Here is a 72,089-nt window from a genome sequence, read left to right as displayed (position 1 = left end):
AGAGCCCTTCCCTGTTTTGTTCCCCCATCTCCACCCTCCCCCTTCTGGCTTACTCATGCCTACCCCTGAGGCCTGAGAGGGAGACACCCTCTGCCCAAGTGAGGCCTTGGGCCACACCTGCCACCAGTCTCAGCTAGGTTCCCCTCTTCTGTGCCCCCCCCCACTCCGTCCCTCCCATGGGATTTTGCGTGTCCCTTTCCTTGCTGGGACTCTGAAAAGAATGTTGTGGCTTTGTTCAGCAGCTTGCAGAGTGTGCCGCACACAATGTGTTCTCAATAAAGAAATATGCTTACATCATGATTGATAGGAAAAGGTTCATCCCGAGGGGAATAAGCAGCTTCCTTCATTGCACGGGTCTTCAACAAAGGCCACCAAGGCCTCCAGGACTCCAAAAAAGGATCAATTCCAGGATGCATTGCTCCTGAGGTCACTCTGAGGTCAAGGCCAAGAGAGTGGAGCCTGTCACCTTGCTTGGAATCCAGGCACAACCACATCTTTCTTCCCTCTGTCCCTCCAGCTACAGACCACTGTCCACCTCTCTCTTCATCTGCACCACATCCCTACCATGTCAGGATTAGAATGCAGACCTGAGGTGGACTCAGGCTTCTGACAACAGGAAGTCTGATTTAGCTGGCTGGTATGGCAGTTTATAGGATGTTTTCCATAAAGTGGGTGAATTAAAATCTGCAACTCCAAGGTTGTCTTCTTGAATTGAATTTTAGTTTTGATTAACATGTATAAACTATGCACCTTAGCGGGTTTCAGCAGATGCTTCAACACACACAGTGAGCACTGATCAAATTCAGTCTCCTTTTTCCAACCTCCTCTGCCCCTACCCTTTTCAACCTTTGGCAATCACTGTTCTATTCAGGTCCACATTTTTAGCCTCCACATATGAGCGAGAACATGTGGTACTTGTCTTTCTGTGTCTGAATTACTTAACATAATGTCCTCCAGTTCCATCTGTTTTGCTATTTTTTTCAAATGACAGGATTCCATTCTTCTTCATGGCTGAATAATATTCCACTGTGTATATGTACACATGATCTTTATCATTCATTCTTTGTTGGGCACCTAGGTTGATTCTATACCTTAGCTGTTGTGAAGAGTGTTGCAGTACACACGGGTGTGGAAGTGCTTTGTGGTACACCGATTTCATTTCCCACAGATTCATCCCCAGAAGTAGATTGCTTGATCATATGGGAGATTTATTTTTAGTTTTTTAAGGAACAGCCATACTGTTCTCCATAATGGCTGTTGTATGAACCAAGGTTTTACCAAAATTTATATTTAAAGGAAGGAGACAATATATAATGTGCAGAGAAGTAAAAAACTTTTTTTTTTTTTGAGCTTGAACTCAGGGCCTCACACTTGCTTGGCAGGCACTCTACCACTTGAGCCACTCAGCCAGCCCTTTTTGTGTTGGTTATTTTGGGGACAGGGTCTTGCTTCATGCCCGGACTGTCATAGACCTTGATTCTCCCATTTGTGCTTCCCTGCATAGCTTAGGTGACAGGTGTGCACCACCACGCCCAGCCACTGCTTGAGATGGAGTTAGGCAAACTTTTTGTTGAGGCTGGCTGGAACCTCCATCTTCCCAATCTCTGCCAACATTCCTTGGGGGGAATAAATCTTTTTTTAAATGATTTAAACCTTAGGGAAAAAAATTGAAGAGATACATGGTTTTTCCAAGTTCTTTTAGGGGTATATGGGCAAAAAGTTTGGGATCACTGCCTGGTTTCATAGGTGAGTGGTGCCAGAGGTCAGGAGGACCCCAGACTCCAGACCTCTGGAATGACAAGGAACAATGGAGGATGAGGGCGTGAGAGAGGCGCCTTGTTGCAGGAATTTGATCTAACGTGCATATTGACGCCAACGTAACAGCCCGTTTTCTGCCTATCAGATATTTTCAAGGTGTATCTTTGGATTTCTTGCTGAGTTAGAGAACCAAGAGCAGTGAAAGTCTTTTTAAAAGGGAAAGGAAAGGTGCTAGAAAGACCAAGGAAGGAATTTTGGACAGCAGAGCAGATGAGCAAGAGAAATCAGAGTAACTGGGAAGTTGAAAGAAGTAGGAAATGCAAACCAACAAGAACTGCCATAATAAATTAGTTGTTTGCTAAAACATCTTGTGAGAATCAGGAGATCTGAGCTGAGACAGGAAAACAGTTGCATCTTTATTTTCACTAACTTTTCGCCGAAACCTACCTACCCTTTCATTTTAAATGTGGGCATTGAACCACAGCTGTATTCTCTGTTCCTGTGGCTTTTCAGAGAAGAAATTACAGATTTTTTTCAAATCCCATAGCTGCTACAAATATCATGAAATGTTATCTACTCTTATCATTGCTTCAAAATTACAGTGGTTATTAAACCTGTGCTGGATCCCGTTATTTAAAGCATTAATGAAAAAGCACATATATCCAACTCTATCACAAATGATATGATATATGATATTATATCAATAGAATTGGCTCCCACTGTAATCCGATGTACTTGATTTCATGCATAAAAGGACATTATTCTGAGCTGGTCATGGTGACACATGCCTGTAATCACAGCTACACAGGATGTGGACAGAGAAGGATTGAGAGTTCCAGGCAAGCCTGGAACTGTTTCAAAAACAAAATAAAAGCAAATAAATAAAAACAAAAGGGCTGGGGGTGGAGCTCAAGTAATACAGCATTTGCCTAGCATGCGCGAGGCCCTGAGTTCAAACCCCAGTACTTCAAACCAAACCAAAAAAGAACATTATCCTGAAAAGGGGTTCACAGACTGTCAAAGGGGTCCCTCATGCAAAAAAAATGTTTAAGAATACCTATTTTAGGGCTGGAGATGTGGCTCAAGTGGTAGCGCACCTGCCTAGCAGGCGTGAGGTCCTGAGTTCAAACCCCCGTGTTGCCAAAAATAAATAATTAAAAAGCACCTACTTTAAAAACCACACTCGAAAGAATTTTATATCTGTTTATGGAGCCAGCAGGTTGCAGTGACTGAAGTCAGAACACATGACTTCCCACAATGGAGAAGCGGTACGAGATCCTCTGGGAATAGCAAGCATTCCTAGAGTCACCAGCTGGCCACACTTTCCAGCTGCCTTAGAGATGGGAGCAGTGGTCCTTCCTGGGTTTAGCAAGTGGATGAGCCTCACACCTAAGCATGCCACACCCTACCTTCTTCTACCACAGAGACTCGAGGAAAAAGCCAAATCCCAATGCCCCAGGTGTGCCCCAGAGTTTCAAGTTCCACTCAGTGGCACATCCCAGCAAGGACCTTGGTGGCAAATGTGAGTTTAGATCCACTGTGCAAACAGCCTCCCTTCAGCCCTTGCTGGGTGGCTTCGGGGTAGCCGGAGAGATCTGACAGTGATGTTGCTTTCAACTTGTAACAGAACACCAGCCACAAATCCAAGCCTCTGGACGACAGAGAGCCTGGGCCTAGCCAGACAGCCCAAAGTGACCAGCAGCAGAAATAAGCTCCTAAAACCTAGTAACGCTGTGACAATTCTTCTCAGGAGGCCGTGGGGAGCCGTGGGAAGACGATGAACTTGGAAGGCAGGCTGGGAGGGGAGGCACTCGCTCACTGTGGGGCCAGGAGAGTGACTAAACGTTGACTGCTCCCGTCTGTGAAATAACGCCTGGCCTACCAGAGTGTGCGGGAGGATACTGAAGCCTACAGCTCTGGGTTCTTGCCTCCCTTCCTGATAAAATGGAGGATTCTCCCAGGAAGGCAGTGAGCGATGTCTTCTGCAGAGAAAAAAACTTCAGAACTCATCAAATCACGAGCTTGTTAGGAGCAAAGCTAGTCTTTGTCCTTTTCTTTCTGGCTTTTGTCACACTGCCTGCTGCTGCCTTCCTTCAGAAGCCTTCCAGGTTTTCTTGTGTAGAATCAGTCAGGCCTTGGCAAGTGTTTCAGTGTTTGACAACACCTTAAAGCAGAAAATGTATTCGACAAGCCTGAGTTAAACACGGGTTCTGGTCTGGACTTCAGAAACCAGAGTCCACAGTTCTGTCCAGAGCGAGGGACGGGCTCAGAACTATGGGCACTTTACAGTGAAGGGCATAAGCAAACCCACATTCCCCAAATTTAAGGCACCAGTATTTTGCCAGCTTTTATATCCATTGACAAAAAATGATCTTTGCTTGTTTGTTGAGATAGGGTCCCACTGTGTAGCCCAGTCTGGACTTGAACTCTCAATCCTGCCTCAATCTCCTGAGTACTGGGGTTATAGACATGCACCACCACACCTGGCTGATGATGTGTTTTTAATTAGTCATTATAAACTCAATTTTCTTATTGTCCTTTCAAACTATGAATTTGTGGTATTTGAAAGCCACTTTGGCTTCTTTGTTCTTTTCTTTTCTGTATTGAGGATTGAACTCAGGGACTTGTAATTGCAAGGCAAACACTCTACCACTTGAGCCACACACAGCTCCAGTCCTTTGCTTTTATTTATTTTTCACATAGGGTCGCATACATTGACTGGCGGTCTCAGACCACAGTTCTTCTGCCTCTGCCTCCCGAGTAGCTGGGGGGCACTGACCCAGCCCTTCTTTTCAATTTTCTTTTTCCGTTCAAATGAAAATAATTTTCACAAATCCTGATCATATCTCCCACAGGGAAGCTCTCTGTGATTTTCAGAAATGGTTTTGAGCCTCTGATGGGCACCTGTTCATCTCAGCTCACCTATTCCTACCCTGGTGCAGACATCTATGAACCAATGAATCACCTTTCAGTTCTCTTGATACTCATGAGCTCATTTTCCTTCATGTTGCAGTTTCTCGGGAGCTGTCTTTGGTTTGATTGTTTTATTTTCAGTACTTCCCAAAGAGGATCTACATCCTCTTTGAGTCTCTTTGGGACTGGCCTTTGGTCAACTATCTGTTGATTTTCACATTCCTATTTTATTTGGAATTAAAGTTTGTTATCCCATGGAATCTAGAGTCTTCACCTTCTTTGTGAAACAGTGGTTCATTTTCTTAGAGCTGGAAGATGTCTCTGCTTTCATTTGGAACTGTCATTTTGCCTCCTTTTGCCCTGAGTTGCTAAAATAAATGAAAATGATCTGTCAGGTTTTGTTGCTTCTTCTTATCATTATCTCCTTTTGTTATTCCTTTTCTCTCTTTTTAAAAAAAAAAATTGAGATACAGCTCACATACAGTAGAATTCACCTATTTAAATTATACACTTCAGCGAGACACTGGTAGCTCATGCCTATAATCCTAGCTAATTAGGAGTCAGAGATCAGAAGGACTGCGGTTGGAAATAGTCCTGGGCAAATAGTTTGGGAGACCCTATCTCGAAAAAACCCATCACAAAAAAGGGCTGATAGAGTGGCTCAAGCGTAAGAGCGCCTGTCTAGCAAGTGTGAGACCCTGAGTTCAAACTCCAGTGCTGCCAAAAAAAAGTAAACAATTAGTATACAATTAGTGTATTCGTAGACTTGTACAATCATCACCACCATGAATTTCAGAACATTGTCATCATTCTCAAAAGAAACTCCACACCCATTAGCAGTCACTCCCCATTTCCCCTAACCTACACCCCTCAACCCTCCAGGCAACTACCAATCTATTTCTGCCTGTAGATTTACCTGTTTGGGGAATTTCGTATAAACGGAATCACACCACATGTGTGTGTGTGTTTTAATACCTGGATTCTTTCATGTAGTGTAACGTTCCCAAGGTTCATCCATAGTATATTTTAAGTACTTTGTTCCCTCTATCTGCTGCATAATATTTTATAGATATACCACATCTTCCTTATCCACTTATCAGGATGGACCTTGGGGTAGCCACTGTTTATGTATAATGCTGCTAGAACATTTTTGGGGGGGGTAGGACTGGGGTTTGAACTCAGGACTTCACACTTGTAAAGCAGGTGCTCTACTACTTGAGTCATACCTCCAGCCCATTTTGCTCTGGTTATTTTGGAGATAGGGGGGTCTCTTGAACTATTTGCCCAGGCTGGCCTTGAACCACAATCTTCCCGATCTCAGCCTCCCAAGTAGCTAGGATTATGGGTGTGAGCCACGGGAGCCTGACCTTTGAACATTTTTTGTGTGGCCATGTGTTTTCCTTTCTCTTGGGCATATACGTAGGAGCAGAACTGCTGGGTTATTTCCTATGTTTTTAGCAGTTATATCACTCTGGGATCCTGTGAGTTCATTTTCACCCATTTCTCATTTCATCCTTCTCAGGCCTTTATTAAACATTTCTGGAGGTGTTTAGGATGTTATTAATTAACTATCGTTAACAAATAAGTCCCAACATTTCAATGGCACAACATATTCAAAATCGATTTCTCACTCACGTAACTCTCACTGGGGAGTTGTTGATTGGCAAGCAGCTGATCCCAGGAGAAAATTCAGGGCTCCAGTATACCTGCTGCTAAAAACCCCTTGACCTGTGTTTGTCCAGCGGGAAGAACTAGTCCTGTGGCTCCCGTCCAATGCAAGGCTGGGCTGGGACATACTGTCTCTGGGTGGCCAGTTGCCCCCAGGAGCCACTCCATGGCATGACAGAAGAATTGCAAAATATTGGTGGTTGGTTGCTGACTGCTGAGTGTGAGTTAGGTTCAGTAGAGGCCATGTGTTGGAAGGTGGATGACAGGGAGTTCAGGGGGATTTGTGCAGGAGCCCCACAGGCCAAGAAGGGAGATTTCTGACTTCTTCCAGGTCTTCTTCTTTGGAAGGAGTCATCCCTGTGTTCAAAGACTGACATATGAGCAGGAACTGTGGAATATGGGAAACAGTGAATTTGGGAGCTCTGGGTCACTCCATGTGTCCCAATATTCCATCTCCATATTCCCTGCTACCATGAATACTGCCTCCTAAGGACAGGCATGGAGTTTTGCATGCTTGAAATTACCAAGTGTTCTTTTACTGGTAACAGTGTAGACCCTTTGTTTTCTTGGTAGGACTGTCAGTCAAGGTACAATTCTGCCTGTAGCCACAGGGTGGACATTTGACACAGAGTAGACCAGACTGACCCTTTTCCCTGGAATTGAACCTAAAGCAAGTGACACAAAAACATACACATCCTCATATCAAGGTTCTGAGGAGAGATTGCCCATTCCTTCCCACCTCTCACATCTTACAATGATGCTGGTCCCAGTGTTGCTGGAACCTGGTGGCTTAGTGTTGACTCTGTGAGTTGCCCCAGATCCTTACAACAAAGCTCTGCCTGATTAAGTCAGTGCTGGCTTCTTGTCACTTCCAAAAAAGAATCCTAACCGACACATACTTAAGGCAGAAACCTGGGGATGATTCTAACATTTCTTTCAACCTTTTGCTTCCAAGTCCTATGGAGTCTACACCCTGTACACTTCTCTCTTGTTTCTCATATAATTCCATTGCTATAGTTCACATTCTAACCTTTGTTTGCCTGATCTTCACAACACCCTTAATGACTGCCTCCCTACACCATGGGACCTTTTCTGAAATGCAAATGTGGGTTTTGGAAATTGCAACACCAACACTGGTATAGTGGAATCACACACCCATACCCTGCTGGTAGAGTGATAATTTTGCACTCTTTTTCAAAGGTGATTTGGCCATAAGCTTCAAAAGCCATTAAAAGCAAAATATGGCCTTTGATTCAACACTGTTCACTTGCAAGAATTTTTTCCTAAAGAAACAATTTAGACATATGTACAAAGATTTATATTGAAATACTCATCTACTCATAGCTCAGGTACTACTCTTTTTTTGTTTTTGAGGTACTAGGATTTGAACTCGGGGCCTACACCTTAAGCCACTCCACCAACCCTTTTTAGTGATGGGTGTTTTTGGGATAGAGTCTCACAAAATATTTGTGGGGCTGGCTTCAAACTAAAATCCTCCTGAGCTCTGCCTCCTGAGTAGCTAGGATTACAGGTGTGGCCTCTGGTGCCTGGCAACTATTATAATTTATAATAACAACATGTTGGGGGAATAAAAAGGGAATCGTTAAATGAACTTAGTTATGGTTGTATGATATGATATGTGTAGTTATTAAATGCCATGTTTTTAGGGGAATATTTAATGACATTAAGAAAAAACAAGTCAGTTTCAGAAGGCGTATGAACTGCAGTCCCAATTTTACTTTATTTGAATTATTGTGATGGTTCTGGAGTTTATACTCAGGGTTCACACTTGTTAGCCGGGTACTCTACCACTGAAGCCACTCCACCAGCCATTTTTTGTGATGGGTTTTTTGAAGATACAGTCTTGCAAACTATTTGTCCTAGGTTGACATCGAACCATGATCCTCCAAATCTCTGCCTCCGGAGTAGCTAGGATTATAGGTGTGAGCCACCAGCACCTGGCTATCATCCCAAATTTAAAGGAAGAAATAAATACACCAAAATATTAACAAGGGTGACTCCTGGAAATAAGGCTGAGAGTTGTCTTTGCTTCCACATATCCTCAATTTTTAATAATCAACAGGAAAATTGTTATTTATATGCCTCTTTATTAGGATACATTAATATACAAAGGGGTTTCATTGTGATATTTACATACATACTTACAATGTACTTTGATCATACCCTCCTCTATTACATTTTTGTCCCCTCTCCTACCTCCCCCCACTTTTTAAATGTAGTTTACTGGGTCTCATCATGCTATTTTCATATATGTATTTAATGTACTTCAGTCATATTACCCTTCATTGTCCTTTTCTTCCCCCCTCCTCCCACTGCTTCCCTCCTCTATCCAGTCCCCCTTTTACATTCCGGCCACATTTAGGTCTAGATTCTGCATATGAGGAAAGACATGTGATATTTATCTTTCTGAACCTGACTTATCTCGCTTAGCGTGATGATCTCTAGTTCCTTCCAAGGAAAATTACTTTTTAAAATGACTTAAAAAGCTATAAGCAAATATGATCATGCCTCTCTGCTACATAAAACCATCAATGATTCTCCCTCGCCTGCAGAATAAACATAAAATGCTCCAGCAGCGACTCCCTCTGATATCTCCAACTCTCTGCCATCTCCCCATGTCAGCTCCAGTGGCCACGCACCTGTATTTCAGAACTTTCATACCTCTGGGCCCTTTTCCATATGTGGTTCCACTTTCTGCAATTGCTTCTCTGTCTTCATTCAGTCCACAAATATTTATGATGTGCCGTCCCTGTGCCAGGCTCTGTTCTAGGACACAATGAAGTCCCTGGCCTCGTGGAGTTCTTATTCCAGTGGAGGAAGACAGATCACGAACACACCCAGGTTTCTGTGCTGTGGATCCTATTTCTACTGTAACAAATAACTGCAAACAGTGCTTAAAAGATCACAACAGTTCTGGAGGTCAGAAGTCCAAAATGAGTTTTGCAGGGCTGAAATTAAGAAATTGGATAGGGGTGGTGCCAGGGGCTTGTGCCTGTAATCCTAAATGGCGGCGATCAGGAGGATTGTGTTTCAAAGCCAGCCCAGGCAAATAGTTCTGTGAGACTCTATCTCAAAAAAGCCCATCATAAAAAAGGGATAGTGGAGTGATTCTAGGTGTAGGACCTGAGTTCAAACCCCAGTACCACAAAAAAGAAGGAGGAGAAGGAGGAGAAGAAGGAGAAGAAATCACATGGGTGTAGTGGCCCACACCTATCTGTAATCCCATCTACTCAGGAGGCATAAGTAGGAGGATCATGGTTCAAGGTCAACCTGGGCAAAGAGATCCTTTCTGAAAAATAATGAAAGCAAAAAGGGTTGGGATGTGGCTCCATGGTAGAATGCCTGCCTAACACTACTCAGTTGAGCTGAAACCCTAGTGTCATGAAAAGGAATGTAGGGAGGGAGGGAGGAAGGAAGGAAGGGAGGAGAGAGAGAAAGAAAGAAAGGAAGGAAGGAAAGAAGAAAGAAGGAAGGAAGGAAAGAAAGAAGTCAGCAGGATTGGTTTCTTTTGGGGCTCCATCCCACTTCCTTCCTGTGTCAGCTTCTGGTAGCTACTGAGCTCCCTCCTCCACCTTCAAAATCAGCTGCCTCCCTCTGAGAAGGACTCTTGTGACTGTCAGCCTACCCAGATAATCCAGGATGGTCTTCAGGAAATCTCAAGTTCCTGAACCACATCTGCAGAGTCCGTTTGACCATAAAAGGCAACATCTATAATGTTCTAGGATCAGAAGATGGACATGGGGGGGGGCCCTACTCAGCCTATCCTGTAAAGTATGTTAAAGGCATTGTGTCTTGTGGCCAGTTGGCTCTTTATGTGAGGGACTCAGAGCAGACCACACAGATAAGGTGACATTCAAGTGCAGACCTCATCAGCCTCAGCATTCATGATTTTATCCATTTCCCAACAATCAGACCAAGATTCCCTTCTTGGAAAACTGCTCCATCTACTATGTCCTGTGTTATTACTATGGTCAAGACATGTCTCTGTGTCCCACTGTCGTCACATCGCTCATCCTGTGTGGTCATTTCCCCTGATGTATGCATTTTCCCTATACTTTATGAATTTCTTCAGAGCAAAGAAATGTACTGTGTCGCCTCCCTGCACAGTACCCCACATGGTAACTGTCCAGTGAATAGCTGCTAAGCACATGAACAAGCAAATGACAACTGAACTTAGAATCAAATATGGACTCAATTTCTGTACTTTGCAGCTCTAGAATAATTGGCAAGTTTTCAAATCCCTCCACGGCTCTTTTTTCATCTGTGGATGGGATGATAATAATGTCTGCCTTCTACGATTAACTTGGGAATCTGATAAGGATAAAAATATGTAAAACTAGTGCTTGGCTTACAATGGGAATCTCATTAAATTACGTAAAGTCTTGTTTTGTAATATTAGGGGTGAAGAGCAGTTCATAGAAAAGAAGTCATTGAAAACGTGCTCTCACTTAAAACTAAGCCGAGCCTCAGAGTTGAGTGTGTATTCAAGGCAGGCACTGCCACCCTGGGCCCTTGTTGTCAGGGGTCTTGTCTGACTTACACTGTGTCCTCTGGGGTCTAGAATGTACTTGTTTCACTCAACGAATAGGCATTGAATACTTGTGTCCCAGGAACTGAGCTGGGTGCCAGGTACACAGTTGACCAGATAGAATCATTTCCTAGTCTCACAAACATGACATGAATTGCACAGAGTAAAAGTGACCAGATCCTGAGTTCCACGGGACTCACAGGCAGGAAGGGACCTCACTTTGACAATATGGAGACAATTCTTGGCTCCAAAAACTCAGCCAGAACTCCTGCATTTTAAGTTGTGGAGCAATTTTGAGAGAACACAGTAGTTTCTTCAGATATTCTGTGTTTTCCATATGGTCTCTGTGGACAGCAATACCATTTTCCATCTGGGAAATCTGATAATGCACCATTCTGTTCTCGTGCATCGTAGAGACAGTATATGACATCTGTGCCACTCTGTTAAAGAACATGCTTCCAGTGTGTGTTGGGGGAAGGGGGAAAACAGCACAGGAACCCAGCAGTGGAATCCCTGGAAATTTCCATCTGCTCTTCACTCAGCAACTGCTTGTCATCAGGCCCAGTGTCACCTGACTGCAAGACGGTATCTCGGCTGCTATTTCTGAGAGAATGTAAGTTTTCCTGTGAAATTCTCAGCTCTGGGATGTATGCAGAATGCTGAATTTTCCTGCCCTTTCTATGAAGTAGGGTCTCAATGACATGTCCAGCTCTGTCCCTGGACAGACACCATCCTTGTGATGGCCCATTTTTCCATGTAGCCCTGTCATTGTCACTCTTCCCCAGTCTGATGAGAGGCCACTGACAGGGCTGCACCTTGCCCTTCACCATGGAGGCGACAGAGGTAGGGGTCCTATAGAGCCTCAAGTCAGGTGGCCATGGCAATGAAGGTGGGTGCCAGGGGTGCACCTGCAGATCCAAGCATTATGACTTGCCTGGAGCTACCTCCCTTCCACCTGCTCCGGCTCTGGAACTCAGTGTTTTGCTTTCCTGGCTGATCCTCGGCCTCTTGCTTAATGTGTCTTCTTTTCCTGCCGTCAGCATATTTCCTCTGAGACTCAACTTGAATTTTCCTTCCTGTCTGTTTGTCCTGGTCACTGCAAGAGTTCAGGAATGATGAGGAAGGGCCACCGGTCAGTGAGGACCAGTCTGGCCTTTTTCGAAATGTAAGTTTGAGTTTGAAGTCATAAAAGGGCTATAAAAACCTTACTAGTGTAAGGAAAACGATCACATCCGGGGGCCTAATCCTGTCCTGTTCTGCTCGGCTGCCCTCCCTCATTATGCTTGTATTATACAGTATGGCTTCTATTGAGTGTTTCCTTCCTGTTTTTACACTTATTCTTGCTTCACCGACTTTATTATCGGCAGCATTTTGCAGCATTTTTTTTACACAGCCATAAATACTATTCAATTCAACAAATGCATACAAATGGTTTCCATTAGAATTTTAATCTACTCTCAAAATGAAAGAAAAGCTTAATGTAAATCTTTTTAAATTACCAGAACATAAATTCAGACAGGGACAGTTCCACCTAGACGATGCACAAGGGGTCACATCCTGCTGTCCTCACTCATAAATTAATTGAGGTCTCTCGCTGCTGTAAACGAACAGTGCATCCCAGAAAGATCATATCTGTCAAGATCGTAGATTGGTTTCCCTCCAACTTTGTAAAAGTCACAGCTTACAATACCTTCATTATGCCGATGAAAATGGCTGTCTCCCCAACTGGAAAGAAATAGGTGTTTTGTTCTGTTGGACCAAGATTTACAGAAAGCAATTTTCCTCCATGCAGGAGATAGGACAAACCTGCTGGAAAAAAATGTCATTTCACAACTTCTTTCATTTCATCACCTTTTTTACTGCTACATGTAGATTCTCTCCCCTGTGCAAACGGGCTGCAATGACATTTAATGGCTAAGTGAGGTAGTCACCAGTGAGTGAAGGCACCTTTCTGAGGGGCTAAGCTGCAGAGAAGTCACATCCTCCCCTCCCCCAACCCCCCCATCTCTGAGAGACTGGAAAGGTCCCAGCATCAGTCCGAGTGAGGGAGGAAACACGGAGCCCCTGCAGCCCTTGGGCCGACTTGAACATGAGAGTTCACACGAGTCTTGACAGTCTTTTGTCATCAACTGAAGTGGTCTCGGTTTCCCCCTGTCTACTGAGCGCAAGAACCCCAGTGCGCCTGCTCTGTCCTTGGCCAGCTGCAGTACAGCCTCTCAGGGACAACTGAAGGGCAGAGTTGGGGCTTGGATTTTTTTTTTTTTCCCATTTCCTCATGTCATAACCTAACGCTGTTCTAGCAGAGCTTCTGCATATTAAATCGCCTTTTAGCAACTGGGAAGAGGGTGGCGTGATCTATGGAGAAGAGGTCCTCATGTAAATGGATGACGGCTGACACCACCCCACTGAGGAAAAAGGGCAAGACTAACTGAGGACCAGGGGTTAGCAAACCCCAGGAAACATCACTCTTTACAGCCACTTCCCTCTCCTTGAGTCAAGAGCCACCATCCTGAGCTCTTTGCCCACACCTGCCCTCATCCCAGACCTTGTCACCGCCTGGTCTCTGGGCCTTGGTTGGAAAGAGGCTCAGGAAGACTAGCAGGGGCACACAGAGGTGCTTATGGTTCTGAGAGCTTCTCTGAGTTCTGCATAGCAGAGAGAAAGCAGGCAGCAAAGGTAAAAGCAAAAGCGAATCCCTCTCCTGCCCAGGGGGAGAGGCCAACCTCGGGCAGCAATCTGTATCGTAGGAAGGTTCCCACTGGGCAGCTGCTTAGCTCACTGGGCAGTGGGGTGGCACAGTGTCCTGATGGAGCACTGGTTCTGTGGGCTGCTGACATTTTTGCACATCTTTCTACAAATGATGATCTCTATCCACATAAAGTGGCATAATAGCCTCTTCGCTTTACTGAGTGGTGCTGGCTGTTCAAGTGCGTATTTCTTGATTCTTAACCCATTTGCTTTCCATTAGCAGTAATCCCAAGCCTGCCAAACTCCAATTACTAAGTGATAATAGAAAGACTGCTCTGCTTCCATTCTGTGGAGCACGGGGTCTGGAGTGGGGCTGGTCCACGCACAGCCATATACTGTCACATTTATGCCCCCAGAGCAAGACATCTGGCCAGGCCCCAGTGAAAGACCCAGGGGAGCTGGATGGCCTTCCACAAAGGCATATGTACTGCAGGATCCTAGGGTCCTGGTAGAAACAGAGAAGGTAGTCCTGAGGCAGTCCAAGATACTCAGACAGAGAGGGAGAACAGAGGTTATAATGCGGGAGCCTTTTTTTTTTGGCTGGACTGGAGTTTGTACTCAAGGTTTCTCACTGACAGAGCAGACATTCTACCATTTGAGCCACACCTCCAGTCCATTTTGCTCTACTTATTTTGGAGATACTGTCTCTTGAACTATTTTCCCAGGCTGGTCTCAAACTGTGATCCTCCCAATCTCAGCCTCCCAAGTAGCTAGGATCACAGGCATGAACCACTAGCATTGGCCCTAAATTTCTTTTCTTTAAAATTGACCCAGTCTATGGTATTCTGTTCTAGCAGCACAAAATGGACTAATACAGGGTGAGACAGAAAATAATAAACAAATGAATGGGTAAGGAACGTATTTGGGCGGTACAATGGTACCTGGGAGGCAGCGGTGCTGGAAGGAGGTAGTGAGGGTCTGTCAGCATTGGGCCTCTCTGAGGAGTAAAAGTTGATCTGGAATGTTGAGCTGTGAAGGCGCAAACTGTGGGAAGAGTGGAGGAGGAGATTTTCATCCAGGAAGGAGAAATAACAAGCCCAGCAGTCTTGGTCTGGGAAGGAATACTCAAGAAGCCAAAATGAGGCTGGCCAGGGCAGGACACCAAGAATAGGAGGACAGAAAGAGAGGTCGGAAATGTAGCAATGGGTCCCTTTGCTGATGCTGACCAAGTAGCCCAGAGTCCTGTCAATGGCCTGAGTTACCAACCGGTTCTACCATGAAAGCTGCCCGTGCCTGGGGGAGTCCTTATCCACAGGTGAGGGTGTAAGACATGACACTAAACTCTGATATTCTCTAGCAACACCAGTGGGGTGCTGGTCACCCCAGAAAGCAGATTCTCAGAGAACCATGCCCTGAAGTCTAAATGCCAAGGTGCCACACATGCATTTACAGAGAGCAGAATCTTCCCCTGGCAGCATGCTGCTGCTCCTCCGAGAGTGGAAACCTGCCAACTCGCAGCCCAGGGACACTAACAACTCACTTGGCCAGTGAGCAATGTCATGGTCATGTCCAAGAGAGGGGAGGCAGGCGGGAAGAGGTAACAGGCAGGAAGCCCACTCTGGGACAATGAGGCTCCTGAGAGCCCTGACGGAGCAGCAGTCTAAATTGAAACATCATCCCACAGCCATGGAGTGACACTGAAGCAAGCTGGCAAAACATCAGACAGCAGGTGCCATGGCTGCCTGTGCCTGAGGAGGCTCCAGCTGACTTCCTAATGAGGCCAAAGCTCCTTGAGTGATCTGAAGTTCACTGGCACCGCCACCAGTGCCTAAAACTATTAATCCTTGAGTCAATTAACCCATGCTTCCAGGCGGCATCCCACCACCCCTGGAACCCTGAGACTTGGCCTTGTGGTCAGTGCTGGTTTTGAGACCCACATTCAAGGCTGCGACCCCAGGCAGCATGGAGCCAGCACCCGGACTCTGCTTGTGTTGCCCGCACTGGGCACAGGGTGGATTTTGCTAGCTGTCCATTTTGTTCCTCCCACTCCACTTACAGTCTGACAGAGGACATTGAACCAAAGGGACTTTATGACAGGGGAGGGGGAGGGCCCACCCCCATTTCATCCTGTGCTGCTGTTTGGTAAAGAACCAACCCCGGGGTTTTGTTGGGGGTGGGGGGTATGCTGTTCCACACCTGTTTCTTCTGAATTTCATGAGCTGGAACAGTATTTTGGAACTCTCTACTTCTTGACCCCCTGCTCTCTTAAAGATAATAATAGCTACTTAATCAAATATGCAGTGAAAACTGATGTTTATATGTTTGGACAGTTTTTTCTTTTTTGGCAATACTAGGGTTTGAACTAAGGACCACTCCCGAGCTTTTTTTTATTTATTTTTCAGATAGGATCTCGAGTTTTTGCCTGAGGTTAGCCTTGGACCTCAATCCTCCTACATATGCCTCCCACACAGTTGGGATAACAGATGTGTGCCACCACACCACACTTACTAATTCAGATGGAGTCTCTCTAACTTTTTGCCCAAACTGGCCTTGAACTATGACCCTCTGAATCTCTACTGGTCTTGAACTATGATCCTCCTGATCTCTGCCTCCAGAGTAGCTGGTATTACAGGTGTGAGCCACCATGCCCAGCCTGTTGGACACTTTCTTAAATCAGCCTGCACCTTCCTCTTGCTTGTCCTGGGTGTGACATGGGGCCCCCCTACTTCAGTTTGTGATGTTTGTGGAATGAAATGAAAACTCTCCTGAGACCCTTTCCCAACCCCTCCCTCCTGGAGGTGAGTGCAGCTGTGGAAGGCCTGAAATCAGCCTTGTCGCTCCTCCTTTCTGTCTCTAATAATTCAGAAGAATCAAGGTCACAAAACACACAGAGAACATGCTCACAGTATGGAGTTTCTGTAAATAATACTTTTCTGATTCATTTTATTAAGTAATTAAATTGTTGATCCATTTGAACTCTCATTAATAGATATTAAATGTTGCTTATTATAAAAATGTTAATAAATCATTTGTGTTTTGTTTTTTAACTAACTGCCAAATGGCTAACAAATTAAATTTAAATCATTAAAGCCTGATATTCCTAGAGAGGATCGCAGGGGGTGGTACATTACAGAACCTGTTTTTATTTTGTTTTGTTTTAAACACAAAGAGCCCGTGCTGACTCCTGGCTGGCGCCCCCCTGGTCCCTTTCCAGAAGGCATCGAGCACCTGTGAGGCAGCTGACTGGGCGGGGGCTGCGGTGGAGAGTGGCTGGGCTACCTGGGCTGCAGGGCCAAGTCCGTGACCTTGGCCTCATTAGTCCTCGAACTAACCAGCCAAACTCATCAGCACCAACATGTGCTGCTCAAGTGCTGACTGCCCTGTTGCTCATCACTCTTTTAGGGCTACCACTGGTAATTAAAAGCTCTACCATGAAGATGGCCAGTTGGCCTCGTCTGGGCACAGAAAGAAAACTGTCGTCCCTTTCAATGAAAAGGAGGCAAGAAACACAGTTTAATTAAAACCCAGTGCCCACCTTTGCAGCAGTATGCCTGGGCCGCTGAATAGTTCATCTTTTTGAAATATATTGCAGCAACTTGACTCAATCCACTGTCTTTTATTAACATTTCAATACTGGAGCATTAAATAAGAAGAGAGTCTGTGATGTTCTAATTTGTAAAATTCTAACAGTTTCATTTGTTCAGCTGCAGCAAACCAAGACAGCCTGGTATATATCAAGAGGGTGTCTATTTTTTTTTCTTTTCCTAAAGCAATGATATTAATCACACTTTGCATATTCGTTATCTTATAGGAGACAAAACTACAGGTGAGAATGAAATTTTATAAATATATAATTACAGGCAATGGCCTCAGGCGTGTTGCCCATGCCCAGATGTTAGCTATCCATTACTGTAAAAAAGTAACTGAGAGAATCAACTTAAAAAGAGAAAAGATTTCGGCTCACGGTTTCTGAAGTTTCAGTGTATGGTTGCTTGGCCTCATTGCTTTTGGGCCTGTGGTGAGGCAGCACGTCTTGGCGGGAGAGTGAGGCAGAGCAAGCTGCTCACCTCATGTAGATGGGAAGCAAAGAGAGGAAGAAGAGGCTAGGATCCCAGTGTCCCCTTAAGAGTCTGTCCTCAGTGACCTAACTTCCTCTCACTAGGCCCTTTCCCTTAAATGTTCCATCACTTCCTCATACCATCAAGTCTTTACCACAGGGCCTTTGGGAGACATTTAATCCAAACTACAGCACCAGAAATGCATAAATAGAAAATGATGCAGACATTTCCAAAATGCCTCTCAGGCTGGAACTACACTGTCGTCTAAGGCAGACAACATCTCAAAGCTCAGTCCTGTCAACTCCTTCAGGGTGTCTACATTGTCAAAACTATTTTCATTATAACATTGAGGTGTTTTTGCCTTTTTCACAGTGTTGACATTTGCACTGATGCAACATAAGCGTGCTTGTGAATCAAGACACGAAAGGCAATGGCACCAACTTGTACTCATACTCTACCTTGCCACACACTCAGGGAAGGTGGAAATAAAGAAAGGAAAAAGTCAATTTCCTTTCAAAATCTCCCTAATGAAGCCTGAAGAAGAGCAGTACTTGCACTCACCCTTGACTTTTGAGTCATCAGCAAAGAAAAGCATGTGTACCTCTGCGAGTTGCAAGCTAAAATAGCTGTTTTGTCCATAGAATGCCATTTTTGCTTAAAAGACCTAGAAATGGTGTATGCTCAGATCTGAACACAACCAGACAGTCCCATGAAAATAAAGTAAGAAAATGAAAAGATAAAAATGATAAAATTCAAGCTTTCAAAATAAATTAGAATTATCTGTCACTGTGGGCTTGTCAGGTCCCAAATGTGTAAAAAAGATAATGCTGATGAGATCAGTGGTGGTGTTTACAAAAGTGACTTTTTTTGGGGGGTGTGGGATAGTCCCGGGATTGAATTCAGGGTCTTGTGCTTGCTAGACAGGCACTCCACCACTTGAGCCATGCCTCCATCCCTACAAAAGTGATTTTTGGATAGCATATGGTGAAATGTGTAAACATTTGAGTAATCCATGTAATTTAAGGAGCCAGTATTTTTCAAATGATCAATGTTATATCACTCATGGGTAAAACACCAATTCAAAATATAAGACAGACCAATGGATTTCAATATAAGACACTGTGAAATGATCAATGATGTGATTTCAGATTTTACAAGGTACTAATCTGTATGAACCTACCACCTATCAAGTTATGGTGTGGTATCAAAGGATATCCACACTTTTCTATTAAAATATACCTCCCTTTTCCAACTACATATCTGCACAAAGCTGGTGTTTTAGTCCATTTTGTGTTGGTGTAACAAAGTAACAGAAGCTGGTAAAATTATAAAAAAAGGAGGGTTATTTGACTTAATTCTGGTGACTGGAAAGTCCAAACAGCACAGAATTAGCATCTGGCCAGGGCCCTAAGACTGTGTTACAACATAGCAGAGAAGTAGAAAGGCAACCAGCTGCAAGCAGAAGCATGTCAATGGGCTCACTTTATAACAACCTGCTCTCTTGAAAACTCATTCAGTCACACAAACTCTAATCCACTCCTGTGAGACCAGTATTAATCCCCTCCAAGGCTGATGTCCCATGATGTAATCATCTCAGCTAAGCCCCACCTTTTGGGTTCTACCACTTCAACATCATCACATTGGGGAGCAAGCTTTTAGCACACGTACCTTTGCAGGACAAACCCTAACAGCCAGATCTTTATCATATACCTAAGCCAAAACAACCTATCCCTGCACATACAAAATCCAACTGTTTTTACTACTAAGCCAGTATCTTTAAAAAGTTACAAAATTAAGACAATGCTACTCTTCTCAGCAAATATTTTTTGTTGTTCTGGGATATAGTTTTCATAAAACATGCTATTTATGTCAGCATATAGAGGGTTTATCATTATCTTAAATGAATTAAAACATTATAAATTTTAATTCTTAAATGCAATAAATATCAAAAGACATAACCCATGCAAACAAAAGTTCCTCTGTATTCCTCAATGATTTTAAGTGCAAAGGGGCCTGGAGACAAAAGCTTGAGAGCTTCTGGTTCTAAGGAATCTTGGCACAAGACCACAGGACAGGAGGGAGGGGCTCTCTGAAGAGCCAGTGCCCCTGTGCAAATGCTCCAGATTAGAGACTGAATAAACATGACAACTGAAACACCACCATGCCTGAGACTGGGTTCTCTTCTGAAAATCCTACAAAGAAAATTACTTCATCAAATGAGAAAAGTGGAGTATGAGTAGCAGGTGAAATTACTGTAACAATATTAAGTCTATGAAAGTCAGTAAGCATATGAAAATATCCTCACCCTAAGGATCTAGAGACCAAATGGTTGTGTGTGTCACATGTATATGCATAAAACTCTTACAGCAAGAGTTTTTTACAAGTAAAAAAGTAGGATTTTCTACACAGGAGCTTGAAAGTTAATGCAAAGGTCACAAAAATCTTACGGAATGGGCATCGTTTTTCAACTCAACAAATACTTTAACATTGAGGAGGTGAACAAAATCTGAATAGATACTACATAATTAGATGGCTTCACAACTGTCCAGGAGGAACAGCTCTTTCTCACCTCCTTCTCTTGGCAGTCTCCACTATAAAACCTGGAACGCTAAGTACCTTGCCAGCTTCCCTTGCAGCTACGGGGCCATGTGATCTGGCTGTGGCCAATGAGACAGAAGACAGTATATTCTGAGGGCTTCTGGGAAAGTTCTTACTTTCCTGATGAAAAGCAAGAGGAGAGAAGTCTTAGTCTATCCTACCTCCCATCTCCTTCTTCTTCCATCTACTGTGATTGAGACTCCTGGAGCTTGTAACACAAGCTTGAAGACACCAAGCAAAACAGAGTCAAGTGAAAGTAAAGAAAAAAGCCTAGATCTTTCTTGACGTCATCAAGCAACTGAACCAATTCCAGCAAATGCTTACTGCTATACTTCTTATTATGTGAGAGAAACATAATATTTGTTTAAGCCACTGAGAGTCAGGTGGCTGCTGCTTACACCTGCACACATTACTGATGCCTGCTTATTCAGGAAATGGGGAAAAGGCAGAAGAAATCAAAACAGAGTAAGAATCAGGCCGTGCAGTGCCATACAGATGAAGCAACTCCAAAACTAAATGTCTATTTAAAACCTGAACTAAATGCATGCTTACATTATTAAACAATGCCAAAGGTGCAAGAATTTTCATTAACAAAAGTTAAAATAAAGAACTCCTACAACAGTAAGCATTCAACAGTGATTTAAGACCTGAAAAGGTCAAGACAGTCTCTAATCAGATGGGTTTCAATGAAAACATCATTTCTGGGTGTTCTGCCAAGAGCATACATTATTGCCAAACTCCTAATTCCAAATCATATATAAGAATGTGTTAGCTGAAACACAGAAGTTAAAAATAAGACAGTTAAATAGTAATCTCCCTTCTCTCTCAAAGATAAATGTGCCCATTAGCCCTGGATGGTAACAGGAAGATTTCTTTCTCTTACATTCTACATGACTTTTTTTTTCCATTCATGAGCAAGTCAGCATTAAAAAGAATAATAATTTAAGAAGTTGGCTCCTGATCAGCTACTTCACTGAGTTAAAGTGCAATCAGTTTCACACTTACAATTGGAAATATTAAAAATGGGTAAAACTCCTTTGCTCCTATGCAAATGCGTGGATGAGAGGCAGCTGGTACAGTGCACCACATGTGGAGTTCACCTCCTTGCTAAAGCAGATCCTTCACAGCACAGAATTTGTGGCGTTTTACCACCTAGTTAGAGCAGGAAGAGATCAATGTGAAAAGTGAAATGAAATGTTTCAATAACATTTTCCAGGCAGTAGAAGAGATGTCATAAACAGTGCACGATTCATTGCCAAAAAGATTGTTGCTGACAATAACTGCAGCTGATTTCAGAGAAGAAAAAAGTCATTTCAAGTCAGAAAGGTCTAGGGAGTTTACAGAGACAGCAGGATCCCAGCTCAATTGTGAAAGATGCACAGCAACCTGAGAGTGGTCAAAGGAAGCACAGACAGCTTCTTAAAAATGCTGGTTTAAAACAAAAACAGTGGTTTATGTCTGTAATCCCAGCAACTCAGGAGGCGGATATTGAGAGGATGGTGGCTTAAGGCCGGCCCAGACCAAAAACGCTAGGGAGATCCTATCTTAACAAGTCAGAATATCTGTAATACTGGCTACACAGGAGGTAGGTAGGTCTGAGGACAGCCGGGGCAAAAATGCAAGGCTCTATCTGAAAAACGAACTAAAAGCAAAAGAACTGGGGGCATGGCTCAAGTGGTGGTCAGGGGCTGCGGTACAAGCCTGCCAAGTTAGAGAGGAACACAAGACACTCAAAGAGAATGGCAGCTGAAAGGTAGGAACACCCAAGTGGCCATGGGATAAAAATGAACAAATGTGTTCTATACATAAGTGGGATATTCTTCAGCATTCAGAAGGAAGGACATTCTGACACAGTCTGCAACACAGATGACCCCTGAAGACATTATGTTACGTGAAATAGCCAGACACGAGAAAATCCTGCATAATTCCACCTGTATGAAATATCTATAACAGTCAAATTCTTACAGAAAGTGGAGCAGTGGTTGTCAGGAACGAGAGAGGGGCTAGAGGGTGTTATTATTTAAAGGGTATGAAGTTTCAGTTTTCCATTTTTGGCAATGGATGGTGGTGATGGGTGCACAACAGGAATGAGGCTATCACTAGACGAAGGATGGTTGAGATGGCAACAGCTGTTGCTCATTATTTCACTGAACATTTTACAAAGAATGACACCATGTAAGCGAAGGTATGACCTGACAAGAGAAAGTACAGAGCTTAGAGGCACAGATTTGGCAGTAGGTGACCAAAAATAAGGGCGCCATCTTTCTTTCAGGCTCCAGGCCTGAGACACCCCTAGGCCACAAAGGAATTCTGAGCTTCTGAGCAGATGCTACACTTTCATCAGGATAGAACTTCGGTTTTTTTTTTTTTGAGGAACTTATTTTAATGCAATAAAAGAACTTTAGAATCTTTTAAAGCCTTTGGCTTTGGTAAGAACCAGGCTTCCTGCAGACAATCACTTCCAGCTTCCCTTCCCCCCACCTCCACCTTTCCCCAGTGGCCTTGCTCAGAAGGATGTTGATACAAAAGTAGACAAAACAGAGTGCAGGTCACATCTGCATGGCTCAGGTATCTGGAGAACATTATTTAGTTTAATAAAGAGAACTGCAAAGCTGAGCTGCTTCTGACATTTTGAGATCAGTGTTCTCCATCTATTCTAACCCTGAACTAGGAACCGTCAGAGAACCAACATGATAGGCATCCAGTGACTATTTGGAGATTCATATACTCTTAGCAATGAAATGGCTTTAGACTTCTCCAAGAGTTCTCAGTTAGCTCTAGGTCTTTCTATAATGCTGGGGCAGCTCTCATCTGGACTGTGTTATGTCCTGTCCTCTAAATGTGACCCTAACCCCCAAAGTCCTGGGCAGTGATAACTTTGCCTGCACCTCCATAGCTGACCTGTAGTTCAGCATGGTTTCCAGATAAGAAACACCATCCTTGAAATTTGGTCCATCCACTGAGCTTGAAGCAGCCTTCCTGGGTGACTTAATAGAAACTATTATTTTTAGAGAGTGAACTTATTTTTAAGTGAACTCTTGATATTAAAACATCACCAGCAAGAAAATTGCAACTCTGCATTCCTCAGGTCCTTCTACAATGATCTAAGAATTTTTAATCCTTAGATAGATATGGATATTGGGAAATTAAAAATACTTCAGACCACTGAGCATGAGCCTTGATTTTCATTCATGATCTTTTCTGTTTTAATGCTTGTCCTCTTATTCTGCTATTATTTTTAATTAGGAAAAGATGGATAATAGATCACTTTCATTGCTGAGTCTTGTTGGGCTTTGAAAGTCTTTAAGAACAGACTTAAAAAAAAAAAGGAAGAAAAGCATAAAATGTGTCAGGGAAACAGAGTTCCTATCATTTCACTCTCCAATTTTGCCTTTTAAATGTAGTTCTTCTGCCAATGGTTCAGTGAAAGATGGTTTCCTTATTGTCATTTATTAGCCATGACAGGCAGCAACACTTCCCTCAGATACAGTCTCCCTTCACCACAATTACCTAGTAATGCCTGTGAGGCAAAAGACTGCTCAAAACTTCTTCCTTCTGGAATGTTTTTCCCAAAGGCAACAGTTCAAAGCAAACCTCTATTAACTGGAACCCTGACATCTGCAGAATTCTCAGGACAGGACAATTCTACACTTCTGGAGTGATACCAGAAACCAAGACAAAATTACACACAGTCCAGTGACCAGGAATACCAGCTCAGCAATACAGTTCAGAGGTGGAACCCCTGGATGCCCACACGATAGCACTGACACCTCATAACCAACCCAGCCACAGACTGTCACTACACGTGCATCCCTCTTTGTAAGGACCCTTCCTCAAAGAAGAAATGCTTTTCACTAAAATTCAATGTAACAAACTGAGACCAAATAAATAAGATAATATCAAAATTAAACAAATGACACGCATCAGTGGCTTATTAGCCATGGACATATTTACAAATGTGACATAAAAACTGCACACTCCTGGCTAACAGGACTCATAACTTGTAACTTGGAGCAACATAAAAAATAGAACACAGCCTTTTTACTGGTTTTGTTCTTCCACATCCTTTTTGTTTTATGTGTTTTGAAGGTAAGGGATTTGGAGAGAGATAAATTGAAGAGGAAAAGGGAGACTCAGAAAGAAAGGTAGAGGATGTGGGAGGACAGGCTTGAGGACTGAAGCATGCTGGGAAGGAGGGGCTGTGACGTATCAGATGGTCACACCTGACAGCGAGCAGGGAACCCTGGAAAGAGAGTGTGAGAGCGTCTTCCTAACACCCCAAATCTGGTTCATAAGAAGCATGACCAACCAGCCAACCCCGGGAAAGCACACAGCGTTAATACCTCAGACTGTTCTGAGCAGTAAACCCACATAATGTGCCTCTCAGACAACACAGAAACAACAGAGTGAAGCATATAATTATAATAATATAAAAATGAGCATACTTTGGTGTAGATTTTAATAAGATTTTAATAATAATATTGGTAAGGAGCCAAATGACAAAATATCCTGGAATACAGAATACAAAACCTCAGAGACAAAATAAAAACTCATGAAAATATAAGAGCACACTAAAAAAGGTAATAATCTTAAGGATAAAGAAACTATTCTCAATAAAGGTACTGAGCATGTTTAATAAAAATGAAATGAGATTAAAGATAAGGCACACAGCTGTGCATTCCTCTCCCGGTGATTAGGAAGGTGATGTTTGTGTGGCTGGAGGCATTGGCACCAGGAGCACAAATGAGCTGGATCACCAATATATCCAGGTGGGCGGAATTTCTTACAATTCACTTACAGGACAGGAATTAATTTACTCTCTGACTGTAGAACGCCCTTGGAAATGAACCCTGTTGGGAAGTGGAGCAGAGGCAACATTTCCACACAGAAGTGGGAGTGTGTGGGGGGGAAGTCCACGTCTTCCATCTGCACAATCCCAGCTGCCACCCCAACAGGACATGGTCTGAGGGACTGACAAGTTTCCTCCTATGGGAACAACTCGTTATTCAGATAAACTAAATCTAACAGCTCTATGAGACCAACAAACCAGAGATAAGTCAAAACCACAGGGATCCCCACGCCCCAGAGGGATAATATGTCACTACCTGTGTGTGGCAGGAGAGCAAGAACACAGAAGATATTTGTGGTTCAGTGGCACTGACCAGGTGCCAGGACAGATGTGCAGTCCCATAGAGGTCTTCTGAGTGGGTGGGCAGGTATTTCCCTTAACTCTGCAGCAAACACGTTAATGTTACTGTCATTTGGTCGGATTTTATTTTTTCCAAGGGCACTACATGTTATGCTTCATTTGAGCCAGATGTTCCCATCAGTGTGTCTGCTCAGCCCTGCTAAGAACACGACAATTATTTATGTGTCCTTCCAGCACTTGGAGTGGTGAGGAGTGTCTGCTGAAATCCAGTGGATGTCAGAGAGCTGATGTTCTGCAGAGCCACCAGCCCCAGCCAAACAGACCACAAAGGAGAGACACCTCGCTCCAGCCCTGTGGGGCAGGCTGCTACAGGTTCCCTCATTTTCAACCCTAAATCACTAGTCTAAACAGATGCAGATTCCATGTGATAGAGGGCCAGGCAGGAAGAGTTGAGGCTTTATATTCTTTAAAGGTCTATTTGTGCTGCGCTGGCTATTAAAAAGTTATGTGCAACTTCAAGATGAAAGGCACTAGCAGTCTCTTAGAGGAGAGTCCCAGTCTTCTGGAGATTTAATGAGATGGAACTCACTGAGGCTTCTGACTCGGTCGGCTGTTAATTGAATCAAAATCAATGACAATCTGGCTGCACTTCGGTGTAAATTTCCTAAACGTGAAAAACAAAACAGATAAAGATATTATGCAATGAGCAGTTAAAGCAATTTGTTTACCTTGGCTAAAACGATGTTTTCTCTGCAGAGAAAAAAAATGTCCTGGGATTCACTTGGTATTTTATCTTTATAGGAGCCAATTACAGTGCACCATACTGGGAGAAACATGGAAAGACTAGTCTTAGGAAAGACTAAGACAAAAAAGATGCATGGGAGTGGGTTTAGTTTGTATGTTCTTCAGCTATCTGAGTTCATGAATTGCCTGGAAGCCAAAGGCTTTCTAGCAAGTTAGCTGCACCATGATATCCGATTACTTGTTTTCCCACCAGATTTATCTTTTTCTAGGAGTTTCTGCAGCCAACTTAGAGTTGCTCTAAAGCAAAAGACTAATTTTCTTTTGCTTCTTATACATAGCAAAAAACAACTAGCTTTTTTAAAAAATTATGTTTTAAAAATGCAAATGTAAAATAAATCTTCTGTATTTTTATACTCATTTTTTACCCATTAGTTCTATAACAATTATGAAGAAGATATCTGAAGGCTAAATTACTCAATAAAAGGGTATATACATAATTGGAATGTACAAGCTCATGAGGCATAGTAATTTAGTTCAAGAGATTCATCACATAAAACCCAGATCCCTAGTAATGAACACAAGGGCAGGACGAGTTACCTGTGGAATAAGTCCTACCACTGTGATCAGATTCCAGAAAGCTTCGGAAAGGGCTCCAGTTTCAAAAGAGCTTTTCTGCCATTTATCAAAGGTGGCTGAACTTCCTTGCAAGTAAAACTTACCACACAATCTTTGCTCAGCAAAGTTAACTACAAAAAATCCAAAATACTTCTAATCTCAATTAAAAATGCTGCTCTAAATAGAACTCCTAATGTTTCAACCTGGCAGGTTGCTTTTATCCTAAATTGTCTGTGCCAAAGTTGTTACATTTGAAAAACATGAAAAGGTTTGGCATCACTATTATAAAACTTGTGGATTTTTAAATTTCTCACTACCTGAATAAATAGTGTAAGCCCTAGAAAGTTACTAATACTAAATTGCAAGCCTTAAACAGATTATCTTCAGATACTTCTGTCACACTCTTAAAAATCTACTCCTAAAATAATCTTTAGTCTTCTGCACCACATTTCTAAACACACTTCCAAGGCATAACCAAGAGAAACTGGATGTGACATGAGACAAGGTCAGATGTGTTCCTACATCAGCCCTTCATAGCACAGGCTTCCCCCAGGTTCTCCGGACTTACCTGAATGTAACCCCAGCCATTTCAAACATGAGCCTCGCCGCTCTTGTCTCATCACTGTCATGGTATTTATCAGACATGAAAATAACTTCTTTTATACCTTAAAAGGTAACAAGGGAAGCCCATCAGTGCATGCATATACAGAACACACAGATGCTGCAAAAGACAGACAGTAGCAGATAGAGCCTCATAGGTCTATGATTAATTACCCTTCCCCACTGTGCTTGCTTGCAGATGATGTCCAGTTGCTGAAATATATATCTACTGCTTTCTAATACAGCAGAGGGCAGATTACATATAATCCAGTCTTTATGGATTTTGTTTTAACAAACGCAAAGTGAAAACATGTCAAGGAGCCAAGCCTGATTCAATTAACAAATTTTCCTTACCTCAGGAAAGTAAATATTCTTTATTCACAAGGCAACTACTTTGAGAACTCAAGAGGCTAATGGAGGCAGTGGAGGATGCTGGCCATTTCAGATTAGTACCACTGGGCTTCCAAGAATGGCTCTTAGACCTGCTTCTTCTTCCTGATCTCACTAGGCAACACTAACCTGAGAGCTAGAAATCCCCAGGGTCCTGCAAAGGCTGCTCCTCCTCCAGCTTCAGAAGGGACGAGGAAGCTAACTGCATAGTGCCACACTGCCAAGTGGCATGCCTGCTGCCAAGGAAATATCCTAAAGGGTGGAGTAGCAGCAAAAGCACCGGGGCCACAATGTCCCTTTAAGGAGGCTCTGATGCGATTATCAGCAGACGTCTTCTGAGATCCACGGAGCTGGTGATAAACAGCTCCCTTAACCCACACATCTGGCTAAACATGCTAAGCCTTTAAATCTCAAGCTGAGAGCTTTATAGAGATAAAGTGTAGCTGGATCTCAGATGTGACAGTTTGAAAAAGGTGAAATATACAGAAAACAGGGTGGTAGATTTATGGTAACTGTAATATAAGAAAAACTTAGAGCAGAACTATTTGAGTCTAGTGATATTTAGATGTAAAGATATGCTTAGATCCTTGAATGTCTACCGTGCATTAGATACAAATGAAAATGTGATCTATAGACTCCCAGCTGACCTTGTTTCTGACAGAAGTTCATTTCCCTTCCTCCTCCCTAATCTATGCATAATAAGTCAGAGAATGGTAAATTGACAGTAATTATATGCAATGCCTGTGTTGTTTTTTGGCAGCTTGCAGTTTAAGAAGTTGCAAACTAAATTAGAAACATGCTAAGAATCACAGAAGATGCAATTAGTCTTAGAATACCTGGCACCATTCAGAAACAAAACACAGGAAATACCTTGCAAAGTTGATAATGCAATTAATTTAGATGTAAACAATAACGATTTGAGATCAGACCCATCCGCAGCATGGTGCTTAGGAGGAGAAGGAAGAAGAGGAGGAAGAGGAGGAGAAGGAGGAGGAGGAGGAGGAGGAGGAGGAGGAGGAGGAGGAGGAGGAAGAGGAGGAGGAGGAGGAGAAGGAGAAGGAAAAGGAGGAGGAGGACGACGAGGATAAGGAGGACGAGGAGGACGAGGAGGACGAGCAGGATGAGGAGGACAAGGAGGATGAGGAGGACAGAGGGAAGGGCTGGCCCCCACCTGCCTGGATGATGAGCTTAGCACACTCATTACAGGGGAACAAGGCGACGTACATACTGCAGCCCTTCACGCCAGCCGCGTTCTTGTTCATGATGGCATTCAGCTCGGCATGGCACACTGGTTGGAAAGAGGAGAAAGCCTGAGACTGCAGCACATGGAGACCTCACTGAGTGCCTGCATTCCATCCCCACCCCTCTGAAACAACACACAATGCACTCAGTAAAAATAAACTGGAAACAGCAAGTACTGAGACCACTAATGAGGGCCACGTGGCCTGACTGGTCGACAATTAGCAGGGAATCTGTTCACTAAGGCACCCCTCAATCCGTAAGCACCCAGAGCAGCCCAGGGGGCTGAGGTCAAGTACCTTCACCCACCCTAAGCGGAGCAATTGCTCATGCCCCACAAGACCCTGGGGTATTGAACTGCCCACATAAAATGGCTCATTTGTGTGTTGATATGCACGCACAGGGATATTCAGTATGGCTGTTAAGAGGGCAGGGAGCAATAAGAGCAAGAGAATAAAGGCGGAAACCTGCGCATTTCAATCCTGAGGGATCTCTTCACCTCATCTTCCTCAACCCCAGACACAGAAGTGCCTGCAGATCACTAGCAGTTTGTCATATATAAGAAAAACATTCATCCACTGAATGGCAACACACATTGAAGTTCTTGATGCACTGATCCATTCTAGTAATGATCCCAAAATGAAGACCCAGATCATCCCCAAGCTCCTGAGTTCAAGGTCAAAGAGGATACCTTCCTGTTCCTCCCACACCTGTCAAAGCTTTCCCTAGCACCTAGCCAGAGGGTCATTCCCCCTTAGGAGGGGACGAAGAATACTCCAGCACAGACCTAGTTCTAAATCCCTCGGCTTCAGAATACAAGATGTGGCTATCTTGTATCCTTACGGAATTTTCTAGGTGTGTTACCTAAAAGTAATACCTTATGGCACTGACTTGTAAACTTCTTCCAAGAGGAGCTTCCAAAATTGTCCATATCTGTGCTCCATACAGTGTGATGTGATGGTCTGTGTCCGGGAATTTTTAAGAGACAGACTCTCAGTCAGGAGCCGGTGGCTCACACCTATAATCCTAGCTACTTGGGAGCAGAGATCAGGAGGACCAAGGTTTGAGACTGGCCTGGACAAATAGTTTGTGAGATTCCCCCTCCCATCTCCAAAATAACCAGAGCAAAATGGGCCAGAGTGTGGCTCAAGAGATAAAGTACCTGCTTTGCAAGCACTAAGCCCTGAATTCAAACAACAGTCCCACCAGAGAGAGAGAGAGAGAGAGACTGAGACTCTCCAGGTAACTTAAATGTGCTGACAAATTTAGGAGGCACTGCCTTATGGGATTCCCTCCTATCCTCAACACATACCATGCATGCAAGTGCTAAAGTAAGTGTTGGTTGAATGGATTAATGAGTGACTATCTAGCTGTGGTACAAATTACACAAAACTCTAGAATATAAATATGGGGACCCTCAAGGATGTCCCCTACCCTCTTCAATTACCAACCTTCTACACTTAACAACTTTGTTGGAGCTTTGCAGCCATAACTGAATAGTAGTCTGAACTCATGGCCCCATACACTTTGGTCACAACTTGTAAACTCAGTCAATGCACACTTAGTGAGAATTTCTTCTGGTCAGACAGATGAAGGCCTTGGCCCACCTTCCTCCCCCAGCCTCCCATTTTCAGGTGAAACTGCAACAACCCCTTGTGCATGTGTGCTGCAGCAGCTTGGCAGTGTTGCAGCAGAGCTGACCGAGAGCTCGCAGGAAATGGTGTGTACTTACATCCTCATTTTAGATTCAGGATACCAGGTTTCAGGAGGTCTCAGCCATGTGTGAAAACAAATAGTCTCTAGTATTGCAGGGAAAGCTAACGAAACAAGCTTCACTTCATGAGATCACAGCCCCGCTGAGGCTAATCTTCACTGGCCACAGAGACCTAAGCCCCATCCCCTAAGACTTGTTGGCCTAATAAACCACAAGGCCATGGGAGGACAAGGAAAGGGAAGTGCTCAGGAAGGACAGTGTGACCATGTGGGCACTGGCCTTTGAGAGGCTTTCTTGTCTCCTTCTTCCCTGGTGACCAAGATGTTCTACTCTGGCATTAACATGGCTCAGTGTTAAAAACAATTAGATGTAATTGTTTCTTTTATTTTCCCCTTGAGGGCAGAGCCCAGCTTTCTAGGTTCTTTGTAACTTCCCCAGAGTCCAGTGGGATGCCAGGAACATAATGGGTGTTAAATATTTATTGAATGAATAAAGGAGGAAATGCAGATTCCAATTATTGATGGTAACATTGGGAAGTATCAAAAGTCCTCTTAAATTCAAATATCAAAAATAAACTTTCCCATCTAATAAATATTTTTCAATGGTGCTGGTATTAAGATACAGGACTAGAGTCTCTGAATCTGTTACAAAACACTATTATAATGCCCTCCTTTATAAGAATTTTCACACTGATTGCAACTACCTTTGTCTAATTCATCCCAGGCAGTTTGGGGCAAAATTTAACATTATAGGTCTGGATTCATGAGTGAACACTACCACGTGAAACGGACAGCATCTTCTGTGCTTGTATAAAGGGTGGCTCACCGAAGTAAGACACAGGGTTATAAACAGACTGCCTTTCTCTTAACTGAAAAAAAAGGGAGGGAGGGAGAGAGGCAGGGAGGAAAGAAGGAATGAAGATTCTAAGATGAAAACACAGTGCTCCTGTTAAGAAAAAATGGGGCTACGTGAACAAGTGTCAGGTACACAGAAACTCTTTACAAGGCAGAGCTCAAAACTCACAATGCCACACATTCACAACTGCACAATGACAAAAAATGAAACACAAGTGCTCAGGCGAGAGCATAGGATGGATGCAACCCTGATTTCTCCTGCCCAGTCCTGTATCTCTGCAACTCAAGACACAGGCAACACCGCTTCCTTCCCCAGAGTCCTTTAGCCCACCAAGGTCTATCCGATTAATACTAGCTTCCTGGCTGCACCTAAAAGGTACAGGGGGGAACTCCCAACCAGAACCTACCCAACTCACTCCCACTTCCAGAATGCCCATTTGTTGCTGACTATAGGTTGGTTAGATTGGAGCGGTGGGAGCTCATTTCCCTGAACTAGCCTTCTACACTGTTAACTGCCAAATCTGCTCCAGGCTGCAAAGAGCACTCAGAATCCATGTGCCTGGCCTATGCCAAGCTGGCTCTAGTGAGCCAGACCAAGGCCAAGCACATCCCCACTTTATACTCTGCCCCCAGGCAGGAAGGATGCAGAAACAGCTGTCAACACGGCTCATTCAGCACCAGTGCTCAAGGCCCAATTTGCCACTGAGAAGCCCTATGACCTTCAACAGGGTGGCATGATTCACAATGGCTGAGAAAGTACATTTCCAACTAATGAGATAAAAGTAATTCTTAAAATACCAAGTAGCATCGATTTCTGGCTTTTTCCTAATGCTCCCACTGCCATTCTTCAGTCCTCCATAACAGCTGGTCATCTTCAAGACAAGCTGCACTGACAAAACGTAGGTTTCCTCTCCTGCTGCCAGTCACAAGCCCAGCTCACTGCTACCAACTCTGAGAGCACAGGCTCCCCTCTACGTCATCTCCGTCACCTTTAAACATGTCCACTTAGTCCTCATCCTGCATAGAAACCAACATTTCTACAACTACTAATTTTTAAAAATAGTTGTCTTTTGGCTTTGCAATTCAGATATAACCTCTAGTGTTCTTTAAAACAATGTTTTTTTTTTTAAACTGTAAGTCATAAAAATTTGTTTAGAAAGTTATAATCTACGTCTGTCTCTCTGAACCTCTCTCTCTTTGCAATGCCTAGGGTCGAACCCATGGCCTCACACATGCTAGGCACTATCTCACACATGTTCTACCACTGAGCTACATCCCAGCTTTTTTTTAATGAGGTGGGTAGGGAGGGAGGGAAGAACAGGGGGAGGGAAGGAGGGAGGGAAAAACTGCAGCATTTACCCATTTCTATGGTGTAAAGACTTCCTAATGTACCATGGGGTTGAGAAGTGCACAGTGGGCTCTGGTGAGCTGGTAGGTCACCTACCCCATACCACTAAATGCTCAGTGACATTGTTACCAAAATCAAAGTCCCTTTTTGGTCAGCACTGCCTGATTCACCTGCTCTCCTGGTCTTTGATTAGTGGACTACTCTGTTCTTAAAAACCTCTCAGGACTATTATACCCTTTGTCTCCTACTTTTCTATGGGCCCTTTTCTTCCTCTTGTCTTTCTGAACAATTCCCAAGGTTTAATTCTAGTCTTCGATTTTTCTCCTATACTCATAGATTCTCTGAGACCAGATCTATTTGTAAAACCTTGAAATTGACATTTCTAACCCCAATTTTCCATTTTCTCCTCAAGCCTTTTTTTGGAAGGGTAGTCTGGGACTTTTCTTTACCTTTTCTCACCACAGATATGTGACAGCAATAAACTGAAGAATAAATTCATCTTTCTCTAGTGCTAACATTTCCATTGTTTTGCCTAAAAACTGCAGCAAGAGTCAGAAAATACCTGTGTGGAAAACCCACACAGGTATTTTTCATATTCACAGTTAGGAATAGGACAAACTATTCAAGTGTCCAAAAAGAATTCAGAAGACAGCTTAAAATTGTCAAGAAAAAGATGAATTTTTCCAACTTGTGACCTAGACTTACACACCTATAGCTAAGCAATAAGCCAAAGAAATCTCCAAATAATACATGTATATTTGATAAGCACAAAAAGTGACACAAAACCCTTTAATTATTCCCAACATTGTTTAAAAGGAAAAGACTCAAATGCTGAAAATTCCAGATTAATGCTTATAAAGTTCTTGATTGCCAGAACTGTTTCAGGTAATTATAAGACAATTCATATGCTCTGGTCTTTTCTTTTCTTTCTTTCTTTATTTCTATTACTAACTGTCAGAATTCAGAACTGCATTAACCTTGGACCACTGAGAAGAGACTGTATAATTAGAAAACTGTATTTTTCAAATTCTCTCTCACTGGGCTTGATTAATCCTCACTGTCTCATGTAGGCGGTTCTCTAGAAGTTTGACAAATTAACAGGATATATTCCATCCTTCGTTAGATTTAAGAGATCTTCAACATTTTATAGATATGACTTTCATCTCATTTTATGTAAGACTAGTACAATATCTATTTTAGACAGTAATGCTATTAAGTTTAGTTGAATAGATTTAAAAAACACCTGAATAACGCTAAACAAATTCTCAGTGTCACACAAATAACCCAGCAGTCACAACATGAAGAGATCTTGGTGAAAGCAAATGCCAAGGCTGCACACAATTTGAATGCAGGAAAACGAAGTCTCTATTCTAGTTAAAGAAAGTCCAGTGTATTTCAAAGTCATCATTTTTAGTGTAAGGGATTTCACTTGAAGAAAATGGCTTTCTTAGGCCTGAGGGGCATTCTACCAGGGTTGACCTGAAAAGGCAGGCAGCCTGGTGGGCAGCTCTTGCTAGGGGTGGGGTTAGAAGGCAGATGTAGAGCACCCGTTGCCACTCAAGAGCAGCCCTGCTCCATCTCCTGCCACCACTCTTAGGCTGAATCACGTAACACAAGAACAGTTGTGTTCTCAGCAAAACAAGGGTCAGGACTCAAGAGCCAGGAAGTCTATGCCCACAGCCTTCTAGAATGAAAGGCTTCCCATCTCCTACTCCTTCTACATGGGTGTCACCCTGCAATAACTGACATGCTGTGGGAGTGACGTCTAAGGCTGACCCGTGTGTTTTTTAAAAATAATTCAACATTAACGTAAGATATCCTGCCCTTATTCAGTGACCACCAAGCTTTGTCATTACTTCTCCAAATTAGAATCTAAGTGATTTTTACTTCTGGGGTCCCACAGGTGTCAGAGGTGCTAAGTCTGGACACATCCCTAGGAGCCTGGGCACCCCACCCTCACCCTCACGGCCCCACATATACCTGATGGAAATTTCCACCAAGGGGTGGGGCACACACTTGCTCCTCAAAGGGATCCATTTAAGGAACTGCTTCATGGCTTCTAGAACTAAAATGGAATTTCAACTACTTATTTCTTAATTATTGAAACATACTGTGACAGGGCCTCATATGTCACTGTCAGCCTTCCAAGTACCTATCCTTCAAGTCAATAATTTAACAGACTAGACTCTTAAATTTAAGCCCCCCAACCTACCACTACCCAAGAAGCCCCCCAAAGATTATAAAGTATTCACTTTTATGGCTACCCCAAAATCCGAAGGAAACACTTCTGGAACGTGGTGAAAAACTATGTCACTGCTGTACCTCATTTCTCCCCACACGAAGTTTCTTTATCTACAAAAGTAGCAAGCTAATTAATTACTGGGGTTTCAAATGATTTCAATTACAGGTGGGCTTGGAAGGGAGACTCAACTTCCTATTGGAAACCAGTAGTTACATCACTTCTAAGGTAATGTGACCAAACAGGCCCAGTGAGCCACACCTTACTCTTCTTGGTTTCTGTCCCCGTCCTCTTCCCCAGAGAGCCTGCCCCTCCTTCTCCCCTGCCAACTTCTTGGAGCACTGTATAGTCCCTTCACTCATATGGCTTCTGAGATGGTCCTGCCCTAATCAGAGCATCCCTTCCTACTGGGCTACAGAAGAAACAGAAACATTTAGAACTTTCATTCGACCTTCCCCATACATGTTTTGATAAGTTCTGGCTGCAAACACTGCCCATCCCAGGTAAAGCACTCCCAGGTGTGAACTAAGTGCTGGGGCTAGAGGAAGATGGGTCCTGTTCCCAAGGAGCTCACAGCCAGCAGGACAAAAGATGTCTAGGCACAGAAACAGCCAGAGGATGGCACACAAGTGACAAGCACTACAGAAGGAGGACTAGGGAAGCTCTGAGCAAGTTCAGTACGTGGGAGGTTAAATGCACTGTGTGCAGGTATATGAGGAACTGATCTGCAGGTAATATTGTTTCTGTAGAAAACTGTATTTGGATTACAAATGTTTTTTCAGAACAAAGGGGCTAAACCCTGGGATCTGCCTACACAAAGGTAAAGTCTTAGTCAAGTCCCAGCCTCCCTTTCCAAGCACAGGGTTACAAGAGCACAGGACTGACAGAGTGAAAAGCCTTATGAATGAAAAAGAATATGCAAATGATGCTTTTGTTTTTACCAGTCAAGACTAGGCTTGTTTCCTGAGCGAGGGGCATCAACTCAGCTGGTTGTCAGCCCAGGTGGTCCTCGAAGGGGGTGAGGACTCCTGGGAGTTGGGTGCCAGGGTCTTCCTGAGAAGAGATGACAGGTGACAGCACTTTTACCCCACCAACCGACTACTTGTGCTTAGACTGGTGACGCTAGTGCCCCACACATGCACAGTCAGGACCTTTGTCCTCAGAAGATTTAGTAACTCACTACCTCCTGCTATTGAGGGGCACACAATTCTGCTTAAGAGACTAAGTTTGTCTAGTATAAGTTTGTGTGTGAAAATGCAAACAGGAAATACAGCTAATGCAGAGAAACCCAGCCCCATGCCTTAAAATGCCTAGAGTCTTCAATTACCACCATGGACCAGAGGGGAGGTCTTTGCAGGAGGAAAATGACAGCAGAAAGGAATCCAGGCCAGGTCTGGGCAAAGGGATGAGCCATTCACTCAAAAGGTAGTCAAGTCCCTGAGGCCCTGGGTGAAGAGTGGATTCTCAGGGCACCCCATAAGCAGATGGCCCAGGACCCACCAAGCACTGCAGTAACTTCTTGGGTCCACTCTTGGAACAGTGCATGCTGGTTCTCTGCTTCCTCCTTACCATGTCCACTTATTAGCTACCTCTCCCACCTTGTAGTCTGAAGACCTTAAGCAGCTTTAAGCCTCAGCTTGCCGATCTGCAAAATGGAGAGGAAAACCCGTGCCTCCAAAAACCCTTACAGAGACAGACTCTATTAAGAGTGCAGTGTGCAAAACCCACCTGGTAAGTAAGTACTACCCTCTCCAGGCCGCCCACCTGGGGCCAGGCAGTCCTAGCCTACATGTTGGGCCCGACGGTGGGCATACACACTTCTTTTTCCTCTCTCCTGCTCTGTTCCCCATCCCCTGCCCCCTTCCTGGCTGCCTCTTGCTAAAGCTGCTGGCAACAACTCATGGCACCCAGGGGAGCCACTTAGCCCCAATGGTAGTGCTTAGGGCTAAAGCCATTTCTGACTGTGGTGTTTCCATTATTGATAATAAAGCCCCCAGAACTCTAATTACACTGCTTCCCTTGTGCTAAGGGCACACAATCAGGTCAGGAGGAGGAGGACACGGAAATAACCGCATTTCATCCATGGCTAAGCCAGGCCACCTCCCTTCCTACTGCTCATGTGAAATACATGTGCAATGCCTAAAAGGCACTAAAAAGGCATCAAGAGAAACAGAGCACTAATCATCCTCTGACAGCATTCTAATGTAAATATATACCGCAAGGCTTAAAAGCGGCCCCCTTGTACTCATAGCTTTTAAAGGGTAAACTGGGAGTGTGGGCTGAGCACTGGAACAGGGGTTAGGATCCATCCCAACCGTGGGTGCTAATTAATTCCAGCTCCACAAGGTCCACCTCTAGCAACTGACTGATCCCATCTCAGCATGGGAAAGAGGGGGATTAACTGACCTAACTCAAGATTCTCCTGACATTACCCTACTTTCCTGGGGGTTCTCCCAGCTCCTGGCATCTCCTCTCTACCCATATGCCTGACTTCTGCTCTTCCAGCTTAAAGTCCCACTTCAGCCTACTGAAAGGCTGTAATCCATCATCTCTCACCTATAACTCCAGAAACCTCAGTGTCTGCTGTCACCTGCACCCTCTCTGCCCCCTAGTGTCCCTCCTTCTGTCACTATTCAGTGTGCTTGGGAGGCCACCGAGCTCATGTCATCCTCAAGCACTTTGCTTCTTTTTCCCTTTCTTGATTCCTCTCACTTTCTATTGGATTATTCCTTCAGCTAGCAAATGTCTGACCAGAAAGCTAAAAGCAGATTCTCCCGTCTTACCGACAATACAAACGGTTCTCTTGGCCTCATCCCCTTCTAGCCACAGTACCCTATCACCAGTCCTCTTCACAGCCACACATATCAAAACCCTATATAAACAACATCCTCACTTCCTCACTCACCTGTTCTTCCTTCAACTGGCTCCCTTTGGCTCTCAATCCTACCACTCTGTTGAAACTGCTCTTGGCAATGTCAGCAATGACCACCATATTGCTTAACACAGGGCATCCTTAGCCCCTAGGTGGTCGTGGACACAGTGGATGGCTCCTTCCTCCTTAAAACACTGCCCCAAGGGCCCTAATGTCACAGTCCTTTGCACCCAAGCTCTAATGCTGGAGTTCTTAGGGGTCAAGCCAGCATATCTTCCTGCCCTCCCACCCACTTCCTCTTCACCTCACCCAGTGAGGCACCCAAATGTCTAATATGATTACACTGGCATTGCCAGCCTAGACTTCTCCACACCCACCTGCCCACCTGCATTTTTCCTGGGAGCTCTCATAGCCCTCCAACTTCATGTATGCAAACCTTCCTATCTCACCAATCCTGCTTGGCCTGCAGTCTCCTCCACACAGGAGGCCTAACTGCTGCAGCTGGAACTACTTGGGGACAGTCAACCTCCCTTCTCTTCCACCCAATCATCTTGATGCCTTCAAGTAAAGATGATTTACTTGAGGGGACACATGAGCCTTAGATGACAGCTTAAAGTTCATTTCCTGAGAAATGCATATTCAGTGTGTATCTACTTATTTCCTTACTGTCTACTTTCTCCACAATCAATCTGAAAACTCACTGGACACGGACAGCAGGCCGTGAACATTCTATTTACCACTGCAGAGTGCCTGGCGTGCAGCACACAGGACAGATGCCCTATCAATACTTGCTGAATAGGAAAAGGGGAACAGGTACTAGAGAAAAGGTTAGATCAAAAAGAATTAACCTAGAAGGTAACACCCACGCACAGGAAATCAATGTGAGTCAATGCCCTGTATAGCTATCCTTATCTCAACCAGCAAAAACCCTTGTTCCTTCCTATTATTGCTTATACTCTCTCTACAACAAAATTAGAAATAAGGGCAAAATAGTTTCTGCTGGGTATTGAGTGGGGGGGGAGAGGGAGGGGGCGGAGTGGGTGGCAAGGGAGGGGGTGGGGGCAGAGGGGAGAAATGAACCAAGTCTTGTATGCACATATGAATAATAAAAGAAAAATGAAAAAAAAATACTTGCTGAATGAAAGAACATACATGAAAGTACTCTGAAAAAAGCCAATACCTTATAAAGTTACAAATTCTAAAAGGCAGGACTCAAGAGAACACCCCCATCAACAACCGATGACTCAAAACTGTTAAAAGAAGAGATGACTCCATAATATTTATTGCAATTCCTAAAAAGTGATGACTCACTTGCAGAAGGGAGAACGACAAAGAAGAATTCTGCTTCCCTTTATTCACCTAAAGTCAAAATTAATGGCATTTTGAACAAAGTCTTTTAATTGCAGAATTAAAAAATTCATGCTGCGTTATCATATTCAATATTTTAAATTTACCATGGCATCTATCATTTGAAAGAGGCAGAGCTAAAATTTACACCTCCACTAATTAGCTGGCAGCAGCCCTTGGCCAGCATGAGCAGAAGCGCATGTCCCCTCATGTTTTATTCCCCTCCTTTTACCAATACTCTGCGTTTATCATGGGGCTTTCCCAATGCTAGGAAAGTACCTGCGTTTCAATAAATACCGTCACATTGTGAGATTGACAAAAGGAGCTCGGAAGTTCTATTTAGTCTAGGACTAACGCCATCACCTAACACTTCCAAGTGAACCTCATATATTCATACATCCTCTTTCATTTGGACACAGGAGTTTTTCCTTTACTTTTGTTATCCAGCCTTTTTTCATTCAATGTCTTTTAATCTCCAGGCTTGTGGGTCTGTACCTGCTCCCTCTTACTTGTGCAAACCGTCTTTATCTGGTTTCTGTCCATCTCTTAGAACCACAGCAGATTTTAATCACTGGACAGACCGAAAGGAAGCCTGCTCCTATCTATTAATTAAGCCATGACATATGCACATTCTTCCTTTGTCACTGCCACCAAGAGCTTTTTACAGCTCTACAGCCTTGACCAGGAATGCTTTCATAACTCTGTAAGCAGAGAAACAGACACTAAATTGAGTGTAGTAAAGCTACATTTTATTTTTTCCTAGAATTAACAGAACTGGAGGACTGATATTATTTCACAAGGAAATTGAGAAATAATGTCAAGTGATGTGTCTAACAAACCCTGACCACAAACCGGACCTAGAACCCAGGGCTCTTGAAGGCTAGCCCCGGGTTCTCTCACTTGAATGTAGCAACTGTTGTTTTAAGCACTGTGGAAATTTAATTAGTTAATATGCATATTAGAGACAAATACCCCCATCCAAATATAAGTCCTAGAAGTAAATATAAAAGGCAACATAAACATTTACAAAAATCTCTAAGGATCAGGTTTTACTGTAAATTTCTGGGAGGAAACAATACATGTGTGCTCTACATTGATATACCAGTATTAACAAAGCTATGAAAGGGAGATTCCTGGTTGGAAAAAAAACTTACAATAAAATAAAATCTTGGTAATTCAGACCAATTTCAGAGAAGACCGGTCAAAATCAGTACTAGTGACATGGCACAGATGAGCAGAAGAGACTGAGATTCATCATTTTCTGGAGCTCATCATGTTGAGCTGCCAGCACTGGCTAAAGAATTGGCAAAATTAAAGAATTAAAGAAGTTGTGTTTATCATTAGAAATATCCATTTGCATTCAGATCTTTAAGATGTTCAAATACTTGTCTTCTACAGTAAGTGGAATGTGGCCCTGAAGTTCTCTTGAGGGCATGAATTTTTTAACAAACCTTTTCTTTTTGAGAAAGGGTACAAAGATGTACTTCAGCCCACTTCTAGTCATCACCTTGGGAACCACTACCTTGAATTTTTACTTCACACTCCTATGAGGTGAGCTGACTTCGAAGTCACTGTTTATAAATACAGACTTGTGTACGTTTTCTTGGGTAGGTTGACTGCTATAGACATGCATTTTAGTTTTTCCTACAACTGCTCTTTAAAACAAGGGTTATTTTGTTACTAGCCATCCTTTGTAGATATTCATAACGAAATGATTGCTATTGCTTTATAATTAACCTTATGCCTATAAAAATATAAATAGAAATACTTATTTGACAAAATAAAATAAATTAGCAAAAAATTACTCCTTTTTTTTACTCTATCCTAAAGTGAAATATTCTTTTAATTCATGCTGGTTAATTTTAAAGGGCGTGGAAAAGACTCATACACCATTGAGTTCCCATTGTTCTAACACACCACACAATCAAACCTGGTTTGCCCCTTGATTCATAAAAATCATCTACTTAATTTCTTTCCCACACAAGTGCTCAAAGGTTCTCCAGTATATTAATTGTTTCGTACAAAAGGCCCTAATTAGACCTGCTGCCAGGCCACAACTCCTACATGGCCAGGCAGGGGAGGAATCACAGGAAGCTGTAAGGGACATGAAATTCTGCAGAAAAAGAAACAGCAAGTCACCAGATGCACAGATCTAACAAAACCAGAGAGCATTCAACTTCAACTGGCTGAAAGAACAAATTTGATCTTAATTACTGAGAGGCTCTTACAAGTTGTGAGGAAGTCACTGCTTAAGAAGAATCAGCTTCCTAACTTCTTGATAAATTAGTTTCTCAAGACTAACCTTTTGGATGCCAAAGAAATACATCACATGCATGGCAGTGAGGAAAATGTCAGTGTTCAAGGGGGTAAGGTAAATGGCTAAGTAATCACTAAAATGACACCTATGCATGCTTAACGATATGCTAAGTCTGAAAAATAAAGATTAAATTTAAATGTAGAACTAAAAGTAGCACTGCCACACACTGGCAAAAGTGTTTACAACCACTATGTTCATCTTTCCTCACTTTAATGAATTCAGAGTTTCAGCATTCTCCTTTTAGCATCATGTACTTTTTGGAGGTATTCCTGTAGAAACAGGAACTGATTCTGGTAAGAGCCAATACCTCCACTTCTGCCCAATGAATTCAGAGGGAAACCACCACCCACACGTAGGGATAAGACTGTGGTTCTGGGCTGGTGGAGTGGTTCAAGTGGCAGAGTGCTTGCCTAGCAAGTGCAAGGCCAAGTTCAACTCCCAGAAACACCAAAAAAAAAAAAAAAAAAAAAAAAAGACTGGCCCTAACATGATGACAGGTGATACAGCCAGCACAGCAATCCTGGCTTCTGGATCAATCTGGATGGGAGAGGAGGTCAAGCCAAGAGCCCTGTTCACCACATAAAGGCCTGCACCAAGAGGAAACAGCCAAACCCCAAAGTGTAACAAGTAAGGTTCAAAATCCCCAGAAGCTTAACAGTTTGATTGTGGATTCTACTCCCACTATGTATCAGCAAAACTGGTTACACAAATCCAGAGGAGTGATACCTGAATTACTGAGAGTATTTTACTTCCATTTTATAAAATTGGTATTTTGATTAAATGTGTACACTGTAATGAATTTCATATAAAGAAACTAATAATGTCAACTGAATACTTCATCATGAGTTTAGCAACCCACCTCCTCATAAAAATAAAAATCTTCCATTCTTTTTACATGGCAAATTAGATAAATTTGCTGCTTCCTTGCTTTTTAATTGCCCTTCATCTGAAAGGGTTCTCCCTGTAACAATGCTTCTTCCTGACACTTACTGTTACTGACATCGCACTATCTTTTGGATTTTTCAGGAAAAAGATATGAAAGCTGCTTCTTTAGCAAGGGGAATTTTCATTTTCCGTATTAATATTTCATTACAATCAAATAGTTTCATGAAGTTTTGATCCTAAGGCTGGAAGAACAAAAACACCCTTTAAAAATGCCTCTCTAGAGACACAGCCCAGAAAAAGCTGTCTTATTAAATTACAAGTTGTCTGTGTTTCCCTCCTCCCCACAAAGTGTCAATCAAGCCTAATGACTTCAAGCTTACAGAATTATTAAGCAGAATTAATAATATGTATGTTATTGATAAACTCAAATTTACATGAGTTTCAAGCTCCCTTGATGTCCATCACTTTGGGCTACTGTAACAAAGCACAGTGTTTATTTCTCACAGTTCGGGAGGCTGAAGTTCAAGATCAGGGTGTCAGTATGTGGGGTTCTGGTGAGGGTCCTCTTCTAGGTTTTCAGCCTAACATCTTCTAATATCCTCACATGGTGGACAGCAAGCGCTCTTTGGGACCCCTTGTTATAAGGGCACATTCACACGGGCTCAACCCTCAAGGTATAAATCACCTCCTATAAACCCCACCTCCAAATCCCGTCACACTGGGATTAGGATTTTAACATATGGATTTTATTGGGGACACAAACATTTACTCTTACCTGTAATCCCAGCTATTTGGGAGGTAGAGATAAGGAGGATCATGGTTCAAGACCTGCTCATGAAAAAAGTTAGCAAGGCCTTATTGCAACCAATAAGCCAAGCATGGTGGTGAGTGCCTATGAAGCATAAGTAGGAGGACGGCAGTCCAAGGCTGGCCCTGGGCAAAAATCGTAAGACTGTACCCAAAAAATAACTTAAGGAAAAAAAGGGCTGGGGAAATGGCACAAGTGGTTGAGGGCCTGCCTAGCAAGCTCAAGGCACTGAGTTCAAACTCCAATATTGCAAAAAGAAAAAAGGACAAGGGTAGGTTTACACCATAGGCCTAGAACACTGAGGCACTGCTGAGGGACTACAAAGGGCCTAGAGTGACCCACAGTTGAATAAATACCTTGTTTAGCACATAAAACTTTTCCCAATGACATACAGATACTGTCTGATTAATACAGATCAAAGTAATGTAAAGTGTCAGTAACATGAAGGAGGTTTTTGGATTTTCTTATTCAAAAGACACTGGGGTTTTTTTTTGTTTTGTTTTTTTTGACATTTAAAGGAGGGTCCCCTTTAGTCAAAAGTGTTTGCGAACCATTGCTCTGGACCTTAGGTAATCTCTAAATGTCCTTTGTGGGGATTAATGTATAATCTATCAAGATAGCCTTCAAACTGGGGGCCAGTGGCTCACTCCTGTAATCCTAGCTACTCAGGAGGCAGAAAGCAACAGGATTTTGGTTCGAAGCCAGCTTAGGGAAATAGTTCCTTGAGACCTTGTCTCGAAAAACTCTTCACAAAATTAGGATTGGTGGAGTGGCTCAAGGTGAAGACCCTGAGTTCAAGCCTCATTACTGCAAAAAAAAAAAAAAAAGATAGCTTTCCAGGTACGGCATCTCAGTCACCATTAACATAGGTGAAGAAAGAGATATGCCCACCCAATTCCAGACAGTATCACCTTATTTTTAAATTAATTTTTAAAATATTAAAACAGAAACCAAAAAAAAATTTGCATTTTAGTCAATCATGACCAGACATTTCTATGACATTCCAGCCAATCCAAAATTTACTTCCCTGTAGCTCAAAAAGTCTTGGAAAAAATCAGGAAGGAGTGCAGTGTACATATAGTCACTGTTATTTAGACTTACATGTATTATGATGGTAGAAATACTAAATGCTTTTAAAAGACCATTTAATACCTTCTTCAAGTTTTATGATACATCAAACTACAAGCTTATGTTCATGAAAGAAAATAGTCTACATTAGAACATAGCTACAAATAAAATGAATAATGGGTAAGGGAGGGCAAAGAGCTTTGAAAACCTACAGGATCATATGGATGATAAAAAGTAATGCAGAAACTTAGCAGCTATTCAATAAAAAATAATCAGTAAAGCTGGACAAATGCCTGTGTGGGTTTAATTCCTTCTGGAAAGTGACTCTGAAAGATATTCCCTCCAACCTGGACAAAAGGCAATGTCTCTTGAATAAAACCAGGTACTTTGGAGGCTACAGAGCACTGGTAAAGGGCAGGGAGTGGGGTGGGGGGAAGTATAGAGCAGTGTAGGGCAAAGTCTTCGGTTTCTAGGTCACTGTTATAAATCTGTCCGGGGTCCCAAAGGGACAGCTATTCATACCTCCACCCTGGTCCATCCACTGGTATCTTTTGCAACCAACTGGAGAAAGACAGATTGACATCTCTTAAGAAGTCCTCCACACGGGAGCTCAGCACAAAGACTAATGTAGTAATCATGCGTTCCAATGTGGATCTTTAACATATCGACCCTTGTGCTTTCACTGTTTTTATATGGGACATTGAACTATACGCTGAAAAATTATTTTTGCATAGACCTCAAACAAGTAATCATTTCTCGTCTTTCTTCCTATCAAAAGCTTATAGAATCAAAACCAGCATGACAAAGTTTCTAAAATATAGTATCACTTAACTCTAAAGCCGAGGCTGAGAAGACAGTTTTATGTTCTCCCCATTCTGATCCTGCTCTTCCTACTGTGACCAGGGTGAAGTTAAATTGACTATCCATTAAATCCCCTTAAAACTGAACTATTTTTTATGCCCCGAAAATCCTGAGCACTTTTTAGCTGTCCCTACCCTCATTCCTCAATTCCTTCTCTACTTCAGGCACCTTTCTTCTTTTTCATTCAAACATGGAGGATTTGCCCCTAAGCAGTTTGAAATTTATGGGGGTTATTTAATATAATTAAGGTCCAAGAATATTAGTGAAAATACATAAACTAGATTAAATGTACATTTGGTATTCTTCATGAGGAAAACCTACCCAGGGAAGAGTCAACAAAGAAGAAATGTCTTACATCTTGCCTTGAACTTGGTTTCAGTAGCCTTCATCTACTTTATTTCCAGCAGAGCCGAGTCTGTTCATTTCCAGACATAAACACAAGGCCTAACACTATGAAATACCAGCAACCAATATATGCAACCCGATTTGCCTCTTTTATGGCATTAGTTGAATATTCTCTAAGGAATAAAAGGACAAGTGAAGCTGTGACTTGTCCCTCCCAAGTAATCTACGAGGGAACTCTTCCTGGGGCTGAGATAGACAACAATTTCTAAGCATCCATCCCTAATTTCAAGGTGAATGTCCAGAGAGCCAAGCCAAAGGTCTTCACTCCCACACGTGTGGCTTTCAGTCTAAGCACAGTGCACGGTGGACTAAAGAGGCCCCTGCGACAGGAAGAGGAAACATCATCCATTTCCTGCCGTCCAGCTCAGTCTGGTTCCTGCTGCCCGGAGATGAGCTGGAACCAGACATCCTCATCAAGTGGAATGCAGCCTACATCTCTTCAAAGCAAAGCCCCAGGCAATTTGGTGAGTTCACCAGGCTTCCCAGCAGCAAACAACCAACCTGAAGAGCGGCCACACCTGCCCTCCAGCTGTCTCTGCAAGGGGCTGTAGGCTGCCAGTGAAGCACACCAGGCCCACACAGGAAACAGGGCCTGAGACCTCAGGGCAGCCATATGACCATGTTTCCATGGGTGGCTCTGTTTGGAACTTGGGGATGGGGACTGGAAATTGGGATAGTTTAAGTTTGTTTGCTTTGAGCTACTGATGACCAAAAAAGGAAGACAACACCTTCTGGCTGCCTTTTTAAACTAGTGCCCACCTGGCTCTATCATTAGGCAGTATGAAATATGAACATGCCTTACCGTAAGGGTATTTGGTATCCAGCTTGTTCTCCGCTGTCCTCCTCCAAGGCAACAGGTCATCACTACACCCATTGGGCATCCCATTGTACCCAATCCCAACAATCTTGTTTTCAGCATTCACGATGCAGGCTCCAACCTACAGGGAAACAGCCAAAGGCTGGGTGGGTGACTCCCAATGGCTGGTTTACTACTGCAGAGGCACTGGAGGGAAAACCTAAGTGTGTAGGAACGCAGCACAAATGGTGGCTGATTTACTCTGCATTTTTAAGTTGTTAGGTACTCCCTTTTCATTCTACTCATTTGAGGGCATCTCTCCATGAACATCCAAACTTTCTCCTGTGAAACTCACTTACCTGGGAATTTGGATCTTTGCTCCTCTGTGCCGATAAGAAGGCCACTGCCATGAAATACTCAGGCCACTCCAAATAGTCATCCCTTTTTTTGCAGGAAACTTCACTCATGTTGGGTCTAGAAGAGAAACACCACAAAATGTTGAGAAAAACATTTGGGTCAATCTGCTCTCCAATTCAATCCAACCACACTAAACTCTGGATCACTTAACACAGGCAACTTCAGCTACCTTTATCAATCAGTCATAGATAGTCTCTAGCTTTAAGAGAAGCAGGAAGAAATTCACTATTTCAGAAGTGTAGATTTGGCACCTATAGCTTCACATTCCCAAACATCATAACTTTACTATGGATGTGTTTCTAAGTTAATATATATGGCTAGCTATAGTGTTCTTTCCTTCGCCTCTTTATGAATCAGGAAAGAGGGAGGATAGAGAAGAGATTATTTGTTGATGCTGATACTTTAATTTTACACATCATCTCACTCAAGTCTCACTCCTAGCTAAGCTAGGCGGTAACATCCCATCTTACACTCAGACAACCTGGGGAATTTGTCCTCAACCACACACTAGTATCCATGCCCATTGGATTCCAAAGAAAACATGTGAAGCTGTCCCAATTCTTGTTATTAACCAGGTAATTTGTCCTTCCTCTTTCCCCTTAGTTTTTCCAGATGGAACAGAAGTTATCAAGTCTGAAGACTGAATCAAATGAAAAACTACAAAAAGGGCTATTACCAAAGCCAGGTTCTGTAACAGGGGCTTTAATCAGGGCAAGTGCAGGCCTATACAACAGGGAGAGCCCAGGCACCGGACCTATAACTTCAGCTGAGATGATCCTTTCAAAAGGAACGAAACTAGGGCAAGGAAAAGAGGACAATACAACATCACTCAATTTCTCTGATCCCTCAGAAATCTTAAGAAAGTCTGGTTGTCAGGCCTAAATGATGGTCAGACTTTCCCAAAACTTCTTTTAAGTTTACGCTGCTTGTGCCGTCCAGAATTCCTAAGACTAGGATGCAGTGAACAAGGAACCATGACACCCAAATACTGAGGAGCCTGCAATCCCTATTAAACGGGAAAACAAGCACTGGACTGGACTGGTTTCTCACCTGGTTGAAAGACTACGTCCATTGGGGCTATAGGGTGCCAGTAAGTTACAGGAGGGAGAGAGGAGGGCAAGGAAAACACTGCTGCACCGGCAAGGACTCACAGGAGCCCAACTACAGAAACAGGAGGAAACTGAGGCTCGGATGCAACTAATCCAGAAAGCTACGGCTGGACCGGCGACAACAAAAGCCCCGCCCCTCGCAAGCCCCTCAACTCTCCGCATTCCCTCCAACACGTGGGCCTGGGAGGAACAGCAGCGTTCCAACTCCCAGAACCACCCCCCTCCACCACCACCACGAGGGAGAAGGCGAGGAGGGGCCGCGACGCGCGCCATGAATTCCACCCTGGCGCGCCTGCGAGCGAGCCAAGCCGCCGCCGCGCGTCTGCCCACGTGCGTGTGCCCACGTGCGGGTTGTCCCCAGGGCCACCGCCCACCGGCTCCCTCCCACCCCCCAGCTCCCCGCCACGTGGCGCGCGGCCGCGTACCCGCCCGGCCGCCCCCGTCCACCCTCGGGTGCGGGTCCGCGGGCCTGCAGGCCGGTGCTCATCCCCGCCGCCGCCGCCGCCGCGCGCGCCCAGGGAAAGGAAGTCGGGAGAGGGGCGGGGCCGCAGCGTGGCCGGAAGGCGGCGCACGCTCGGGGAGGGGGAGGGGGAGGGGACGTCGGACCGGCCCGCGGGGGTGCAGGGCGAGGGGTGGGGACTCGGCCCGCACAACCCGCCGTCTGCCTAGAGAGAGCGAGGGCCGGGGCACGGCGCTAACGACCGGTCCCGGGGGTGGCCTGGTCCCTTTGGTGTAGTGCACGGTTTGGGGGTTGCTTCTCCACCCCTGCCCCCAACACACACCCCGCCCGACTTTTTGCACTGGGGGCGGTGACTGCGCCCTGAAGTCGCTCGGCTACTCGGCTGCTTCGTGGCCCCCGGGTGGGCGCCACTCCCAGGGCTCCGCCTGCCTGCGGACTGGGTCGTTTTTGTTGGTATGGGGTGAGGGTTTAGTTTTTCTTATCTGGGTCAACTTCTTTAAATCTGTATCATAACGCGACTAAAAGACGATCCAAAGAATCCAGTGCTGTGAAACAGAAAGCGTTTTGGCTTCCGGAATGAGGCTGCTGTGCAGCAGTGACCTCATGGGGACATGGTCCAGTGGTGGCTTCTTAATAGAGGAGTTGGTTTGGGGGCAGTGAAGTGTGTGGGACGGGGGCGGTGTTCCTAGAGGCACGGGTACCTCGAAGCTGCATTTGCATTTGTGTTTTGCCTCACAGGCTTAACAGTTTGTACTCAAACTGTGTGAAAGGGCCTGAGGTGTTTGCTAAAGTCACCCCCTCTCTACTCCATCACCATGCATCCACACCCCTCTTGTTATTCCCCTGGAAAAGTTTGCCCACTAAATGGTACACGTTATGTTAACAAATTTTTTTTAATCAGAAAAACAGGACATGGAACAATAGGAAAGACCATCAGTGATATTTCTGAGGTCATATGCCCCAAGGAACCAAGTCTGATTTTCTTGCACTTCGTTACTGAATTCAGACGTGGAATATTGGTTCCAGCACAGAGAATGACAAAAGAAACCCTTTCTGTTTTACACATGGGACATGCAGTGCAGATACTGCCAGCACTCCATAAATAATAGCTACTGTAAGAATCATGAGTTTTGATCTGCACATTCCAGATCTGAACTGCTAATCCAAACAAAAGCTTCTTAACTGTATTAATTTAGCCTAACGGAGGAAGAATGATGACAATAAACAGTTGGTTCTATCTAATTTCTCACCACAGCAGGCACATTATTCTTCATCTACAGGTCCAGCCTGTAGATTTCATAATTAAATTATGTACTGCTCTGGGTGAACGCCGGAAAAGCGAAGGGGAAAATACTTCATTGTTAGCTAACAGATTTATTTTTTTGCCTTGATAAAAGTTCAGACTTGAAAGAGCTACATAGATTAAGATGATGGTTTTTAATGTCAAGTCGACTTTATTTGACTGTCCTGTGGCCATATATTCTGTCCTGAGCCCCTTGTCCTACTCCCTCCACCCCGCCCCCAAACCACTGCTTGGTCTTTGTCACACTCATCTATAGTCTTTGGGTCTCTTAGATCCATTTCTCTTGCTAGTATCCTACAACCAATACATCACTAATTGCTGCTGGTCCTTCAACCACAACATCATTAAGCTTGCTTCCTTCCCCTGCCCTGTAAAGACTGTCATACATAATTTAGTTACTTCTCATTCTCCATTTTGGTCAACTCACACACTCCCCTCTGCAATAAATTCAAGATCCTGCTTGCTGCAAACACATTACCTTGAATGTTCTTGCATTTTTCTGAAAGGCCCTCACCTTAAAGATGGCATCATTCCTAACACAGGAAACCCTCCTGATTCATTGTTTCACAACTGGAGGTTCCAAATATTCTTCACTAACAGCGAAACCAGGGAGCCAAGTGGGAAAAATACATTCCTTGGTATGTCTTGCTCATTAACATCTTGTAACTCCAAGTGTGACTGTAGGTGTTAAATCTCTCTTGCTAATACCTTATATTTTGGTTTATAATTAAGAATCTTTCTTCACCTACCGCAGCTACAGAGGTTTGCTATGTTCAGCCATATCTAGATTTCCTCTCCCTGAGCAAGGGAAGGGGATTTCACATAGGGGTGAACGCCATCAGTGTGTTTATAAGGACTATTGTCAACACTTTGTCTTTGCTACTCTTTCTACGTGGGGAACCCAGTTTAAAAGAATAATCATCAAGTAACATTCTTGTTGGACTTTCTTTGCAGAGGGTCTTGATGGCATTGGTGAATATCTGCCCTACCAAGATCCATCTACCGACCCTCCTACCACCTCTGCTTGCCAAGCAAAGGATGTGACTTTTAACTAGGAAAACGGAGGTGGGGGTCTAGGAAATAGCTGATCTGTGCATCAAGTGTGTCACAGGAAAAAGGACACAGGCCTTCGAGTCAGGCCAGACTTTGAATCCTAACTCTACTTCTTTCACCCAAGTGACCTTCAAAATGACTTGCATTCTCGAGAGTCTCTGTAAAATCCACAACATTCATTCAATTGTTTTTTAAAATTAATTCTCTGCTATGTGCTAGTGCTGCAAATACTACAATAAACAAGATAAACCAGTTCTTGCTCCTCCCTCATAAATACAGAATAAATGAACCTCATTGCTGGCCCAGTTAACATAATAAATGCTGTTCCATAAGTCGCTGGATGGAATAGCTTTGTTTTTCAGTTGGGTGGTCATCAGGACCCAAAACTTATTTTTATAGCTTAGCACTTACGTGCCGAAATAAAGTACCAATTTTGCTGTTTTTTAAAGGAATAGTTGTTTTCTGTTTCCAAGCTACAGTCCAAACTAGAGGGAAGTGTTTAAACCTTAACTAAGTGAAAGATTGTAGTATCTACTAAACCACAAAATTCATGAAAATTCTAGAAAAAAACTGTGGTCTTGTCAGTGTATACATTTTAATATGTATGAGCTTGGAATCAGTTTTTTGTGTCCAGTGAAAGATATACATATGGCAAGTTGGTGTGACAGAATGATATTCCTAACAGAAAAAAATTAGGATCTCTAAGTAGGATTTTAGTTGAGTTGAAGCTACCAATTATGTTCGTCGTCATACATCTTCAAAATTATAATGAAGGTCATCGAGGAAATGTTAACTCAGGCTGTGTAAAGAGCTGGGTGCTTTCCCATTGTATATCAGTAAATATTTGTTGACTAAATAAATCAACAGAAAATAATTGCTTTGTGTGCAGTTGTTTGGAGTGTCTAAGACATAAAGAGAAGTCTTTGTAAGCTCTAGTTATACCCTTCTCTCTGCCGCTTTTTTTCTCCTTGAGTTTAATAGACCTGGAGAGATATTTGATAGGTGAGACACTGGGGCTGTTGGATCAGGGAACCAAGGACAAACATAATTGTTTTCAAGAGGAAAAGATCTGAGTTTAAGGATTTTGGTCTTCGCCTGAAAATGGCCATTTATATACCAGAACTGAAGGCAGTGGTGAAGGTTGTCTGCCTTTTTGTGATGTGTCAGTTCTCCCCCACGACTTGCTTTTCCTCTACAGAGCTGAACTTGTAGCCTCTTTCATACATAACTGGTTGAAGTTGATGGAAATTACATGTCTGATCACTTCTTAAAAGAAAGAAATACATAAAATGTAAATCTAAAAGAAATGGGCAATTTTCTTGTACCACTTTATATTTCTGTGTAAGTTACCAAGTGCCAATCATTCCTACTTTTTAAAATTCAAATTTGTCAAGCAGCATGTAAGCTTTCAATGTTGAACAAGAAAAGATAATGCTTCATGTGGAACATTCACAGTAGTTCTGTGGAAGTGCCTACCTGAAGAGAATTTATCAGATTGCTGGTTTTATAGAAATATTAATGATCTCATTAAATTATACCCTCTACTCTGCGGTCACCACGAATTTCCTGAAGGGTAATTGATGAAATATTATGGTTCTGGATCTAGAATTCTCTATTGACGTCAGAGTCACCACTCATGTTGTAGTATGTATTTTTAACTGGTATAATGGGTGAATGCCTGTGAATCATTGTAAATGAAAGCCCCTATTAAATTTTATTTGGAAGTTTTTGGCTATCATGAGCTGCTTGACATGTTTGCCTTTCCTCAGTAACTTGAGAGCTCACTGAGAGTCACTGCTTAAATGAGAAGCCAAAAGCCAAATTAATGTTTTAGAATTATGGTTCACCATGGATGTCTATATGGAGAGTGACATCTGTGAGCTTGCCATGACAACAACAGACTGTTATTAATGCCACGAAGTGAAAAGACATCTTCTACAAGCAGAAACAAATAAAATAAGGAAGGGAGCTGATCCAGTTTGAATAGCTGTTGATACTGTTCACAGTCAGAGGGTCTAAGCTCAAGGCTTTAACAGAGAAGGTAAGGGAGAACACAAGTAACAAGATCAGGTGCCATCTTGAACAACTTCTCTATTGCAGTGTTTTTAGACAACTCTAAGATGATGAGAGCTAGAAAGCTGTCAGCCATGGAGCATTTTAAATTACTGTGATCCTACTAATGCTACGTTCAAATTAGCTCTGGATTGAGTTAAATATCAACTGAAGGAAGTGGAAAGGCACTCGTGGAGTCATCTCTACGAAAACGAGAGAGATTTAATAGTTTGGTGGTTACAGTAACCACTATCCTGCAAGAAAAATCAATATCTACACAGTGTTAGAATCACACCAAGGGCTTCTGGAGCTGAGCCACTTCAGTGAAGAATAAACCCAGATTCATTAGAGTAGAAAGTCAGAATGTGGTAGGAGGTCAAACATAAATACACCCTGGGCTCCATTGTCCGGAAACCCAAGATGTTCTCCTTTCAGGATCCCAGCATTTTTTAAAAGCGTAGAAGTTGCAGGGCTGGTAGTGACCTTAGCAATCACTGAGTCCAGCCCCTTCTTTTTACAGTTGGGGAAATAGTGGTCCAGGAAGACTACTCAGCTTGCTCCAGTTCACATGGCTGATCTGGTGAGATCTGTTCCCTGCCACGCTGCTCATACCCGCTTTTAGAATCTGTGAATCAAACCACAGCTATTTACTGTGAGCCTCTTTGGAAGACACTCTGCTAAGCCTTTGAGGGGCATAAAGAAAGCCAAATCGGCCTTTGTCCTCGCTCTCTTTGCTGGAAAGAAAGCTACATAGTGAATTATGCCATATTTAAGGGTTAAGTAGCAATGGTTAAGATAACAAAGAAAGAACTGTCCCAAGCAAACTGATTATCTGTGTATTGTCCACCTAAAAAGCTCTTTCTGCCCACCTAGGAAACAGGTTATAGACAGCGGAGTATCCCTGCTCCCTGCCCTATTACTTCTACTTAGCACCATATTCAATTTATAACCTGATTTATTTTCTTTTTCCTTTTTTTGGAAGAAGTTCAAGATATACAAAATACAAAGAGTAAGAACCTGCCCAGGCACAGAATCATTTGCTTCTCAGCCTTAGTATAAATTGCCCTTCTGGGAACGGAGGTGCACCCCTGTCATCCCAGCACTCCCGAGACTGAAGCAGGAGGATGGTGAGTTCAAGACCAGTCTGGGCTACAAAATGAAGCCCTTACTCAAAAGAAAAAAAAAAAAAGGAGGAAAGCAGGAGAAAGAAAAGGAAGAGGAAGGAGGATGTGAAGTAGGGGGAGGAAGAAGGGAAGTTGGGAAAAGATTCCCTCAGAAGAAGTCTGTATTTGTTTCTGGAACAAAGCCCAGACAAGGACGAGTGAGTGCCATCTCTGCATTTTCTAAATGTGCAATGTTCATATGTGCTTAATGTAATCATAGCCCCAGAACCACGGAGTTCAGGGAAGTACACACACATGTACTTTATTACCACTTTGCACTATTTAATTCAATCCTTGTTCAAATTCCAGAGCTAACATTACCCTTTAGATAAATGTCTACTATCTTGTCACCCACACAAAAAGCATCATATGAGATAAAGAAAAGCATGCGGTACCCCCTCCAGGACTGGAGAACAAGGTGGCTGGATCTGGCTTACAGACTGATAGCTAAAAACTTAGTTTTTATTGTTGCTGAAACCCAGCAATATCTGTACAATAATGCACATGCTCCCCATGTAGACTCTTATCTTAGTTTCCACTCCTTTATGTTTTCATATTCATGGCTCTCTGTGAAACCCAGAAAAGTGTATTTCTTGAAAGTCTTTGTTAATAGCCTACTCATGTCCTTGCTAGTCTCTTGTCACAGCACAAGTAGTGTGTGTGGCAAAAGGTGAGATAGCAAGTTTACATCTTAGAGTGTGATTTCGTTTGGAAGCAATCCATTAGTTTTGTTTGTTACAGTCTGCCACTATTCTAGTCAGCTTCTATGAGCCAGGCACCCATACAGAGGAAAGGATTTCATTTAATAAAAATGGTGGCAAATTCTATTAGTGATTTTCGTAGCACATTAAGCAGGTTATTATTAGTCAGAGCTGAAATTTCACATGCAGAAATAGTCTTTTCGTGAAAGTCAAGTGTCATTCAAAAGTAGGAGAAATTATTTAGGATTTTTTAAGTCATCAAAGAAATCCCCTGAAAACCTATGCTTATAAATGCCTCCATCCATTGAGGAATCAGAGCTAGAACTGATGCCTTTGATTTCTCTTTGATGCAAACAATATCGCCAGAATGGCTTTGGGAAATGGTTGTAAGCAGCGGTCAGGAAAACAGATTCTTCTTCTGTATCCACAGCGAGAGCCCAGCGCTCATGGCCAAAGCCCAGGCGAAGGTCGGTGTTATTCATTCACAATGCACACCACAAAGAACTCCCCCCCTCGCTTCATCCAAACAGAAGCTCATCCTCCTGCTGTATAGATAGATATTGCAGCAGCAACTGAGATGCTTGAAGAGTTTTTCACTGCGTTTGCCTTTGGAGGTACACATTTGGCTCAGCAGAAGCTAAACATTTTTAAGAGCACAGTAAGAAATAGGCCAGAAAACATCAAAGCTTTATAGCTTTTTAGAAAACTTGATGGTCTTGCTGATACAACTCCCTATGATATGGTTCAGTTGTAATAACAATGGAAAGTGTATCAGTGCAGACTGCCCATGAAACATCAGAAAATGTAGCCAAGGGTCTTTTAAACACATTTAAGAACTGTTCTTTTGAACTGTGCCTCTTAGCCTTGGAAACCTCTTCAAGATTTTAAACAGGGCTCTGGCTGAACTGCAGAGCGAGAACCTGAAATTATCTCGTGCACTGGAATCAATATCAAGCAATATTTTCTCTTTGAGAGAAATTCAATCTGACAGAAGAGTAGGAGCAATAAGGAAACTGGGACCCTGGTGAAAATGCTTGCCTTGGAAAGACACTGTAAAGCAGTACAAATTAGGTGATGTCACCAGAGGCAGAAAACCAGAGTGACAGAATAAAATGTTATCTGAGCGTCAGAATACTTCATTATCACTACCACAGGTCACTAAGCTTCACCAAACACATCCATCAGACGTGATGGCCATTTGTGAGCCACCGCTGGTAGCTAGATGGCGCAGCGACAAAACATGCTGCCCCTCAATCACCGGAGTGCAGGGTTCGACTGGAGGCCTGGGCACACAGATCAGACTTTGTCAGTCTCAAAGTGCTCTCTAGTGGCCAGATGAACACAGAATTTTCCAAGGCACAGGAGTCACTTTGGACAGGATCTCAGAATTCCAGTAGTCTTTGAAAGGCAAGGTAGAGACATTTTCCCCCAACATCCCATATCTTCTGCATCCATGGGAAGAAACTTGCCTTTCCCACAGATTGTGTGGCTACAACTAAGTTAGCAAACTCGGCTGTGTGATTCTATGCAGTGTACCAGAGACTGATCACATTGGTGGGGAAAGTGTCTTGATTCGAATGAATCCTTGAGCACTGCTAGGATGTTCAGTAGTGAAAGGGATTTCTAAGTAGAACATTTTGTACACTGTCCATCTATCTGACTTTGCAGGTGCTCTGTGCTGTGCTCCAAGGCCATCTTGGAAGCAAAGTAACTGCTTTAGAGAATGTGATAGGTTGAAGACTAGAAGGACTGACATATTGCAGGCATAGTCCCATGTTTTATTTCTAGCATTAAGTTCATCCTCACAAAAACCCTATGCTGGTGGGGCATGGTGGTACATGTCTGTAATCCCAGTTACTCAGGAGGCAGAGGTAGGAGGATCATGAGTTTAAGGCTAGCCTGGGCAAAGTTAGCAAGACCGTGTCTCAAAAACAAAATAATATTAATAATAAGAAAGTTGGGGGACACGTGGGGTAGTACAGGGGTCTGAACTCAGGGCCTCACACCCCCTAGGGAAATGCTCCACTGCTTAAGTCATGCTCCCATACCCCCAGTCCTTTTTTGTTTTAGTTATTTTTCTGATAGGGTCTTGAACTTCTGCCCAGGGATGGCCGTAGACCATGATTCTTCTGCCTGTGCCTCCCTAAGTAGCTGGGATTACACATGAGTACCACTGTGCCCAGCTCAAACCTTTATTATTTGTAAATTTGTCTGGGTATTGAGTTAAAGCAACAGTAAAGGGACTGATAAGAACATCAACCAGCCTGACTGTCATCCACGTTCAATTGGGTATCACAGGTGGTACCTCAATTTCTAATGCATCAGACCTGCTCCTGACATCAACCCTTTCTCTAGAAAGAACAAGTCAAAGACAAAGAAAGAAAACAACACACTGGGAGAAGCCAATCAGGCATTAAATAACATATCCCGTGGTTCCAGGAGAAACATACCCTATGGAGATTCTGAGGGAGATAGATAGAATTCAAAAGGCTTGCTATCATATGGGGAGCACATTACAAATTCATGGAAACATAAATAAACAAACTGACAGGTCTATATCCAATCACCTTTAGCAGTAGGGAAACCCATATGACAAGAATTACTGTCAGAGGTGACCTCCAGGAAGCCAGGTCTCCTGCTTTCAACTGTGTCACATATTCATTCTTTTGTAGTCTGAACACTTTTAGGCTACAAAACCCAGGTGGGCAAACAAAATAATGAATTTTCTGATTTTTCCAGAATTTAGATTAACTTTTGTTTTGAACTCTCATGCTGTCTAGCAAAAAAAAGAAAATGTAGATTTGGTCATATCAGATTTGAAATTGTTAGTTTGGTATTGCCCTTCCCCCTCTTTCTGTCCAGGAAGGGAACCCCCCATTCTAAATTTTAGGGTCAAAGGCATGTGTGTCTTCAGGGAGAAGGAGTTTGATCTTCAGGATCTGTGACATGGACACATGGCCTTTTTTTGTCTCAGTATGGGCACCAATCCTCACTGGGAAGAACTTTCCTCATTCCAGTCCACAGGCTCTTTTGTGTCTGGCTGCCACTTCCACACCCTGCTGGCTCTGTCTTAGGCCATCTCTGCCCAGCCTCAGCAGGTAGCACCATGTGTCCTGCTGCTACACACTGGCTCTGTGTGGGACAATCTGGGACCTTGCTCTCATTTCTGTCCCTCACCAGGAAGAAGACCAGATCCTTCTGACAGCAGCTCCCCAAGTTCATCTGGGGAACAAGCACAAGAATGGGAGGAAGGGTGTGAACTCAATGCACAACACCAGCTCATTCTTCCCTCCACATATAGTTTTTGCCCCCTTGCCTTTTTAATGTTTATATTTTGGTAGAGAATAATGTTAATTTACTCTTTTGAATTCTTCTTTATCTATTGTGGAAGCCAAGGGCTGCCATTCTTTCTGTTCGAATTCCCAGAAGCCTTTGCCCAGTAGTCCAAAGACTTCAGATCTAGGCTTAACTGGAGAAAGACAATTGATCCCCATCCCCATGCTGTCCTGCCTCCTTCCTCCCCTCCAAGATGTGTATTTGTAGGCAGGGGAAGATTTCAGGAGAAAATACAGATAAATATTTTACAATGACATTCCAGCACACCTTCTAAAACTACAAAGTAAGCATCTATTACATGCCCAGAACCTGGTATACTGGCAAATAAAACAGACAGGGTCTCTGCCCATAGGGAGATCAGTCTAGGTGGCAGAATGGGAGGCATTCTGAATGGGAGACAAGCAAGCAAACTCATATGCCGTTATGACGTGTAAGAAAAGCTGTGAAGCAGAGGGGAAGAGTTCAATCCATCTGGGTGAACCTCTCTGGGGAAGAAGAGGGTTTGATTTATACCAGGAGTAAAGTACCCAGAATGGCATCAATACAGTTGAGAAGAGGAAAAAGGCAACAGTCAGAGAGGGGCAGGATTCAGACCACCACACTGAAACTGGATTATTCTGAATGCAGTAGAAACTCATAAAAGGGTGGCATGATCTGGTGTGCATTTCTGAAAGAATTCAGCTGCTGTAAGGAAGACAGAGGGGAATGGAACCAGTTACAAGACTGTTACAAATGTCCATCAAGATATGATGTGATGGTTTGGACTAGCTGGCAGTGGAGATTGGGCTGTAGAGGGGCAGATGTTAGACATACTTTGTAGGTGAAAATTAAAGAATTAAGTGCAGAAGTTAGAGGAGTGAGGAGTTAAGAATGCATCCAAGATTTCTGGCTTGAGCAATGAGTGAGATGGAGATTCCATTTTCTGAGACAGGAAAAACTGACTGGGCCATGAGGTGGTAGCTCATAAGAAATCCAAAGCTCTGACTGGGGAGTAGGGTCTTTGAAATGACCAAGACATCTGTGTGGAGATCCCAAGTCAGCACTCTCCCTGCCTATGCTTGCCACATCACTAACTCACACCTGCCATAGTAGGAGTGACTGAAAGCTCTGAGCACTGAACAAAAATGGAACACTTAGAACAAACCAAGAGGTGAGTAGGATGCCCACAAATGGAAAGAAAGAATGAGAGAAAAGGATGGTTCCATCAAAGCTTTGCTTGTAGATTTACTGCTGCCTTGAGGACTGCATTTGAGATGTATGTTAATAGGTACAGGAAGGACCCACAAATTATAGAACATAGTGCCAGGAGCATTTTAGACAAGAAGCTAGCATAGCTAATGACTCAAAGATGGGAGTCACCCATGAGTGAAAGAAAAGGTAAAACAGTGAATTTCTATAAAAAGGATCTTCTTCTAATTCTATATCCTGGTCCTTTAAAACATAAAAATGGTGCTTCAGAGACAATTCTATCACTTTCTTTGTGGAGCCTTACTTTCTACACATTTCAAAAGAAGAAGTTGCAGAAATTCTTAACCTGGGGTCATGGATTCTTCTAGATGAGACCACTGTTCAAGCTTCAGGAGACAAGGTCTCCTTGCTCTCCCCTGATCATTTACAAGGAGATTTTGTGTATTTGTGTGTATACACGAATTTTCTGTGAACCAAATTGTTCTCCAGTTATCTCTGAAGTTCTGAGGTTCTTTAAGACTATTACTCCATATTTGGATATTTTATTAGGAAATTATAATGTCAAAAACTTTTCAAAATGAAACTGTTAAAATTAACAGATCATATGATTATGTGTGTGAAAATTTAAATGTAATCTACAGGTAAATTATTAGAAGAATTAATGAGTTCAGCAATGTTGCTAGAAACAAGTGTAATCTATAAAAATCATTTGAATTTCTATAGGGCCATAACAAATAGTAAAAACTGTACACAAAGATACTATGGAAAATAGACAAGAAAGATATCAAATGCCTAAAAAATTAATTTAAGACATGTATACAGAAAACAAGCATTATAGAAAGATTAAATAAGCACTAAATAATTGAAAGAATTTATATCATGTACTCTTCCTTCTTTTTCTCTTCCCCCTTTTTTCTTTTTGCATAATTTAACCTAAAAGCTATCAGTTAAGCTGAGCGTGATAATGTTCCCTGGGTTGTGTGATAGACTCAGAGCCTGAAAGATTTGGAGCCTGCACCAAGTGGAAGTACACCCTTTTGAAGGAAGGTTTGCATGGGGGATTGCTTGGCCAGAGTGACAAGGGCATCTATATGGGAGGCCAAGGGAGGTGCAACTCAGTGCCAGATGTCAGGACCCTAGTGTGGTGAGCGCAAATATCCATGATGGGGACAGCAGCCTGGTGAAAGGTGTTTGAGTAAGATGAGAGTATCATGTACAAGGGTTGCATGATTGGGGTGAGGCATGCGTCCATAAAGGAGGGACGCTCAGACAGAGTGTAGATAGGGCCCCAGAGCAGTGCATCAACAGAAGTGAGGAGGGAGATTCCCGTCAAGGGTCAGAGCTCAGGTAAGATGAGGAATACACTAGCATAGCAGAACTTCTCAGCATAGGTCAGAGGAGCATGAGTGGGGTGAGCCAGGCATGCACACAGCAGGTGGCCCAGTTCAGGTGATAGAGCACAAGTGCAGAAGAGGATATCTTCATGGGGAAGCAGCCTGGCATGGGAAGAGGGAAGCATCCAGACTAGGGGAGGGGGGAGAAGGAGTAGGGACCAGCACAAGGTGCTGAAGCCCAACCAGGCTAGAAGGGTGTCCCCATGACAGGGAAGCCTTATGTGGCTGTGGAATCCATGGTAGTGCAAAGATGACATTAGTACAGAGAAGTGCAGGTCAGGGGGAGGGTGGCCCAATGCGGATTGTCATGTCTTCAGTGAGGAGAACGCCTCTGTGTGTGGAGAAGGAGGGTCAGCCTAACAGAGGTAAAGAAGACAATGAGGGGAGTAGCGGCATATAACCCAGCACAGGTTTTGGAACCCAAAAAAGGTAAGGAATACACCCATGAGGAGGAGCAGGCTGACAGTAGCAACAGGAGATCTATTACTTACTGGGTGGCTAATCCAGTTAATTAATTAACTAAGAGCAATGGGAGCAAGGATTCTCCCTATCCAAGAAGGAAGTTACAAATATATAGAGTAGAAACTAGAATGAACCGTTTAATGACTTACAATTAAAGATATTGATGTGAACTCATTGTTTTTAATGTACCTAAACTGATCAAGAAAATAGAACAACTAGAGTCCAGAATTTTGTGCTTATTGCTATTGGGGTGTCCCTACCCCTGGGATCTCCCAGAAGGCAGACCTTGATATTACAATGTCCACACTTACATCTCTATTTATTTCTATCAACCAATTCTGGGGCAATTTGAATATCAAAACAAATAATAGTAACAGACTGTAGCCTGTTCAGCAAAATAGGAAACTATCAGTCCAAACCGATTTAAATGAATACATTGAAAGCTTGTGAAGACAGACAGCATCCACAAGAATATTTAACCCAAAGCGTGTGTGTTGAGGGGATAACTTTTCAGTATAGAAGCTTGGTAGATGCCGCCTTAATCAAGTATTCAATATTAATATGGCTGATGATGGCACAAATCAAATCATATGCCAGTTGAAAGGATACGAGAACACAGCATCAGTATAAAAAAGAAAGAAAAAAAATATCAGCAGTTCTGTAATGTTTCTGCCAAAGATACACAACCCGAATCTAATAATGATCAAACAAACAAATCCAGACTAGGGGATAACTGGACTGTATAGTCTTCATAAAGTATCAAGGGCATAAAATTCAAGAAAAGGCTGAGGACATGCTCTAAGAGACTAAGGAGGCAGGTGCCAAAAGCAATGTGTGCTTCTGGACTGAATCCCTAGGACAAGTGGTAAGACCTGAATGACAAAATATAGTGCCAGAGTTAATGTCCTGAGTTTGACTGCTGTAGGTTATGCAGAGGATGTCCTCATTTGTAGAAATTCACTGAAGTGTTCAGGGGTGATGGAGAAACTTGTTCCCAAATGACTTAGAAAGACAGAGAAAAGTATTGGAAACTTTTGAGTTTGAGATAATTTCAAAATTTTAAGAAATATAATAAAAATATCCATGGAAATGTAAAAGTCCAAGAATAGCCAAGAAACAGCTGAGGGAGAGTAAGTTAGGAGGAGCTGCTTTACCACACACCAAGACAAACCTTGCAGGGATGGTAATTAAGACCACGTGGTACTTACTGGCACAGGGTGGAGGAATGGACGAATGGGACAGATGAGAGAACCTATGAATGGCCCACTTAAAAATGGAGACTTCATAAATTACTAAGTTAGCACTGCAGAACAGTGGGAAAAAGAATAAATAGTGCTGGATTAATTAGAGGTCCATATGGAAAAAGTTAAGACTTGCCTGCTACCAAACACATATAAAAAATTGATTCCAGGTGTACTATAGATCCAAATGTGAAAAGCAAACAACCAAACTTCTAAATTGGTGTTGTTCAACAGAACTTTCTAAGATAGTGACATTGTTCTACAGTTTTACACTACCACATTAACCACCGGTCATATATGGCTTTTAAGCATTTGAAATGTGGCTAATGCAACTGAAAAACTGCATTTTTGATTTAGTTTAACTTAAGTTACTTTAAACAGTCATACATGACTAGTGACTACTGTATTAGACATACAATTCTTAAAGATAATTTCAGAAAATGCCTTCATAATCTTGTCTTAGGAAAAGATTTCTTAAATAAGATACAGAGCTCCAACTTCAGTTAATATTTAAGGGGAAAATGACACAATTGTATTGAAATTAAGAACTTCTGTTCTTCATTTAGAGAGTAGAGAAGGTAAGTTTAGCCAAGAAAAAGTGTATTATATAACTGATGTGGCTCACATTCAATATGTACAAATAATTCCTCCAACTCAATAAGAAAAAGATGCTCCAACAGAAATACATGCAAGAGACTTGAGTAGAGCCTTTACAAACTATGACATCAAAATGGCTGGAAAAATATATACATGTGCCCAGTGTCATTCATTAATCGTTAGAGAAACGAACATTAAAACTGTAATCAGAACCAGACATGGTGGTGCACGCCTGTAATTCCAGCTAGGCAGGAGGTCTCAGTAACAGGATTGCAGTCCAGACCAGCCAGACCCTAAGTTCAACCCCCCTACTGTCAAAAAAAGCATCCAAAAACCCACTTATAGTCATATATTGCTGTCCTCATACCAGGTTAGCTAAATTTAAAAGCTTGACGACATCAAGAGTTGACTCGAATGAGTGGAAAGTGGCCACTCTCATACATTGTTAGAACCACTTTGGACAACTGTTTGGCTTTTCTAATAAGCTGAATATGTGCATCCCTATGACCCAGTAAGTTCATTTCTAGCCATGTGGCCACAGAAACATATGCACATGTGCTCCAAGAAATGTGTTTAAGAACATTCATTCTTGTTATTATTCATAATAGTCAAAAACAGAGGCCACCCAAATGCCCACCAGTAATAAAATGATCACTAATTATGTTATATTAATACAACAGAAAATTATGTAGCCATAACAATAAATGCAACATGTAGCATGGAGGACTATAACGAACATCACATTGAGCTTAGGGAACTGTGCCAGATATTGTGGTCCTTTTTAAGCCCATCTTCCATTCTCTGCTTTGCAATGCTGAGTCTAGGACTCTGCAGCACATTTCTGCCTTGCTCTCTCCCTGCCAGGCTCTTCCAGTGATGGACTACAGAGGGAGACTACAAGGTGGGAAAAGGAAGTAGAGACCTGCTCCTTCCTGTTGCATCAATTGCTCGCACTTTCCAGTTTTTCCTCCATCACAGAAAAGGCATCATAGCACCTGTTGGAGATCCGCACTTCACCTCCACAACATCCCTACTCTTGACTTTCTAACTTTTAACAATTGCAACTTCCTCTCTTGGTTTCCCCAGTCCTAGAGGTAATTGCGTCCTGAGGTTGCTGCCTCCACGATACCTTAGTGTCATTTTTTATCCCCTCTCAGTTCTTCAATATCCAACTAGCAGTTCATCAGTCAGTCTTAAGCCCTGACTTCAGCCCCCCTCACTACAGAAAACAAAAACCTCTACTAAAATAGCTGGTATGGCCTCTATAACCAGATGTGTTAACCTCAAAAAAATAGCATTATTCCATTTATATAAAATTCAAAACCAGGCAACACTTTAGAGAGAAGGATGGGAGTCTCCATGGGAGAAGGTGGGGTTTGCTGACTGGATGGAAATGCACAGTGTGTTCTCACTTGATTAACTCATGGAACTGTTTGTTCACTTTTCTGTAAGTGGGTTTTACTTTACTGACAACTTTTTAAATTAAAATTATGTATAAGAAAGAGATTCCAGAAATGAAGTAGCATCTTTTACAGTATTTTTTTCTGCTAGTGTAGACTACTGGCAGGCCTCAGTATCAACATAGTATAGTCATCATGCAAATGACAAGGTCCCCTCCTCATAGATCCCAAGTCATAGGACTGGGATGGGACCCACGAGCTGGAAGCTTTAGCAGACTTTCTAGAGCCTTCTCACACACGCCGAAGTTTGAGCAGCGCTGTCAGTGCTTTCTTTATTTCTTGCCATTGCAAAGCTCAGGCAAGACCCAAGAGTGCCATACACCAAAAACATAAGGCACTACACAGTAAACCCTCCTTATTTTCAGATTTATTACTAAATGTGGTAAAAAATAATAGTACATTTTCAAAAATCAAAAGAAATTTCAAAAACAGAAATTTAAAATTCCTGCGTGCACAGCTCCAGTGGATATGGAGAAGCTCTCAGTCAGTCCCCTGGTATAGTCAGTGGTGTTGAAGTCAGTGTGTGATTTGCTGAGTGTTTCCCTGCCCTGACTTTTGTGAAAATACACTAAGCCTCCTAAAAAGTAAATGGTGCCCCATAAGCAAAGCAAAAGTGAATGTGCTTAGTTGAAGTGATCAGGAGAAGTTTTGGATTTGTTCAAAGGCAGCTCTCTGCAGTGGAAGATGGATTGCATTATGGACAAAATGAGAGAAGCATCCTCACTACAGTGCTGAGTGCTGTGCCGTGCGTTCTGAGCATGCATGGGTTTTCCTCACAGTGCTCTTCTTGGAACCACAGACCTGTGGAAACGAAGGATCTGTTGCTTATGTCTGTTGAACGCCTACTACTGTTGAGTACAGGCTTGACATGCATTATTGGTACAAGTATTTATCAAATACTTATACAAATACAAAGTACTGCCCAATGTCCATGTACAATAGGAGAATAAAGTCTGCCTTAAGTTGTGACAATAGGAGGATTAGGTGAAATCAACAAATATAGAAAAATCAAGACTTTTTTTTGAGACAGGATCTCACTGTACAGAACAGGCTGGCCCTGAACTCATGATCCTTCTACCTCAGCCTCCCTACACTGGAATTACAGGTATCCACCACCATGCCTGGCTTCAGAACAACTGAGATTTTTTAAAAGGGGGGGAAATGAAAGAAACTCACAAAGACAAAAAGATAGACTTAGGAATCTACAAAACACACTGATGCAAATAACGGCTGTCGTGAAGTCATTTAAACTCTTCGAAGGACTGTACAGAGAAGAGTCCACAGGGCCTCGGCCTCTTTAGGCTCCACCCACCTGACATAGCGCTATCCTTCTCTTACTTACATGCCTCTCATCTCACCTGGAGACACTCATTTGCGTGAGTGTAATGGATTTCAGCTTAGCTATTGAAGGGTTATCTTGTAATTTATCATTACCAGTGATGTATTTAGTACTCTAGATTATTATAACCATGGTCTGCAAAATCGAATCCACTTCTTCACCTCATGTAGACACAGCCTTCATCCATAGGCACAAATCCTTCCACTAATGTTTCTGTCAAAACACGCTCCCGCCCCTTAGCACCAATTTCAATATCTTTGTTGTGTTGCTCTTGGGCAAGTTCTGTTTTCCACTGTTTCCATACTCCCAGGTCTAGGATTTTAATATAAAGAAAATTTGTTTGATAAAAGTTGGAGAGATTTTCTTTTAGTATCCTTTGAGGCAAAGCATGTCTTCATGGTGCTCTTTCTTTTGGGGTAGACTTCTGCACAGTACTAGCAAGCATTGCATCAGGGTAACCAATGCTGATTGCTTCATCAGAAAACAAACAAATCTCAAAAGAATTTGGGTCACATTCTTGAATTCAGACTTGTGTCATCAACTGAGATAATAAGTAAAAACAAACCAGGGTTTTCTCTGACAATAATGCATATTGTGTTGAATTTATTTTTACTTGAGTCATCAAATAGAAGATTATGTCTGGGGAAAATAATGAGTTTAGCGATCACATAAAAATCAGTACAACATGTGAGGTCATATTTTTAGCACCAAAGCTTAAAGCCAAAGAAAATATTAATAAATATATGTGTACTTTTATTCATCATAAACTGACATCCAGTGACACAGTGATTAGGCCCACCAGAGCTCCCTATTTCCAGCAGGGAGTAAACATTCTAGGTATGACTTGAAAATAATAAGATTGATTGTTGTGGAGTTATTACTTTATAAGCAAATTACATGACCTCTTCAAGGAAGTGGGTCACATTTTGTAGATTCAATAGCCTTACTAAAAAAATGTATTACTAAAAAAAACTTTTTTGTGATAGTTGTAACCACACAAGTTTCATTTTACTTGTACCTTTCAGAAACTTGAAATGTATGTTGTACCATTGACCAATCAGAGCTCTCCTTTTCTGGTAAGCTCTATACTTTTAGTTAATCTCACTTTCTAGAAATTATAAAACCAATGATTCAACTGGCATGCATCAGAAACATCTTAATTGTTTGAACATCATAATTACCATCCTTACTAAGATTTAGGCCATGTGTTGTATCAGTTAATTATCACAAAAACTCATTATAGATGCAATACTTAACCATTTCACAGATTAGAAAAACTGACATTATAGAAGTGAAGTAACTCATCTAAGGTCTCAAGAATGAGTATTGGAGCTTGAAGTCAAACACAGGCATTTTGACTCTAGAGACTACCACTAACACAATTCTGCCTTAATGTCTACATTCTGCTGTCATACTAAGCAATGGGAAAAATTCTGCATTTTCAGAATATTTAATAACATAATTAATATTCACATTTTAGTAAAGAAAAGAGAAAAATTTGTTCAGAACTTAACTGTATGCAAAACATTGTGGTAAGTTGCTTTCTCTGTATGTTCTTATTTAATTATCATATTAATCGATGGCAGAATTAATTCTATTGTTATCTTCATTTCACAAATGTGGAAACTGAGTCAGAGATTTAAGAAGCCTAGTTAAGATCACATGGCTAATCAATGGCAAAGTCAAGATTTGAACTTAGGTCGACGTGACTCCAGGGTCCATGTGCTTAACTACTCTGTTGTACTGTGTTTTACTTAGGACACACAGCAATATGCAGAGTAGAATGTTAACTCGAGATAATGTACGCATGCATATAGTCTGTGTGCTCACATCTTGGGGGAGAAGACTTGAAGGAAACACACAAAATATTTAAAAGTGATCAGATTACAGATGATTTTTTTTATTATCTTCTCCATACTTTCTTGTATGTCCCAAATTTTCATTGATAAACATTGATCTTTTAATCAATAAAAACATTAATAATGTAAAACAAACATACCTCTTGTGTTTAATACTTACTGTCCTCTGAAACTGGTGATCCATAGGTGACAAACAACTTTTCCCTCTGTCCTCACCCTTTCCTGCATGCTCACCCCACTTCCAGAGCTTACCCGACACCAGTCTGACGTGGAGCATGTACACAGAAGGAATGCTGCAACTGCAGACCATCACTTCCCACCTTCTCCCTTGAGACTCATGGCATCTTTAGTGCTTTCTCCTACTGAACCTCTTCTGCTCCTGCTTTCCCCTCCAACTTCAGTATCTTTCTTGACAATTTCATTATCTACATGGATGACAGACACCCAACACTCTGCTAATCAGTTCCTCAGCTTCCTCTGGCTGAAGGAAACCCTTTTCCTCCACTCACTATGGCCATCCTCTTGCATAACTGCACCCATGGCAACAAGACATGTTTTACCTCTGAAACATTACATCCACTAATCCCAAGCTCTGATCTTCAATATCACTTGCACAAGTACTTCTACTATATTGCACCTTTATCATGACAGGAAATCCTGGTTTCTCAATGTCCACTGATTCTTTTTTCAGTACTAGGGTTTGAACTCAGGGCCTCACACTTGCCAGGCAGGTACTCTCCCACTTGAGCCACACTTCCAGCTCTTTTTTGCTTTAGTTATTTTTCAGCTTCAGACTATGACCCTCCTATCTATAGCCTCCTGAGTAGCTAAGATTACAGACATGCACCACCACACTTGATTGAGATGAGGGTCTTGATAATTTTTCCCCAAGCTGGTCTCAAACCATGGCCTTCCTGATATCCACCTCCTGAATAGCTAGGATTATATGCATTATACATATGCAACACTCACCAATCTGTTCCTTGACTTCCTTTGGCCAAGGAAAAATAAAAGAAATCTGATTGACACCAGCTTACCTGGACAAAAGGGGCATTACCAATAATTAAACAAACTGAGGTCATGGAAAGTACACATCACCACCTATGAAGTATTCTTCATAAAAATCTTCAAGTTCAATTCAGTCATGAGGAAACAATCGCACTGTTACAGGTTGAATTGTGTTCATCCAAAATTCCTGTGTTGAAGTCCTGTGCCTTAGTACCACAGAATGTGACCTTATTTGGAAATGGACACTTTGAAGATGCATTAGATAAGTTAGGTCATACTGGATAAGAGCTGGCCATAAATCCAACCAAATGTGTTCTCAGAAGAAGGCCTTCTGAAGATCCGCAGAGCAGGCCATCTGAGGAGAGAGGCAAAGATTGGAATTAGGGTAACCAAAGCCAAGGAATGCAAAAGCCATCAGAAACTGGAAAAGGCAAGGAATGCTTCTCTGTTAGAGTCCTCGAAAGGAATATAGCCCTTCTGACGCCTTAATTTTGAACTTCAAGTCTCCAGAACAGTGAGACAATAAATTTCTGTTGTTTTAAACCAACTAGTTTGTGGTATGTTGTTATAGCAGCCCTAGAAACAAGGTGTGGGCCATTCTACAAGACATCTGGTCTGATTCTGTAAAAATGTCAATGTCGTAAAGAGCAACAACACAAAAAGTAGGGGCGAGATGTTCTAGAGTGAAGGACATTAAACAGACAATAATTAGATGCAATGTGGAACTCTCAATGAGCCTGTAGCTATTAAAGGGACAGCTGAGGAAACTGAACATGGATGGATGATGTTCTTAGACCAATGCTGAACTTCCTGGCTTTGCTGATGGTGCTATGGTTGGGGGATAACCTCATTCTCAGGAGTATAGAGCATTTAGGAACGATGAGATATTATGATGTCTACAACTTACTGTCAATGGTTATTAAAAAACCCTGAGATACACACACACATGTACCCACATACAGATTGATCAAGCCAGTGTGGCCAAATATTACCATTTGGTGATTTTAGAGAAAGAGATATGCACTGTATTTTCAACTTTTTTGGTAGTTCTGAAATTTTACGAAATAACAAAATGAGGGAACTTTCATATGTCTTGTGGGTAGTGGTTTATGACAACCAAAATCCTTTTCATAGATGTAAAGCCCACACTTACTTTCTAATGGTAACTAATTGTGAACAAATTGATTGAACTTTGTTCAATCTACATCTTGTTTGAGTAGCTGTAAGAGATGTAAGACTAGATCTAACTGGACTGGGTGGTGCGCACCTGTAATCCTAGCACTCAGGAGGCAGAGGATTGCAGGGCTACACAGTGAGACTCTGTCTTGGGGTGGGGAAGAGGGAGGGAAGAAGGGAAGAAAGAAAGAGAAAAGAAAGAAAGGAAGAAGGAGGGAAAGAGAAAAAGAAAAGAAGGAAGAAGAGGGAAGGAAGGAAGCAAGGGAAGGAAGGAGGGAGGAAGGAAAAGAAAACAACTCTTCACATGTGAATAAATGAATAAAAAGAAAAAAGAAAGAAAACAACTCCTTTTAGAAACCAGTAGAAAACTGAACAAAACCTCTGCCTGCAATTTAATTTAAATCTCCTAGGGAAGTAAAGAAATCAGTAACTGCTCATATATGCTACCCTACCTCTGTGGCAACCTGGACTCTAGATATGTCATTAAGTGGATGTCCCCAAAACCCAACACAAACACATGTATACACACACACACACACTTGCACAAGGAGAAGCACACACCAGTGCACATTACATCAAGCAAGTTTCCAAGTTTAAATTGTCTGTTAGCATTATTAGTATTCAAGATTTATTTTTTATTAGTATTCCAGATTCAGATTTCACGTTCTTTGAGGATCTTATAAAATACTGTGGACTTGATTCATGAAGTATACCTTTTAAGATGTTTTTTTCTCAGTCAATTATTTAGGCTCAGTGTTTATGTGACAGTGTTGAGACTCTGAATAGGTCTTAATCATATTCAAAGTATTGCTACTCTCTGGACACCTCAGGGTAATTTCTGATGTTATGACAAATATAAAAATCCAAATGGCTAAACTTGTGAGTACAAAGTAGTTATATTATGGTATTATAAAGTATCTCTCTAAAGGATCAGTGCAGTCATATATTAGAGTTCATTTCTATAACATAAAATTTCATTTCTACTCTGGGGAATCTCAGGCATGATTACTTCAGATGGTTCCAGGCTTTTCTTCAAGCACAACTGGAAAGAATGCCCATGGCAGTACCATGACAACACAAGAGAAAAGACATATCCTATATGGTCGTAAGTGTTAGGGCTAAGATCTATGAAGTGTGACTGTGTGTAATTCATGTGATTTATTTAAACAAATATTTTAATTTAATAATATAAAAAATTTAATTGGTAAAACATGACAATGGGAATGAGTAAGGTACAGGCTTCCTCATCCTTCTTATGCACTGTAGATCATACTCCATTGAAACTCTTCCTCTGCTGGCTTCCATGATGCACACTTTCTGGTTTTCTTCTGGCCTCTCCAGCTACTCAACTTCATTCTCCTTCTATGATTCTTTTTCTGTTGATTGCTGTTGAAATATTATCTTTCCTTGGCTCTACCCTCATTCTACACTCTAGGGAATTTTACCCTTGGCTTCTACTGTGATGACTCCCAAATATCTATTCTGAACCTGGATTTTCCCTTAGTATTCCACAATCAATTGCACATTTGCCTGGTGGACATCTCTACTCATGTGAATAGAGGTCGCATTGGTACCTCAAGCATATGTCACTCACACATAAAATCTTGTCCTCAGATGTTCCTCCTGAATGCCGTGGAAATGGGAGCTGATATCTTTTTCCCAACATAAAACTCTGGGAACTTCTGAGACTTCTCTTTCTGTGTTGCCCACAGAGTTAACTGCACAATAAGTCCTTTGATTCTATAAATACCCTTGACATCTTTCTCCTCTTTCCTTGATGGCTCAACATTTCTAGTAATATTTAAAATTGTCTTCCTCTTTTGGAGACATTGTAAATTAACTCCTTACATTGTTGTCAGAATTATTTTCTTAATATGCAAATAGTATCATTTTTCTTCCCTGCTTAGTTTCTTTTAATACCTCCTGTTTACCTGTAGGAGAAACCCAAATTCCATAGAGTGCTCTACATAGCCCTTTCTTATTTTGCCCTTTGCTCATTCACATCTGTTGTGCCACCTTAATAAATTGCATTTAATCCCCAGATCTTTTCTACTGCCTCACACCTCTTTGCCTTTGCACACACTGCTTCCCTTCTCTGAAAAGATTCTCCTCTACTTGCTTGACTATATCCTTAAAAGAGTCATCTCAAGCTGCATCTCACCTGGGAAGACTGCTCTTAGTCTGTCAGTATAACTCAGCATCTCTCCATGTGTGGACATACTGTTCTGTTTATACACCAATCAGACAATAGAATATAATGATATTTTCTTGTTGTGTTCTTTACTGGA

The 72,089-nt window shown here is 42.5% G+C and overlaps 1 protein-coding gene across 1 annotated transcript; it reads right to left on the bottom strand.

Annotated features, from left to right (window-relative positions):
- Positions 1-24,693: 24,693 nt before the first annotated feature.
- Positions 24,694-48,548, bottom strand: Dctd (dCMP deaminase). The gene is made up of 6 exons (XM_020169093.2): positions 48,435-48,548; positions 46,843-46,957; positions 46,490-46,625; positions 28,902-29,018; positions 27,309-27,405; positions 24,694-26,045 (listed from the first exon to the last, which is right to left on the bottom strand). The coding sequence occupies exons 1-6, from the start codon at positions 48,494-48,496 to the stop codon at positions 25,967-25,969; spliced, it is 606 nt and encodes a 201-aa protein (XP_020024682.1). The 5' UTR covers positions 48,497-48,548; the 3' UTR covers positions 24,694-25,966.
- Between the last annotated feature and the right edge of the window lie 23,541 nt (positions 48,549-72,089).

The sequence above is a fragment of the Castor canadensis genome, chromosome 14, assembly GCF_047511655.1.
Source record: "Castor canadensis chromosome 14, mCasCan1.hap1v2, whole genome shotgun sequence".
In the NCBI taxonomy this organism is placed as follows: Eukaryota; Metazoa; Chordata; class Mammalia; order Rodentia; family Castoridae; genus Castor; species Castor canadensis.
This window is presented reverse-complemented; position numbering and strand designations above follow the sequence as displayed.

Coding starts and splice junctions, on each gene's coding strand:
- Dctd (XM_020169093.2), bottom strand. CDS start 48,496: ATGAGCACCGGCCTGCAGGCCCGCGGACCCGCACCCGAGGGTGGACGG. Junction 46,626..46,842: donor GCAAAGATCCAAATTCCCAG/GTAAGTGAGTTT, acceptor GTTTCCCTGTAG/GTTGGAGCCTGCATCGTGAA. Junction 29,019..46,489: donor GGATACCAAATACCCTTACG/GTAAGGCATGTT, acceptor CTTTCCAACCAG/TGTGCCATGCCGAGCTGAAT.